Source organism: Rattus norvegicus, chromosome X (genome assembly GCF_036323735.1).
Source record: "Rattus norvegicus strain BN/NHsdMcwi chromosome X, GRCr8, whole genome shotgun sequence".
NCBI classification, from domain to species: Eukaryota; Metazoa; Chordata; class Mammalia; order Rodentia; family Muridae; genus Rattus; species Rattus norvegicus.
The window spans coordinates 120,842,761-120,913,400 of NC_086039.1; the positions used below are offsets into that span (position 1 = coordinate 120,842,761).

General features: G+C 43.7%; 2 protein-coding genes, 1 long non-coding RNA gene, 3 other non-coding genes and 1 pseudogene across 9 annotated transcripts; 5 read left to right on the top strand and 2 right to left on the bottom strand.

The window, feature by feature from the left end:
* Positions 1-420: 420 nt before the first annotated feature.
* Positions 421-34,755, top strand: Slc25a43 (solute carrier family 25, member 43). 4 transcript variants are annotated; one of them, XM_003752132.6, is made up of 5 exons: positions 421-791; positions 7,965-8,206; positions 12,626-12,798; positions 32,101-32,235; positions 33,470-34,755. In XM_003752132.6, exons 1-5 carry the CDS (start codon positions 517-519, stop codon positions 33,632-33,634), a joined length of 990 nt encoding a protein of 329 aa, XP_003752180.2. In that variant the 5' UTR covers positions 421-516; the 3' UTR covers positions 33,635-34,755. The 4 variants fall into 4 exon arrangements, 3 of the variants coding, with proteins under 3 accessions (XP_003752180.2, XP_038956129.1, XP_063136432.1); XR_005498125.2 differs by lacking the exon at positions 33,470-34,755 and adding an exon at positions 13,935-14,102 and having other exon boundaries at positions 446-791; positions 32,101-32,237; XM_063280362.1 differs by lacking the exons at positions 32,101-32,235; positions 33,470-34,755 and adding an exon at positions 13,935-23,953 and having other exon boundaries at positions 446-791.
* LOC120099452 (small nucleolar RNA SNORA36 family) lies at positions 32,745-32,876 on the top strand. The gene has a single exon (XR_005498630.1). It is a non-coding gene; the product is annotated as a small nucleolar RNA SNORA36 family (small nucleolar RNA).
* A 9,068-nt stretch (positions 34,756-43,823) lies between the features above and the next one.
* LOC120099459 (small nucleolar RNA SNORA1) lies at positions 43,824-43,960 on the top strand. The gene has a single exon (XR_005498633.1). It is a non-coding gene; the product is annotated as a small nucleolar RNA SNORA1 (small nucleolar RNA).
* A 5,390-nt stretch (positions 43,961-49,350) lies between these two features.
* On the top strand, positions 49,351-50,023 carry Bcas2-ps1 (BCAS2, pre-mRNA processing factor, pseudogene 1; annotated as a pseudogene).
* Positions 50,024-50,397: 374 nt separating this feature from the next.
* Trnap-agg76 (transfer RNA proline (anticodon AGG) 76) lies at positions 50,398-50,478 on the bottom strand. The gene has a single exon. It is a non-coding gene; the product is annotated as a tRNA-Pro (tRNA).
* Positions 50,479-52,395: 1,917 nt separating this feature from the next.
* LOC134484096 (uncharacterized) lies at positions 52,396-55,547 on the bottom strand. The gene is made up of 2 exons (XR_010061446.1): positions 55,356-55,547; positions 52,396-52,502 (listed from the first exon to the last, which is right to left on the bottom strand). It is a non-coding gene; the product is annotated as an uncharacterized LOC134484096 (long non-coding RNA).
* On the top strand, positions 54,856-57,923 carry Slc25a5 (solute carrier family 25 member 5). Its single transcript, NM_057102.2, has 4 exons — positions 54,856-55,012; positions 56,010-56,496; positions 57,032-57,172; positions 57,509-57,923. The coding sequence occupies exons 1-4, from the start codon at positions 54,902-54,904 to the stop codon at positions 57,664-57,666; spliced, it is 897 nt and encodes a 298-aa protein (NP_476443.1). The 5' UTR covers positions 54,856-54,901; the 3' UTR covers positions 57,667-57,923.
* The last annotated feature ends 12,717 nt before the right edge of the window (positions 57,924-70,640 follow it).

Here is a 70,640-nt window from a genome sequence, read left to right on the forward strand (position 1 = left end):
AATGAGGCCCTATCTGCTAAAAAGCTGGTTTGTGTGAGCCACGATTGGCAAGTGTCTGCTAGGTAGCAGCTGTGGTTGGTACTCAAGGTCTGTCTTTTCTGCACTCAGGATTTAAAATAAAAGAGGCTGATGGAAGAGAAGATAGTCAGGAGAGCGGGGAGGAGATAGAATGTGAAAAGGGACCCAGAAGAAGCAAGGTACCTACAGGGATACCTAAGAAATGCGTGTTGCTGGCTAGGCCTTGAAAGAACAGAGTGACTATTCGCCACAGAAAATGGAAGCCTCGGTCTTGCCTATTGCGTTGCAAACAGACACTGACTGAGCATGCCTCAGATACCTGAGAGATTCGCCTTTGATCCCACCCTAACCCCGAGGCGCTGCTCGGGTGTGAACCTGGCTTCCCGAGTTCACCTCGCAAGTCCGCCCCAAGCCGGGCGGGGCCTGGCCGGACTGCTCTAACTACCCCGCGAGCCCAGGGCACCAGCCACGAGGTGGCCGGCACAGGGCTGGGTCTGGATGGCTACGTGGAGGCGGGATGGCCGGCTAACCGGCAGCCAGAGGTTCCTGTGTGCGGGGCTGGCGGGGGCGTTCAGCCTTAGTCTCACCGCGCCCCTGGAGCTCGCCACTGTGCTGGCCCAAGTCGGCAGGGTGCAAAGCCACTCCCAGGGACTGTGGGCCACCGGACGCCGTGTGTGGCTGTCCGAAGGGCCAAGAGCCCTGTGGAAAGGGAATGGCGTGGCGTGCCTGCGCCTCTTCCCCTGCAGTGTGGTGCAGCTGGCTGCCTACCGAAAGTAAGAGCCCAGCGGGAGGGGTCGGGAGGTTGGACTGGAATGGCAGAGCTACCACTCTGATGCCAGCACCGGGGATCCTAAGAGGTCCCAGCCTCCCTTACTTCTGGAAGGTGGGGCCGAAGTAGGGTGGGGGTGGAGGTTGGCTTTGGGGCTACAAGACCATATGTATGGCTCCTAAAGTACAGTAGCAGTTTTTTCAAATGCTCTTGAGATTCCTGCCCTGCGAACTCTTATGAACTCTTAAGTCTTTGAGGAACGAGAGAAGGAGGGAGAATTAGGAAATGGTATCTGGAGGTAAAGAAACAAAAAGGCTTCCCAAGGAGATGAGTTCTATCCATTCCCAATGTGTAGTAACTTGAAAATGTTTGCTTTTCCTGACTTAGGAGAGAATGCTTTTGATGGTGTTTAAAAAGTGAGACCAGTGTCTTAAGGAGTAAGTGCTTAGTACAGGAAGAGGGACCAGTCTGTTGCCTTAAAAAGATTCCTGCCCACCACCCCCAACTCGAAATTTAGCCTAACTTGGCTTTAGGATCCAATGGAGCCCGCACCATCCTTTCCTCGTCCTGTCTCTTCAGCCTAATGTTTCCCCCACTCCCAGCTGTCCACTGATCTCATCCTGGGAGTTTTCTCACCTCCCACATCAGCCTTTGCTATGGAGGGTAAGATCGAAAGATGCAAATGACGGATGCAAGTGAGTGACCTTCAAAAGAGCTCAAGGATATTTGCATGGGAGCTGGAAAGGAAGCCTAAAAATGAGAACCGGTAATGGCGACTCTGGGGGAGGGGCTGTTTCTCTATTGGGGTTGGTCTGTAAGTTCCTCATTCCGTAGGCTCAAGGCCAGCTCTAAAGACTGGCCTTGGCTCTGAATTAGGCAAGCATCTACCCTCCGGAGCTGATCGGGACACTCTTTGTTTTGTTTTTACTTTGTTTCCAGTGCTGGAATTGAAACCCCAGGCCTTGGAGCAGGCTAGCTAGGTGCTTTACCACTATATATTCCCAGCCCTAAGAACTGGTCAATCCTAACCACAGTTCAGCATTGAGGGAGAGTCAAGAGGTTAGTTGAAAGGCTGGGAGGCTTGACTGGCAGTTGACACTCTGAATGGAATCATCCTTCTCTTTAATGTGTTCCCAACCAGCATTCTCCTGTGGCTTCTGCTGTTTCCCCCCAGCAACATCTTGCCTGCAGTCTGGACTTTTAATGATTCAATTGTTTTCCCTATTTCCCTCTCTTCTCCACAGAGTGGTAGGGAAATCTATCATTGGATAAAATAGAATGTATACAAAGGAGCAGAGAGCGAGAACAGATTTTCAAAGCCTGATTCTAATGGCATTGCTTTTTTTTTTTAACCATCTTATATATTTACACCATTTGGCTTTCATAACTTCTGCATCCTGCCTATAATAGTCATAGGACACAGGACAGGAAGCACTATGTCCATATTTACTGATATAAACCTGGGCTCACGCTGGGACACCTCAAATCAGTGACAGTACTGTCACTTGGCCTTCTGATTCCAAACCTCATACTGTTTGTAGCACCATCACACCACCTTCCTTTCTGCACTCATTAGACATTAGTTAGGACACAGAAGTAACCACCACAGACATGAAGCCAGAGGAAAATGCAAGAATGAAAGAATTACGGTCCCCTACCTCAGTTTATAACATACTAGTTTAAAAAAAAAACTGGTATGTCTCCATCCACACACATAAAGTTCGAGGTGGCATGTGACTGCTGTGAATCAAATACTATGGAAACGAACACCAGGTGAGGGAAGAGGAGGTGGGAAGGCTTCACAGAGGAGAAGAAAATATCCGAGTTTGACCTTGGGAGAATGAGTAAGAATCCGATAGGCAAAAATGAGGCGTTGCAGGGAATGTCAGCACAGGCAGAGAAGAGGAAGAGCATGCAGCATAACCGGCTGGAAAAGCAGGTTGGAATGAGATCTTGAAAATCAGACTTGGTATGTAAAGATGGCTGTGGAAAATATTTATGCAGGGTGGTGGAAATGCTGGAATTAAAAAAAAAACCCTCAAGGGGAGGGAAGTGATTGTCTCATGGTGCAGGGTAGGATGGGAGAGAAGAAAGACTGTGTGGGTGGAAGCAGCAGCTAGAAGCACCGTGCAGCAGCTGAGAGCATCTGGAATGGGATGGTGACAGAAGAGCGAAGAATTCCATAGACTAGATTGGCTAAGGTTATTTTCTTTCTGAAAAGCAAAGAGAAACATTCCAGTGAAAGACAAGGTAGAGTTAGAAAGGTTGATTAGCTATGAAGCCACGAGGACAATCATGGCTAATCATTATATCCATTCATTTGTACTCTCTCCTGACCATGAAGTTGCAAAACAGGTGACTGGAAATAACAGTATACTGTCTGATTGGAACAAAACATCCAGCGTAGTCAGTGAACGAAAAAAAAGTGCCCATAATTACAGTGACAGAGCTCAAGCTTAAAAACAGATCGTCTGGCTCTTTAGTCCACGGTTCTGTCTAGTACTCCACAGCTAAAATGTCTGCTTAATTGGCTCAACAATGAAAGGAGATTACTGGTTAGAGTGTTGGGTGCTAGGTTTCTGCCACAAACAAATAACAGCTGATACAAGAGGTAGCTTTTTCAAATCCATCAAAAAGAAGGTCCTCGGGGTTGGGGATTTAGCTCAGCGGTAGAACACTTGCCTAGCGAGCGCAAGGCCCTGGGTTCGGTCCCCAGCTCCGAAAAAAAGAAAAAAAAAAAAAAAAGGTCCTCCTCCAACTTTACTGCACAACTGCTTGTTTGTCTGAATATACATTAGTTTGGATCCCTACAGTTACAAATTGTTCGGAGCCAACAGCATTTCCTTATTACTTAGCCAGTTGAGAATTTGTATTGGGGTATGTTGGCTGCTAGCTTGTGTTAGCATTATAAGTACTGATTGCATATATCCAGGGGTGTGTGTAGAATCTGAGCTAGCTGAAAGGAAGGGGTTCCCGCAGATCAGCAGCGCATTCAGCCTCCATGAAAAAAAGCTTCTGTGCTCATATGTCCATGAGGAAGAACAAAATTGGAGCACTGCTGCCATAGCCAGTCAGACAAGAATTTTAAGATATAGGGACCAACGTGATGTCATCTGTAGCCTAACGAGGTTCTCTACCTTGACTGTTTTTTTTAAATGTGTACAAGTGTTTGCCTGCATGTCTTATGAGCATGCACTAGGTACATTCCTATACACACAAAGGTCAGAACAGTGCACCAGATGCCCAGATACTGGAGTTATTGATGGCTGTGAACTGCCATGTGGGTGGTAGGAACCAAACTCAGGTCCTCTGGAAGAGCAGCCAGTACTCTTAACCACTGAGCCATCTCTCCAGCCCTTTGACTTTGCTATTCTAAGGGAAGATTGGTGGTTAGGAGTCTAAAGAACTTCCTTCAGACTACTTCATACAGCAAGCCAACATAATAAGATAGTTCAAAGACTTTAGTAAGCCAAAGGCCTGTTTCCCCGTAGATGCCTCTATCAGCCATTTCCTTGTCAGGGCTGCTGAGCTCTCTCCTACGTGATCTAAGCTGAGAACTAGCCCAGGTTCTGGCACATTATGGTATGTCAACAAATGGACAGTAAATTAGCCTATGTCTTAGAATGGTGGAGTGGTTTAGGGAATGGTGGAGTGGTCATGGGAAAAAATGGTGCTTTTGCATTTCAAACTCAAAGTGGATTTTCTTTTTTGGCCTGATGCAGACAATATGATGATCATTTCTACTTCCTGTGTCTCCTGTCTCTCCAACCTGACTGGCCAGAGGGGGAAAAGCAGTAAGCCAGCATTAACATAGAGGCAAATGGCCATTGGTGAATACCAGTTCTAATTCTCTGTGTATCATTTCCTGTCGATGCTGGGAGCATAGCCAGGAGTCCAATTGAGATGCACCAATAACCCCTTAAGGAGATGTCACGAATGAACTCCTTTTTACTTGGGAGCAGAAGCAGTAGCCTGGAATGGCCCAGCTGCTTTCACTTGAATGCCCACTCGTTATTCATCAGGCCGGCTGTCACCTAAACATCAGGAAACCTACCCTTCCACCGGAAGTTTGAGAGCCAAAGAACTGGGAGTGCTTTCATTCTGAAAAAGATAAAACTATTATTTTAGCCCAACTCTGTTATTTACTTTTATTCCAAACCCTCAGTACCTTCTCCCTATACCATTCCTTGGCAGAAAGTACTATTTTTCCTGTTTTCCCAGCCTCCCCACTAAGGAATGAACTTGCTTTTTTGTGACCTGGAAGGGTGTACTGTGTACCACTATAAATATTTCTTCTGGGGTAAGCTCTCATGATTGGCAATGCCCTGCTTCTCAGAAGGCTTCTAACAGGGTAGTTTGTGTTTGTAAAACTCCATAAAGTAATTTTAACTAAATTGTAAACCTACTAAGAAATACAAAGCATAGTTTGTCCAAAACTCATGCCTACCATCCACACTTCACATACTATTTTTAGATTGTCTCTCTTTATAAACTACACTGGCCTTGAACTTTCTGTAGGCCAGACTCGTCTCAAACTCAACATTTTCCTGTCTCAATCTCCCAAATGCTGGAATTACAGGCCCACAACACCAATCCCAAACTCTTTGTTGAGGGCCGTGCGTGCGTGCGTGCGTGCGTGTGTGCGTGTATGCGTGTATGTGTGTGCGTGTGGGTTTTCTTTTTTCTTTTTTTTTTTTTAAAGATTTTTTTTTTATTTTATTGTATATGAGTACACTGTAGCTGCCTTCAGACACACCAGAAGAGGGCATCAGATCTCATTACAGATGGTTGTGAGCCACCATGTGGTTGCTGGGATTTGAACTCAGGACCTCTGGAAGAGCAGTCGGTGCTCTTAACCGCTGAGCCATCTCTCCAGCCCATGTGTTTGGGTTTTCTATTTGGTTTTTGGCAACGCTGGGCATCAAACCCAGGGCCTTGAGCATGCTAAATTAGCATGCTACCACTGAACTCCATCCACAACCCCCTTGTTTCATTTTTGAGTTTGAGTCTTGGCCAAGCAGGGCTTAAATTACTGGGCTCAAGTGATTCTTCCACAGCCTCCCTAGAAGCCATGACTTGACAAGACCTGGCTCCCACGTCTCTCTTTGAAATATACTAAAGCCTGGATGAAGACAGACTCCTATGTTTGTTCTTGGTCCTAGTCCCTTTTCCCTTTCCCAAGCATCTACTTGTATGCTCCTCCTAAGTACCTGTGTATGTTACACAGTACTCCCAGGTTTTATTGTTTGTGGTGGCCATATACTACAGATCACCTTACAGCTTGTTTTATTCATTCATCAGTGTGCTTTCATGGCTTATTTCTTATGTTTCTATGATTTGTCTAAGCTCATTCATTTTAACCATCTGGGCTCCATTGAATGGCAATGCCGTCATTCATCTGTTCCCCTACATTTTGACGTTTAATTGTTGGAGATTTCATTGTTATAAGGAATGTTTGTAGTGTGTCTTCATGTTTAGAGCTGTAAGGGTTACTCTAGGCTGGGAAATGGAATTATGGAGTAAATACCCATACTTCTCCACCTTTGCTAGATACTGCAAAGCAAAGGGTGAGGGTTATCAGTTTCCACACAATCCCCTCATCATTCGCTATGATGCCAGTCTGCTGGGTGAGAAGTAAATATCTTGTCACAGTTTTTTGTTCATTGTTTTTCTAATAACTGGTAAAATAGTAACATCGCTTATAATTACCATTATCATTATTAAGGAAACTAATTCTTTAGACTAAATTTAACAGTATGTTTGAGCAAAACCAAATCAAACTCCAATCAGATAGCTCCCAGAACCCATCACATGACAATTAGATAGCTTTTCCAGGAAAACAAAAAGCAAGGTATGGAAAACAACTTAAATGGTGACAGTTCAGTCATCGAGCCAGCCAATTGATATCATTAGAGCCTAATCAGCTAACTGGATGTAGGGCCTTTTGCAGCTAGCCAAAGCCCAGTGGCTACAATTAAAGTTAACATTGGCTTGGTCTACTGGGCTCAAAACTCAGTTTCTGGGATGCTGGACTTAGGATGTACCTCAGTGACAGAAATGTATACCTACTGTGTAGAACACTCTGGCTTCCATTCCCGGTGCTGGAGGAGAGTGGGATTTCTGTTTTCAATTCATTTCAGGAAATTCTGTTCCTTTTAAGTGTCAAGAGGATGGAAAGTTTGCAGCATGCAATTGCCAGGTGTTTTTGTTTATTTACAGCCCACTGGCAAGTTAGATTATTCAGATCAAAGGTGGAGAAATGCTGGAAGTGAAGTGGGAAGATTTGGAGAAGATATTCATCAGAGGCTGAACTTCCTTATAGTTAGCTAGCATTATATGATGGTGGAATTTAAATTTACTACTCAGTAATTCCATTATAATTCTATGATATTTTTCATGTTGTATGGTGGTTTACATAAGAGTGGCCCCCATAAACTCATATGTTTGAATGCTTGGCCCATGGGGAGTGGGATTATTAGGACATGTGACTCATTGTTGAAATGGGTATAGTTGGGCCTGGAGAGATGGCTCAGTGGTTAAGATTGCTCTTCCAGAGATCCTGAGTTCAATTCCCACCAACTACACGGTGACTCACAATCATCTGTGATGGAATCTGATGTCCCCTTCTGGTGTGTCTGAAGAAAGCTACAATGTACTGATATACATAAAATCAATAAATAATTCTTTTAAAATGGGTGTGGCCTTATTGGAGGACGTACAGTCACTTTGAGGGTCGGCTTTGAGGTCTCATTTGTTCAAGCTATGCCCAATGTGACTCTCAGTCACCTCTGTCTGCAGATTAAGATGTAGAACTGTTGAATAAATCTTTAAAAAAAAAAAAAAAACAAGTTCCAGGGCAGCTAGGGTAAATAATAAAAATAAAAAATAAAAAAAAAATAAAAAAGATGTAGAACTGTCAGCAGCTTATGTGTGTGCCTGGATGCTGTCATGCTCCCTGCCATGATGATAATAAACTAAACCTCTGAACGTGTAAGCCAGCCCCAATTAAATGTTTCCTTAACGAGTTGCCATAGTCATGGTTTCTCTTTACAGCAATAAAAACGCTAAGACACATTGTAAAATAATTCCAAATGCTAGGAAATATTTGAAGCCTTATAGAGCATACTAGTACAGTCCAGACCTCATATCTGAGCTTTCTCTGTTTCACCACCACCAGGTTTGTTGTGTTATTCATGGATGACCTGGGCCGTATTTCCCAGTGGAGCTCCATTGTGGCTGGAAGTCTCGCAGGCATGGTTTCCACGATTGTCACATACCCTACAGACCTCATCAAAACCCGATTGATTGTGCAGAACATGCTGGAACCATCTTACAGGGGGCTTATTCATGCTCTTTCTACTATTTATCAACAAGAAGGGTTCCTGGCTCTTTATCGAGGGGCATCCCTCACTGTTTTAGGTAAGGTGGAATTCGACATCCAAGAAAAGGCTGTTCTTTGACACATGTGGGCACATGTGAAGGTAGTTTGTACCTCTGCCTTCTGTGTACTAAAATTGCAGGCACAGATCACCATAGCACAATTTTAGAAGCCTAAAGATTGTAAGCCAAGCAATGCAAGTGACTCAGAAAAGCCTGGATTCCAAGTCACCCTCAAAACCACTCAGCTAACCGGAGTCTTCAGTGTGTGTATCCATGAGTTAGCACAGCAGGATCTCAATGGTATTCGTAGCCTTTGACGGAGCTACAGATAAACAAGGCCTCTGTTTGCCAAATGCAGAAGGATTGACTTAGTCCATGCATGCAGTACTAAATGAGATCAGTCAGTCTGTCCTCTGGAAAGTTGGCTTCTAGGGTACTATTGTCCCCTGAGTATCTTCACAGCTCTCCTGCAGATCTTTCTTATCCAATATACTTGGCTTTTTTTAGGTCCTCTGACACTGCCAGCTTGCTTAAGTTCGTTCCTCAGCCTCCTCCCTCAGCTTTTTTTTTTTTCTCGGAGCTGGGGACCAAACCCAGGGCCTTGTGCTTCCTAGGCAAGCGCTCTATCACTGAGCTAAATCCCCAACCCCCCTCAGCTTTATTTTTACCCTCGATGTTGGCTTTCTTTTTTATTGGTGTTTATATTTGTTTGTTCGTTAGAAAACAAATCACACTATGTAGACCAGGCTGGACTCAAACCTGCAGTGATCCTGCTGCCTCTGCCTCCTTTGTACTAAGATTGCAAGCACATATCACCATACCCAGCCTTCTTCATTGGCTGTCTTGCCCTGCATCCCCTCTCAGGTGAGCCCATCTTGTAGCTTCAACAAGCACGAGGATACTTTAACTCCTAATATCTTTAATTGTAATGCTAATATTTTAGGGGTGCTCACTGGGTATTAAGTACTTTTCCAGAAGCTATGACTATATTTTCGCATTCAAATATTTTATCTTTATTTTTTAGGTTTTAATATAATATTTTTAATTCTTTGAGAATTTTACATAACGTATTTTGATCATATGCATCCCCAATCCTCCCCTAACTCCTTTAAGATCTACCCCGTCACCTCCCTACCCCCTCTCAACTTCATGTCATCTTTGTTAATAACCCAATCCAGTCCAACTGTGCTGCACACACACCTATGGGTATAGAGCTATCCTGCAGCTCACGGTCAATCTAGAGCCACGCTCTTAAAGAAATAGAACTCTCCCTCCCCCATAAAAACTTATTTTTACTATTTTTTTAACCTAGAGTGGCCTGGAACTTTCTAGGTATTCCAGGCTGCCCTTTAACTCTTGATTGTCCTGCTGCCTCAGTTTTCTGAGTGCTAGAATTACACATATGTGACACCTTGCCAAGGCTGTCTGACTTACTCTTTTTTTTTAGTTTTATTTATTATAATTTGGGGGTGTAGTCTCTGTTTAGTATTTTTTTTGTTTTGTTCTTGTTTTGGGGGGTTTTGTTTTGTTTTGTTTTTTTGCTTTGGGGAGACGGAGTCCCACTATTTTAGTCTTGGCTGTTCTGTAACTTTCTCTGTAGACCAAGATGGCTCCTCAAACTCAGAGATCTGCCTGCCTCCGCCTCCGCCTCCGCCTCCGCCTCCGCCTCCGCCTCCGCCTCCGCCTCCGCCTCCGCCTCCGCCTCCGCCTCCGCCTCCGCCTCCGCCTCCGCCTCCGCCTCCGCCTCCGCCTCCGCCTCCGCCTCCGCCTCCGCCTCCGCCTCCGCCTCCGCCTCCGCCTCCGCCTCCGCCTCCGCCTCCGCCTCCGCCTCCGCCTCCGCCTCCGCCTCCGCCTCCGCCTTCTGCCTTCTGTCCTAGCTCATCAGCTCATCCCTGCATCATCTTCCTTCCTGACTCTAGGAACTCAGCCTCTCCTGCAGGCTCATGTTCCTCTGTGGCCCTATGCCTGGTGTGCCCTGTATACTGCTGCCAGACTGGGATGATCTTCCCAAATGGTCTGCTTTGTTTTTACTCCATTCCTTAAAAGCTAAAGGAGAAAGCCAGAATTCCTATGGCATTCCAGATCATCTGGAGCTGGCCCCTGCCAGTCTGCCCTACCTCATCCTATCCTGTACTATGTAAGCCTCTCCCTGCTCTCATGTTCAAGCCATACAAAAATGTGTGTGCTTAGAGATACAGTGCTCGTTGTATTTGCCTGGACTGCCTTTCCACTCTCTTAGTGTCTTTGCTCAAGTCCCAATTCAAAAGTTCTGTGTTCTAAGCCATGGGTGATGATACATGCATATAATATAATCCTAGTACTCTGGAGGTTAAGGCAGGAGCATGATGAAATCCAGGCTAATCTTGGCTACGTAAGTGTTCCTGTCTTGACTATACACAAGCCGGTGTGTGATTCCCCCTAGCTTCAGGAGGTAGAGACAGAAGTAAAAGTTCAAAGGCCCATCTGGGCTATAGAGTTCAAGGCAATCTAGGCAATTTACTGTGGCCAATGTCAAAAAGTTGAAAATGTGACGGCGGTAGGGGAGTAGTGTTGGGACTATATGTTCAATCCCTAACACAACACAGAGAGACAGAGATAGATCTCTTTTCTTTCAATTCTTTCCTGGTTCTTCAGGGCAAAATTAATATTCTGACACTTGTGCACATAAAGCCTCTTTCATAGCCCACTAAATGCACAGGGATGTTAATATGTAGTATTCCCTAGTTAGTGCCTGTATTTGATGGTAAATTCTCCAGAAATTAGCCTGCTCTGAGCTGTAGTCCTAGCACCTGGCATAGTGCCCAACACTATTTAGAGACAGACTGTAATGTAATGAAGGTTGGGCTTGAGCTTGCTGTGTAAACAAGGCTGGCTTGGAACGGGTCATCCTGCCTCAGCCTCTCTAGTGCTGAGACTATAGACATGTGCTACCATGCCTGGCTTCCCTAAATGTTTTTCGATGAAAATAGGAAGTTGGTGAGTCTTTTTAAATATGTTTATTAAATATAATAAACAGTAACCTACCTTTTTTGGATGAATTACATGTATAGCCTTTCCTATCTATTAGATCTCTTTGTGTATTTTTATTTTTTACTTTTATGTATAGGGGTATTTTGCCTGCATTCACATCTGTGTGCAGTGCCCATAAAGGCTAGAAAAAGGTATCAGAGCCTCTGAAACTGGAGTTACAAATAGTTCTGAGCCACAGTATGCATTCTGGGAATTGAACCTGAGTTCTCTGTAAGAGCGACCAGGGCTCTAAACCACGAAGCCATCTGTAGCCAGATCTCATTTTTTGAGGGACAAATTTAGTCTCTCTGTGAACTGAAGATGGCTCTGAAAGTTTCTGGAAATGTGTAAGAGTATCAGATAGTGCATTCTTTGCTCACTGTCTTACTTACTAGGAAGGTAGAGATACACAGTGTATGATACTAACCAGGCCTTATGATATTTAAGCCAAGTCAGGTAACCTCATGGGCACAGTTATCATAAATGTTTCCTTCTTCACTAGAGGACAATCCTTTTCTAGCAGCCAATACAAGATCAAGTGCTCAATGGAAGTGCTTTATTTTTATTTTTATTTTCTTTGTAAAAGTCTGTGTGCAGACACATGAGTACCTGGGCTGTTGGGGGGCTAGAAGATAGTGTCAGATTCCCTAGAGCTGGAGTCACGGGTGGTTGTGAGCCACCCCATGCTCTACAAGAGCAGTAAGTGCTCTTACCTTATGGGCCATCCATTCAGTACCATGGAAATGATTTTTCTCCCTCCATGTTTCTTTTTATTTTTCTCTCTCTCTCTCTCTTTTTTTTTGTATCTCAAGCACACCGAAGAGTTCTTAGAATTATAAATAACCACACACTCACTGAATAATGCATCAGTTTATATTTTTACTTTATCACATGTCTATGCATCTCTCAGAGCCATTCATAAATCCGTCTTCTTCTTCTTCGGTGCTTTCAGTGTAAGTTACAAATACCAGTATACCCCCAAACGCTTCAACATCTGTTTCACAAACCCAAGTTAAGCTTCTGGGTTAGGGGTTATTTCCTTCTGCCTGATGCAGTGTCTCGTGTACTCAAGAAGCTCAGGCTGGCCCAAACCTTTGCTATGTAGGTAAGGATGAACTTGAACTGCTACTGATCCTCCTGCCTCTACCACCCAGATGATGGGATTATTGGTGTGTGCCGCCACACCTACCTGTAAAGGTTTGTTTACGGGCCTTTTGTACAGCATTTATTTACTGTAAACTGTACAACCTTGAGTGAGCAGCTCTTCCATCCCGACCTTACGGTGCTATCACTCCTGCCCCCAGAACACGCTTTTGCTAGTTGACTGGAAGAGCTTTAAGCAGCCCTGGGCACCACTTATACACCCTTGTGCATCCCCCCAGAGGCATTTTTTTTTTCTTCCAGACAGTGGTTCTCCAAGACGGCGACCTCTCTGTACTTGATTCCCAGGTGCTGTTCCCTTCTCGGCTGGCTCTCTTCTAGTTTACATGAACCTGGAAAAAATCTGGACTGGACCCCGGGACCGCTTTTCTCACCTGCAGAACTTTGCCACCGTCTGTGTGGCTGCTGCTGTGAGCCAGGCTGTCTCATTTCCCTTTGACACTGTGAAGAGAAAGATGCAGGTGCGGAGCATTGGGGTGGGCGGAGGGTGGGGGGGTGGATTACCTTGAAGCATTTGCAGTGGGGTAACCACAAAGAATATTTTGATTCCGCCCACCTACCTCCCCATCCTGTTCTACAGCCGCACCACTGAGGACATTTTTCTAAGAGCTCAGGACTGCTTATGCAAATACTATGCAAACCACTTCTGCTAACCTCCGGGCTACTAGCTTAAGTCAATGCCTCTACCTCTCTTTTATGTATCTGTCTTCCAGATCAGTCTCCCTTTTCTTTCCTGGTCCCTGGTTACATCACTTATGGTTCTTCTTCTTCCAATACCAAAAATGAAGGAGACTGCATAATGCAACCTGTTAACTTGCCTTCTTTTTTTTTTTTTCCGGATCTGGGGACCGAACCCAGGGCCTTGCGCTTGCTAGGCAAGCGCTCTACCATTGAGCTAAATCCCCAACCCCTTAACTTGCCTTCTTTTTTTTTTTTTGTTCTTTTTTTCGGAGCTGGGGACCGAACCCAGGGCCTTGCGCTTCCTAGGCAAGTGCTCTACCACTGAGCTAAATCCCCAACCCCTTAACTTGCCTTCTTGATGCAGGGAAGATATAGCACTCTTTCTTGTCACTGTGCCTTTCCTGACTGGCAAGGACTAAAATAAACCAAGAATCATTCAACAAGGGGCCTGAGAAAGAAACTGCATTTCAAAAGTGTTCTTTCTTTGGTGCAACTGTCCATGCATCGTCCTAACAATTACTAGAGAAACATGTTCTCTACAGAACACAAAAGCAAAATCGAAAGGTAGAGGCTGCAAACTAACGAACTAGCTTAGCCTACATTCTTATCAAAAGTGCCAATCTGATCAGTCGATAAAATATGAGGGCGTTACAGCCACCTGTGGCTAACCAGAATCCAAACAAGACTGACTGTTTTTGCATCTTCCCCTAATACTGTACACACTCCCTTGGCTCCTGTGCCTCTTCGGCCTCACTTAGTGACTTACATGTCCCTGAAGCTCTGTGTGGAAATGAATGTGAGGTCATTTGCATGCCACTTGAAATAAGAAGTTCCACTTGTTGGTTTCTCCACATGACTCTGACTTGTTTCTCCAGTTTCTCAATGCTACTCCCAACTTCCTGTTTCCCTGCTACAGTATCCTTTGGCCAGTGTGGCCAGTGCCAAAAAGCCTGAAGGGACTTGACTTCCTAGTGGCGTCTTCTGACATGATGATACTCCACTCTGGCACTCCGATCCACAAAACATCTCATCTGTCTGGGTTTCTTCTCTCCTGTCCTTGTCCAGATGAACCATTGCCACACTGGTATGACTATAGTGCAAAACATAATGAACATAACTTCTGATTTAAAAAAAATCATGCCCATATTAAAACGTGGGTTTTTTTAAAATATTTATTTATTATGTATACATCATACAGCTTTCTGCCTGCATATACACCTGCAAGCCAGAAGAGGGCATCAAACCTCGTTACAGATGGTTGTGAGCCACCGTGTGGTTGCTGGGATTTGAACTCAGGACCTCTGGAAGAGCAGTCGGTGCTCTTAACCCCTGAGTCATCTCTCCAGCCCTTAAAATGTGGTTTAAAGGGTTGATTTCACATTATGTATGTTTGGTCACAATAAAAAAAAGTAATGGGGGGCTGGAGAGATGGCTCAGTGGTTAAGAACACTGACTGCTCTTCCTGAGGTCCTGAGTTCAAATCCCAGCAACCACAGAGTGGCTCACAACCATCTGTAATGAGATCCAATGCTCTCTTCTGGTGTGTCTGAAGACAGCTACAGTGTACTCATATACAATAAAAAAATCTTTAAAAAAAAAAAAAGTAGGGGTTGGGGATTTAGCTCAGTGGTAGAGCACTTGCCTAGGAAGCGCAAGGCCCTGGGTTCGATCCCCAGCTCCGAAAAAAAAGAACCAAAAAAAAAAAAAGTAATGGACATGTGGTTGTTAGAAATTTTAGGATACATAGCAAAGCAGGAAAAAAAGGAAAATGCCCAATACCTATAGATTCTAATAGTTACTAGTTTTTCCTATGTATGTTCACACACACACACACACACACACACTTGCTCTCTCTTTCTCACACATACATACTGGCAATGTGTGAATGCAGTTTAGAAACAAAGAAAAAGAAAAAGAAAAGCTACAAATAAAAGTTGGTAGCTTGCTTTTTTTACTTATCACATAGCAGATACAGGTCCAGACAATTAACTGTTCAGTTATCAAATTTTATTTTGCATTTGAATGTTAGAAATAGCTGAAATTTCTCAGCTTGTAAATAATGGGGCTAGTTCTAATTTTTAAGTGTAACAACACTGTAATAAAATCTCTTGTGTTTTTCACATTATATTCCTAGAAACTGACTTGTAGGTCACAAGGCCTGAATAAGTCTAAAGCATCCTAATTTTTAGGTATTGAGGACTGAGCCCCAGGACATGTGTGACTTAGACTAGTATTCTACTGCCCGTAAGCTACATCCCCTGCCCTTGCGTATTTTTGTGCGTGCCAAGAGCTCCTTAAATTATCAGGACAGGCCTTGATCTTCCCATATAATCCAGGAAAGGCTTCAGATTTAAAAGCTTCCTGCCTCAGTCTCCAGGGTACGGGGATTTCCAGCATGAGCTACCATGCCCAGCGCACTTCCTCTGTTGCTCATGTGAGCTCGCTCCCTAGTTTGTTTTTCCTTTGTTTTTTTACATTTAATTATTTATTCATGTATTTCATGTGTGTTGGTGCTCTGTCCGCTTATACCCCTGTATGACAGAAGAGGGCATCAAACTCCAGTTTAGATAATTGTGAGCCATCTCTCCACCTTCTTTGTTTTTAAGACAGGGTTTCTATGTAGCCCTGGATGTCCTAGAACTCACTGTGTAGACGCAGGCTGGTCTCAAATTCAGAGATCTGTCTGCTTCTTCCTCCCAAGGGTTGGGATTAAAGGCCACCATGCTGACTCATAATGAAATTGACACTCCAAAAAATTAGAGGCATTCATTTGCACCAGCAGTAAGGTCACTGTCATCAACTGTCACTTCTCTAATGCATTGTTTACAAGTGAGATTGCATGGTTTCCACAGTTGCCCTTTTGCATTGCTTTATAATTTGTATATGTTCTTTGCCTATTTTTCTGGGGTATCTAGATTTTCCTATTGTTAGTAACAGGTCTTTGCCTAGTAAAGGTATCAACCTTCGCATGTACTGCACATTCTCTTTCATGTCATATTTTCTAACATTTGCCTTAATGCTCCTTCTGTGGGGTTTTTGAGATAAAAAATCTCACAGTGTAACCCAGGCTGGTCATAAAACGTGTGCCAATCTTCTGCTGTCAGCCTCCTAATTGCTGAGGTAACAGACATAAACCACCTCTTCCAGGTCTGTTTATGTGTTATGATGTATATATTTTGAAATGTGATGTGACTATATACTTTTGCCCTTGCTTCTTTTTTGTTTCTAATGTTATTTCTCTGCTTTAAATTTCTGCCGCTACAATCCTTTTAGTCAGTACTGATGCAATCCAGAACCTCACACATGCTAGCCAAGGGCTCTACCACTGATTTATGTCCCTAGCCCCCAGCCCTATGGCTAGTCACCTATTTGTTCCTTAAGTACATTTTAGTATAACTCCAACACTTAACATCTTATTACATTTAGGATTTGTAGTTCGCCAATTGCTTGTGCACCATTTGAAAATAATCTTTCTTTTCTCACCCACTATGTGACGTGGCCTTCACCACACAGTAAGTCTGTTTTCCCAGGGTCTCTATGTCTGGCAACGTGTTCTGCTCAGTTGTCCTTTTGACCGTCCTTGCACCATTTCAATGTTCACGTCTTTCTAACACACTCCTAACTTCACTGCTTTTCTTTACTTTCCTTTGGTTTTTCACAGTCACCTGTCCTTCCTGGTAAACTTCAAATCTGTCTTATGTTTAGCATTGAAACCACATCACAGTACAAACTTGTAGTAATTCATGTAAAACATTCCGTTTTCTTTTCAGGACCACAGTATGTGGCCCTTCTTTAGTTCCAAGCATCTTTCTTTAGGTTTAATCATATAAGTCTGCTACTACCCAACCTGTTTAACATATTCAAATGCTGACTTCATAAGTTGCAATCCTAGAACACCTTTAATCCCAGCTCTCAGGAGGCAGAGACAAGTGGATTGCTATGAGTTCAAGGCCAGCCTAGTCTACAGAGTTCCAAGACAGCCAGGGCTACACAGAGAAACACTGTCTCAGAGAAATAGAGACAGCAAGACAGAGACAGACAGACACATGTATGCGCGCGCACACACACACAGGGGGAAGGAGGGAAAGAGAGGGAGGAGGAAGAGAGAGAATATCTCTTGCTGCTAGAGAAATTCCCAACACTTTGTATCCTCTTTTGAGTCTATCCTAGATTATGTAAGGTTAGGTGAGCTTAGCTACCTACCACTAATGGACCTACCTAAAATAGAACCTTGAGACCTGGGGCTAAAGCTAGTCATCAGAAAGGGTTTCAGGTAAAATTCAGTGATATCTGGATGTGAAGCTGAGAGATTTTGGTCTTCTCCATAAATCTTCTTCCATAAACCTTTATGGAAGAAAGCTTTCCTTTCTCTTTCTGGGAGCTAAAACAAAGACTCTTTCTAGGAGATTCTAGCCAACACTACATTCTGCACTACACTATCACCATACTATAATAATCTGCCTCCAACCAGGGTATAAGATACACTGAGAGTGAGAATTTTAGTGTAGTCCTAATCATTTTCCCTTTGTGGGGGAACCTTCTAGATGATGCATATATAGTGTGTCAACATGCTGCCATCATGCTGAGTATGGTGGTGCATGCCAGTGATCTCAGTGACAGAGGCAAGAAGATCAAAACTCCAAGGTCACCATCATATACATAGCCAGTTTGAGATTAGCCTCAAGAAAACAAAATCAGAAAAAAAAAACAGCTTTCAAATAAATGCAAAGTCATAGTGGTTGTTTTCAAAAACACAAGGTAATTGTTCTGTAAAATAGGACTGGCGTTATTTACATCATAAATGTCATCTGAAGATATAGTAACTCAACATGACTCAGACAAAATTTTATTTTTTATGGGTTAATAAATATAATAACTTTGTCCATAATATATTCTTTTAAAAAATTAACACCCAGGAGAAAGGCCACAGGCTTTTAAATGCAAACATGGCATTACCTTCTCCAGCCACTAGGTGTCACTGCAGTAAACACATAGTATCTGAGCCATGGAAAGCTATGAACCAGAGCTTAGTGAGTTACCAACCTCACAGTCCCCAGCTCAGAATTACTTAGGTAGGACGATAAGGGGCCAGAAGCAACAGGAAACACCTAAAGGGTTTTTTTTCCTGTAAGGCACACAATGCAATATTCATCAGGAAGAGAGAGCCACAAGAACCACCTGCCCTCACTGGATCAGGCAGGTTTACCCACTTGCTTTGTCACAAGGGCACCAAGCTGCTGTGACCTGAACACAGTTAATGGTAACACTTGCATTCCATTGGTTTTCTCCACAGCACTGCCCAACATGAAGCAAATCAACAGCAGGTGTCTGGTGGATAGCTAACCGAACAAGGAGTTTCCCCACCCACCCACCCATAGTGGCTGGTGCCTTTGTCTGAGTGCCTAACTGTCTTCATAGGCTTTTATCCAGACATTCATACATACAATCTGTCCGTCCAATACCACGCCAGGTTGGAACTATTCTAAACATTAATGACAATAATCAGAAGTCTTGTTCAGCCACCTGATCCCTTCCTTCACCAGGCTTACATTCATTTTATTCTGCTTTTCCTTGCTTGGCCTGCTGGAGGATGGAAAGGTAAATAATTTATGCATGTGCATGTTTTGAGAGAATGTTTCTGGGGAGAAGGGTCAGTTGTGTGTGGAATGAAATGCCACTACCTCATGTGCTTTCACAGGCTCTAACCACCCTGCCTGAAATCTCCTTTTCCACTGCTCTGTACATTTTAACCCAAGCTCTTCTAGATACAGCCAAGCCAGGCCCTTCTATCTGGATCACCACCTGGCTAAGACCCTGGGCCAGAAGATGCTGGCAGCAGTAAGTGTATTGGAGAAACAATAGGCTGGGCATAGTGCCATAACCTTTAGGCAGGCAGAGGCAGGCAATTTTTTTTGTGTGTGTGAGTTTGAGGAAAACCTTGTCCACATAGCAAGTTCAAAGCCAGCCAGACCTACACAGTGAGAGATTGTCTGAAAAGGGCAGAGGGGGTGAAGAAAAGAAAAGGATTCAATAAAAGAAAATATAAGACGGAGGAAATGTTAACAAAAATATTTTATCTGATTAATCTGTAATAAGAACCAAAGATTTCTGAAGAAGAAAAAAAAAAAAAACCTATAACGGTTCCATAGACCGGTATTTGAAAGAGAAGGTGAGACAGGCTGGGAAACACTTTGCTGGGAAGCTGAGGAACAGCTTTGAGCATGGGACCTGGAGTCTGATAGGCGTTCCAAAAGAACCGGGAAGGAGGTCCCCGTGCATCCCCTCCACTCTGCTGCTCGTATCACGTATCTCCATTTCATCAAACACGAACCCATGTGTCACCCTGTTGATTTATACCCCAGTGGACTTTGCTCCACCACAACTCACAAGGTAAGCAGGATTAGGCCAGGTCAGCGTTTGAACTGAAAGTGCATAAAATGAAGGACAAAGGTGGTATCCAAGCGGCACAGCTCAGTGAGCAGAACACACATGGTCAGTGAATAAACAGAGGCCCCAGCCTGCTCAAATAGACTCCAAGCTGACCGAGATGGTTACCACCTTGAGCAACCTTTGCTGAGTAGGACACACTCCCTTCATTTACCCACTCCTCAGAGCTGCTCCTGTCTTCATCCCCCCCCCCCCGCCCCCGTCTCCCTCCTCAGTCCTGGGCTCATGGTTCTCACAGCCTGCTTTGCTGACTTGTGCCATAGAGTCTCACATCCTCATGATCACTTCCAACCAACCCACTGTCTGTCAAAGTTACTCTTGTTCCCCTCACACTTTCTACCTAGAGTTTTCCCTTTCTGGGCTATCATTGGCCCAGATACCCAAGCTAAGCATTCAGAAGTTATGTTTGGCTCTGCTGTCCCTTCATCCAACCAACCCAGAGCCCAGTTGCTTCTGCATTCATAAGTTTCCCACATGGGTCCTTTCTCTTATTGCCCTGCCTCCAGTCAAAGGCCTTATCACCTCATACTGCAGCACATTCTGTTCTCTAGGATTGATTCTAAAAGTGACCATTAGCACTGAGGGGAAGCTACAGCAGCCACTGGGCCAAGTGGATATTCATTATATCATCCAGTCCTTACAACCATTTAAAAAGTGAGCCCTGCTTTATTGCACACCTCTCTCTCTCTCTCTCTCTCTCTCTCTCTCTCTCTCTCTCTCTCTCTCTCTGTGTGTGTGTGTGTGTGTATCTGTCTGTCTGTCTGTCTCTGTCTTTGTCTCTGTCTCTCTCACTCTCTCTGTGTCTCTGTCTGTCTCTGTCTCTCTCTCTCTCTCTGTGTGTGTGTGTGTGTGTGTGTGTGTGTTGTGTGTCTGTCACAGGGCACATATAGAAGTCAGACAACTTAAAGGAATCAGTGATCTCTGTCCACCACGCAGGTTTGGGAGCTTAAACTCAAATCAGCAAGTCTTAGCAGCAAGCACTTTTACCTGTTGAGCCATCTTGCCTATTGAGATGAGAAAACTGAGGCCTCAAAGGTTCTGTAGATCACAAGCCCATCTTCGAGCAATGGAACTGGGAGAAAGGCCATGCAGTTTGCACTTCAGTCCCAGCCGCTGAGTCTGTGGGTTTCTTGCAGAACAAATGTTCTTTAGCCCTGTCAGTGTTGCTCCTTCTCTCTCACCTTTAGAGAAGAATTAGAGGAGAAAGGATGGCCCATTAGTCTGGCATGTTTCCCTCACCGACTTCACTGTTCCTCTTGTATAGAGACCCTTTGTATAGGGAGTTGCAGAATCAAATGTCTTGTAAGAATTCAGAAGCAGCATGGGCAGGAGAGCTAGAGAGACCCAGATAACAGGCACTCAGCCCCAAACAATAAGCCTTTAAATGCATTCTAAGCCGTCATGCCTTTTGAAAGCATTCTGGAGAACTAAACTCTGTGCCCACAGAATGTGATTAGCATTTAAATATGCGTAGCAGAAAAGAGGGAAGAGAGCCTGTGGGGGCTGCTGCTAAGCTACAAGAGTCTCTTTGCAGAAGGATGGTTGTCATTTAGAAATGCAAGCCCCGTTTTCAAGGGAGCCCCTAAATCCAGATTTAAGATGTAAGATCTTTTGATTTTTAAGGTTACAAATAAACAATACTGACCAGGCAAAGCAAAATATGCCTTCTTTTGGCCTCTTGTTCAACTGAGGCATCCAGTTGCAATAGTGAAGAAGTTCCCCTCCCCCAAGCCCAAATGTATTTTATATTCCGGTCAACAGGCCTTTGTTCGTGCAGTGACCTCTCTCTGCCCAAGCATCACTTCTGTCTCTGTAAAAGTCCAACTGAGCTTACCTTGGTAGTAGTATCCGTTGCTTTTGTTTGCTGGCTTTTCCCACCCATCCAGCACTCACTTTCAGATAATGGGTAAAGGCAGATATTTAAGCCTTTGAGAGCCACAGTGCAGACAGTCCAGCCCACTGGGCTCCTGGGGAGGAAGGAAGTAAATTAATGGTAGGGGACCTTCTCTGAAAAGGTGGACGATGTTTTCCACTGACTCCCAATTCTCCCATGTCTGTGGGCACAGTAGTTGTAGTCCCAAAAGTTGTGGGTGAGTAACTCCTTTGAAAGGGTATTGTTAGCCTCTCCATGGGTCCTCTCACTCTGACAATTTCCCTTCTAAAGTATTTTTTCCTGTCTCACCATTTTTATCTCCACATCACTGCTCTGCTGTCCCCCCACCCCCTGCCAAGACTACCTCCTGAGAGAGGCTATCTTACTTTCCCAAGCAGAAGTACTCTCCTTAATCCTACTGTCTTAGTTTGCTTAGTTTTAAGCATCCCTACTCTGGAACTCTCAAATTCAAAATGCTCTAAAGGCAGAAACTTCGAGCATCCACATGATGCGAGCTTCTGCAACTGACGTCAAGGAAAGGACTGCAAACAAAATACAGTCACACTGAAAAGCCCGTAGATGGGGCTGGGGAGATGGTTATTACATATGCACAGAAGCTTCAGCTTGAAGTCCCCAAACCAATAAAAGCTAGGCATGGTAGGAGTGGGTGTCTACAATTCCAGTGCTCCTATGTTGAGATGGGGAACAGAATTAAAAGAATCCACAGAAACTCATGGCCTCACCTACACAGCGGTAAACAGAGATGCTGTGTATATCTAATAAGAGGGAAGCCAGGAGCACATCTGAGATTGTCCTCTAACCTCCACACGTAAGTTACAGCACACATGTACCCCACACAGAGCCACGCACACCACATACACATGCATATGTATATAATAATAAAATAAAAATGTAAGACTGCATAAAGTTGGGGCTGGGGATTTAGCTCAGTGGAAGAGCGCTTACCTAGGAAGCGCAAGGCCCTGGGTTCGGTCCCCAGCTCCGAAAAAAAGAACCAAAAAAAAAAGAAAAAAAAAGACTGCATAAAGTTACCTTCGTGCTTTATAAAATAAAATACATATGAAATTTTTGTGTGCCTTTCTAAGAATGCACTGTCTCCTATCATAGCAATCCTGTCCTGTGCCACGCATGGCCAACATCTGTTAACTGGCAAGATTGGCAAGTGTGCTAAAAGGACAAGATAGAACCAGACACAATGTCCAAAGCTTGTAATCCCAACATCCAGGAAGCTGAGACTGAAGGATCAAACTATTCAGACCTGCCTGGGCTACAGAGCAAGTTCAAAGCTAGTCTGGGCAATTTTGTAGGGCTGTGTCTGAGGCAAACAGAAAAGAGAATAGGAAAAATAAAACTTCACACGGTTCCCATGTGTACTCTCTCCGCATTCCAACCTCCCATCACTGTGCATGGATCTGGGGGGGGGGGCATTTGGCAAATCACACCACCATCCAATTCATAGTCCTTAGGTGACTGCTTTCAGAAAGTGTAGGAATGTATACGACTTTGCTGCTCCTTTACTGAAGCTTTTGTCAGGGTTAGATACATGAAGATTTGTGCAAGAAGATAATGACAGGAAAAGTCTGCCCTGGATTAAGGAATTGTAACTGTTCTACCATTTATTGGCCAGATAATACATATAAGGCAGATTCTTAATTCATTTAATCCTCGTTATCAACCTCCGAAATAGGTAGTATTATGACCCTTATTTCATGGGTGGGAAAATGAGGCACAGAAAGGGGACGCTACTTGCTCAGAAGTCACACAGCTACTATATATTAAAGCTGGCTCTCTCCTTCCTCCCAGCTTTCCTTTAGCCACCAGGAAGTACAGGGCTCCTTCTAGATGCTAGGCAGTTAATTTAGCCTTTCGTTACTTTGCCTCTGCTAAGATGGCAGACGCTGGCCCCTGAGAACTGGAAGCTCGATATTTCAGTGCATGAACGGTGGAGAAAAATAACAATGTGCAAAGGCTCAGAAGCCTTCATCCATTTAAACTGCTCTACAACGGGAAGCTGGGTGGCTTCTGAACAGTACAAGTGGATTTCTCATAGTTCTGGAGGCTGGAATGTGCAAGGTCAAAGCAAATTTAATATCTGGTGAATGCTCGCCTTCCCATTCCTAGATAGCACATTCCTGTTCTGTCCTTCTGTAGTAGAAGAAGCAGGGCAACTCCTGGCATGGCTTTTTGGACCCTAATCCCATTCCGGAGGGCTCTGGCCTCGTGACCTTATTATCGTCCAGAGGCTCCACCTCCTGAAACATTACATGCCATCAGGATTTCAACACAGAAATTGGAAGGAAACACAAATGTTTGGACTTTAATATGCCTGGTTTTAGGCAGAAGCTGGTTACCTCAAATTAAAGTGGGAAAAAAAGTCTTAGGGAAACTCTAGAATCCTGGAGCTTGGAATCAGTATCCTGTCATTGGAAACTCCATTGGCAGCTTTAACAAGCTCTCCGCAGTCAGTAGACCATTCCCAGCCACCATCCTTTGGTCAGCTACAGACTGATCTGGCTGATCGGAGGACTGGGAAGAAAGTCCTTAGCACTCTGGAAGGATGATGCCAGGAAAGGTAAGGAAATTGTTGTCCCAGCCACTAGTAAAAGATGCTAACCAAGTTTAATCGTTCTGCCTACTTGAGCCTCTTCTGGTCGTCACAGCATCTATTCTTAGTAAGAGAAAGGATGTTCTCCTAAAAGACCACTTACCTGTCTTGACATACAGTGTAGAGTGCTGAGTACTGAGCTCTCAGAGGTGAGGGAGACTGACCCTTGCCTTTGTTGCAGTCTCACTGATGTCTGGCCCCTTTGAGGACTCACTTCTGCCCAAGGGAGTAGCGTTGCCTTAGCAATCAGAAGTAAAGGATGCCTTGTGAGGGCAGGTGAATGTCTGAACATCCATTAGGCAAGGTAGGAGTTTGGGGGGCAGCTTTGTTATTAAAGTGAAGGGAAAGAGAAACTGCCCCCCACCTTTGTTCTCTTAAAAAGTATACAGTTCCCTAAACACTTTGGGAATAGCAGTTGTTGATCAGGGAAACAAGACTGTCCCTAGAGGGCAGACGAGGAGGGAATAGGGAGGTGCCTGCCCAGTTCCAGTGAACTGAACACAGCTCACTGCCCTTTTCTCCTGACCTGAGCTGGCTCGTTCCTTTGAAGCAGTAAAAATCTGGGAGTCCAAACAGCTGAGCTCTGTCTAAACACTAACAGAAGGTAAGATAAGACCTCCCACCTCTGTCCCCAAAAAGAGCAAGTGAAGATAAGGGAAAGGGGGAGAAAAAGGTCTCAGAAAACATCCATTGTCAACAAGAAAGGTCAGCAGCTACCTGGGAAGCCTCTGTTATCTGAAGGCTATAGACAATGTTGTTGACTAACCGCACTGCTCGCTTGTAGCCAGTGCTGGAGATGAAGCACCTATTCTCACCCACCCCCTCCCCATATAGTTGTCAGTAGTTACTTATGGCTGTGTCCCCCCCCCTGAGCTCACAGGGATGATGACACGGGCATTGGATCTAGCATGGCCCTGAATCCTCCCGGTGGACTGGGATAGGCCACAGGCCCTCTCTGAGCCTCTTCTCCCTCATCTATACAGTGTGAAGCAGAGAACTGCGCCTTCTTCGTGTACCTGTGCAAAAGACTGAATTAGGTTATTGAACATAGGCACAGTGCAAATGCTGCTCTCATTGTGCTTGGAGCACCTCTTCAGAATCTATGCATAGACGATAGCACTGGGGGCCTGATTAGAGTTCTATAAAGCCAAGCCAGGTGCGTTTCTGTTTCCTGAACTTACTATCAATACACAAAAGGGCCAGGATAACAAAACCTCAGTAGCCCCTCCATCTTGATAGCTTATGATAAGTAGTGATGGCAAGCGAGGTCATTATTCTTTTGTTGGGTTAGTTTAATAAGCATTTATTAGGCAGGCCCCGTGGTGCAAGCCTGAAGTGGCTGAGGCAGGAGGCAGGAAGATCATGAATTCAAGGCCCGCCTTGACAACAGAGTAAGCTCAGCCTGGGTAATTTAGTGAGACTCAGTCTCAATTTTTTTAAGATCTGTTTATTTAATGTATATGACTACACTGTAGCTGTCTTCAGACACACCAGAAAAGGGTATTGGATCCCATTACAGATGGTTGTGAGCCACCATATGGTTGCTGGGAATTGAACTCAGGACCTCTGGAAGAGCAGTCAGTGCTCTTAACTGCTGAGGCATCTCTCCAGCCCCCAGTCTCAATTTTTAAACCATTTTCTTCTACTCTGTGTGTGTGTGTGTGTGTGTGTGTGTGTGTGTGTGTGTGTGTGTGTGTGTGTATGAGAGAGAGAGAGAGAGAGAGAGAGAGAGAGAGAGAGAGAGAGAGAGAGAGAGAAGTCAGTTCTCTCCTACCACATAGGCTCTAGGCTGTCAGCCTTGGCTGCATGTGCCCTTACTGGCTAGGCCACCTTACCAGGCCAAATTTTTAAAATAAATTCAAAAGGACCAGGGATACAGTTCAGTTGAAAAGTACTTGCCTGACATGCACATGGCCCTGAGTTCCATCCCCAGTCAGTACAGACATTTACTGAGAGGCTATGAAGCACCTAATTGTAATAAAATATTCTGACAAAAAGCAACTCAGAAGAGGAGGGGTTTTATTCAGCCTGCAATTCTAGGTTATAGTCTACTATTGAGAGAAAGCTGAGATGGGAACTTAAAGCATAGTCAAGAGCATACAGAATAAACAAATGGATTGATTGACCGACCCTTCCTCCCTTCCTCCCTTCCTTCCTTCCTTTCCCTTCCTTCCTTCCTTCCTTTCCCTCCCTCCCTCCCTTCCTTCCTTCCTTCCTTCCTTCCTTCCTTCCTTTCTTTCCCTTCCTTCCTTTCCCTTCCTTCCTTCCTTCCTTTCCCTCCCTTCCTTCCTTCCTTCCTTCCTTTCCCTCCCTTCCTTCCTTCCTTCCTTCCTTCCTTCCTTCCAGCTCATTTAGGTTTCTTACTGTTATGCAGTTTAGGGCCCAGGCTGGGGACTAGTGCTGTCCACAGTGAGGCAGTTCTTCCTACATCAATCAACAATCAGGACAGTCTCCTGCTGCTGCTGCTGTGGCATGTCCACAGGCCAACAGGATCATGTAATTCCTCATTAAGACTCTCTAGGCTCGGGCTGGAGAGATGGCTCAGTGGTTAAGAGCACTGACTGCTGCTCTTCTAGAGGTCCTGAGTTCAATTCCCAGCAACCACATGGTGGCTCACAACCATCTATAATGGGATCTGATGCCCTCTTCTGGTGTGTCTGAAGACAGCTACAGTGTACTTATATAAAATAAATAAATAAATCTGTTAAAAAAAAAAAGACTCTCTAGGCTCTACCAAAGTGACAGTTAAAGCAACCCAGTGTTTGTTTGCTAAAGGATTTGAGGCTCTTCCACTTAGATGCCTCAGATGGCTTTGGAAATGCACATTTTGCCTTCAAGTTGAATCCTACCTATCTCCAGAAAATAAAGGTCATTTCCCAGCAACAAGTTGAAAAGTTCTGAGCTCCATCTTTTTTCTACTTATTTTTCCCTTCTCTTCCCTGACCCACCGACCATGAACTGCTAGCCTCATGTGTTCCTCCTGCCTACCCTCCTCACCCCCACCCCAGACTATACTTTGTCTTGCTATCTTAAAACCCTTACAATGAAACATTTTCTTTTCACTAGGTAATAATACATGCACATGAAATCCAAAAGGTGGCATAAAGAGACATTGAAAACCAAGTGTCCTCACCCTTTGTGTCCTCCCATTCAGTTCTCTCCCAGAGACAACACTAAGGTTGCCACTTTCTTAGGAGTATCTTTCCAAAGACGGCTTATGCAAAGGTGTCCATAAATGTGCAGGGGTGTTCTTTCTGATTTTACATAGTCAGCAATATACATGCGTAGTCTTCTACATCCTTTCTTTTTCACTAAAAATTTGTCTTGCTAGTGACACCCTATCCACCAGATGGAGCTGCCACATATTTTAATTATAACATAATATTCTCTAGCACGGTGTCTTATTTCCTAGTGGTAAACATTCAGACTTATTTTCTCCACTCTTTTGCTATTATACTACCACTGCAGTAGCAAATATCCTTGTAATATACATTGTTTCAGATATATGCAGATATAACTGCAGAATAGATTCCATGGAGTAGTACTATTTTGGCCAAAAGAGTACATGGTGGCCTAGATATATAGCCATTTGGTGGAGTCCTTGTTTGACATTCATGAAGCCCTAGTACCTAATAAACTGGGAGAGGTGGTAAATACCTGTAATCCCAGCACTCGGGAAATAGAAGCAGAAGAATCAGAAGTTCAAGGTCACCTTCAACCCACAAAGTCAGCTTGGATTTCATATGACCCTGTCATCAAAAACATGGGAGTATGTGTGTGTGTGTGTGTGTGTGTGTGTGTGTGTGGCCATTTTGTAACTATTGTTAAACTAATCAGTGTTTCATGGAAATAATATTTAGTGAGTACTACCTCTTCTGGGAGGCCTGGGAGGTTTAGCACAGAAACACTCAAATGTCCAGCTTTGAAGTGTTTGTTCACTTTCATGTAAGTTGGCTCCTCCTTTTTCTGTACACTTTTGGGAAAGACCCATGTCAAGGCAGATGTGGTCACCGGACCTGTGGTATTTGTGGTCACAGTAGGATAAGGACTAAGAAGAGAACACAAGGAAGAAATAGTTATAGACAACAGATCACATTCTTATCAAGTGCCGTGAAGAACATGGTGACCAAAAACGTGTTTGATAAGCTTTGTCTGCAGATCTGCTGTTTCTTCCGGTCATTATGAGAACTTGGCAAGACAGAGGGAACAGCAGACGTAGGAAGGTTCAGGGAGTTGGAGCAGCTGCAAGGATTGCGGAAGCTGGAAAGGGTCTTCAAGGTCATTTCAATCTCCTCAGCAGACTGTGAGGAAAGTAAGGTCTGAAGAAGCCAATGACTTAGTCAAGGTTACAGTGATAGTGGCAGAGCCAGGTCTAGTCCTCATGATTTCTTGCACGTGATGTTCCACTGCAGGATCCAGCGTGGTCCTCCTGAGGACCTGAAGCAGGTGGCTACATTTTATTAGCCTAGTGAGTTGCCTGGCTTTGTGCAGAAGAAGCCTTATGTTGAGGCCCGTGTGATTAGCCATCTACTATGTTCTGTTTCTCTTTGCCAATGACATACAATTGAAGAACACAGCAGCGTAACATTCCAGTCTAGCAGGTTGGTTTGGTCCTCAGCATACTTGTCTCTCCTCCAAGTTTAGATAATTATAATAATGACCTTAATGACTGCAGTCACTTATTTAGTGCTTGCTCTATATCAAGTACAGTTCTAAGCACTTTGCATGCACTAAATTACTTAATACGAACAACAGTCCTTACATTACCTTACAGGTACATGCTATAATTACTCCATTTTACAGAAAAAGGGGGTGGGGCTCAGACAGATCAAGGCATTTGCTGAAGGTCACAGGTGTGAGGTATTACAAGCTGTCTAGCTCCAGAGCCTGAAGCATGACGTGAAAGTAGCCAGCCAGGCCTGTGGTGAGGTGCAGTAAGGATGTAGATGAGGGAATGGATGGGACAGGAAAGCTGAATGAATCCAGAATTGAGCTATTTCCTGAAACACAAAAGAGGGCTGAGTGAACCCAAAAGAGTTAGTATATGTTTAGTATATTACAAGGTCCTGGATTCAGTCCCCAGCACCTCAAGAAAAAAAGTACCAAAGAATCAACATGTGACCACATCAAGAACAAAGATGTCACACAGTCCTATTCACCATAGTCCCTCAGATTATTAATGCCTCTGGTCACTTACTTGCTCCTTTATATCTAGACCACCAGCATCCTGTTAACTTCATGTTCCTTAGTTCCATTTTTTCCTTCCCTCTCCCTCCTCCTCTCCTTGTTCCTTCTTTCCTCCCTCCCCCCTAATGATGTGAGTATTTCAGTATTGGTCCACATCACATGTCTGTACATGTGGAGGTCAGAGGTCAACATTTGGTGTTGTTCCTCAGAAGCCATCCACCTTGTTTTTAGAGGGAATCTCTCACTGAGACCTTGCACTAGGCAAGTAGGCTATGATGTCTGGCCACTGAGCCCCAGTCTCTGCCTCACCAGCACTTGAATAAGCATGCATCATCAAGCCCATCTTTTTACCTGGGTGATGAGAATTGAAACCAGACTTTCTTGACAACAGGCATCTTACTGACTGCACTCTATCTCCAGACCCTTTTTGTTGTCTACTTTGGGACAGGGCCTCACATATCCCAGGCTTCCCTTGAAGTTGATACTAGCTGAAGATGGCCTTGAAGTTTTGATACTGCTGCCTTCCCCTTCCCAGTGCTAGAATTACAGACATATATCATCATGGCCAGTTCATGTGGTGCTGGAGATGGAACCCAGGGCTTTGTTACAGTGTTTGTGACTTTTTTTTTTTTTGCTCTAATTCTGAAAATCCATGCCACTGGTTCCTCAGCTTTTCCTTAACCCCACAAACTCCTGGTGGTTCATATACAGCTGAAGATGAGTGCACGGAAGGGCAGCTGAGGGGCACAGAAAGTTCATGGCCTCCAGTCTGTGCTGCTCCTCAGTCACAGAGCTAGTCTTCAGAATGTCCTTTGTCCATCCTTCATAATAGCTTTTTCAAATTTGACCAAACTCCCCACTACACACCCAGCACGTCCACCTGAGGCAGGTAACCTGGCTGGCTCTTTCCTGGGGAAAACAGAATGGTAAACAGACTCAACCTTTGGCTTCTTTGCATGACATCCCTCCTTGGTGGTGTCCTGGCTGTCACACTTCAAGTTCATCTTGGGCATCATTCCTCCTTAATAGATGAGTAAATTCAAGTCCCACCCCCGTGAAAAACCATTTCTTCCTCCAAATCCTAACTTTGCCTTTCAGAACATTGCCCACTCTTACTCCCAACTCAACACAGCTAAAGTAGCTTGTTCTGATGCAGATGTCTAGGAGTGTGGACAGATGTATGGATTTGTGTGACTGCTCCCACTGTCAGGACATAGAAGCGTTCCATCAATCTCCCAATTCTCATGTGCTATCTCTTTGCAGTCAAGGCCTCCAGGACCAACCCTACAATGGTAACACTGTGTGTGCTCCCCATCCCTGTAATTTTCTGTTTGGAGAATAGCTCCCTCAGTGTAGTGACTCTAGAGTGCATTCATACTATTGTATTCGGGAATAGCTTATTGTTTCCGATTTTAAAAGATTTATGTTTCAGTTTATGTTTAATCTGTGTATTTCTGTGTGTGGATACATACACAACTGTGGGTGCCTACAGTGATCAGAACTGAATTTAGTCCTCTGCAAGAGCAGCAAGTTCTCTTAACCACTGAGCATTCTCTCAAGCCCTGGTTTGTTCTTTCTTTCTTACACATTTGTTTTAGTTTAAATTATGTGTATGTGGAGGGTGGGTATATACTCCTGTGTGGGAGTGCCTGCCTCAGCCTCATAAGTACTGAGATTAAAGCCACAAGAAAGTTACTTTCAGGAATTGAGCATTTTGATGATGCCACTTTCCTCAGGTAGTTCTGGGTGGTCATGAAGTACAAAGATGGCTGAAGGAAAGGTGGCCGAAAGTATAAAAGTGGGGAATCCTGAGGATGAGGGCCAGACTGAGATTGGCATAGACTGTTCTTTTTGCATTCTCGTATTTGAAAAATATATACAAGTATCTTGGTTATGCCCATCCCTCACTCACTTCCTCCAGCTTCCCTTGGTCTATCCCCACAGTGTATCTCCTCTCTCCAATTTCATTTTCCCCTTTCCTTTGCTTTTGCTTTTTCCCCCTTTTCTTTTTAGTTTCCTAAGATAACAGTGAGGCTGGGCTAATTGAAACCACCAGGTGTCAGTCTCCAGTAAATGGAGAAGAGTGGCCAGGGGGTCGGTAGATGACAACAGGACAAGGACTATGGAGCAGCTAGAGGCCCAGATGAGTACTTTTGTCACACAGTGAAGCAGCCAGAAGAACGCCACAATCATCCTGTTCTCAACCCTGTGACATTTGTGGTATGGGAAAATCAATGCCTACTTGGTAGTTTCCCAGAAGAGGGATCAGTTAAGAAGTCAGGAGGGCATGAGGAAAGATTAAAGTCTGGGACTGGAGAGATGGCTCAGTGGTTAAGAGCACTGACTGCTCTTCCAGAGGCCCCGGGCTCTATTCTCAGCAAGTGCATGGTGGCTCACAACCATGTATAACCTCAGTTCTAAGGAGATCTGATGCCCTCACATGTACTTGGTTCACAGACATATATGTAGACAAACCTCTTATATATATAAAATAAAAAATAAATAAGTCTCAAAAAAAGCTTAGAGGCATAGGACTGTGTAACAGGTCCACTGGGCATAGGCTAAGTTGGAATGTAAGTATGACATTGAGTCTATCTCAAATGCCTATTTTCTTTTAAACAAAATACACACAAATTTGTGAATGAGGCATTATGGTTCTATAGCAAATTAATATTCATTCTAAATTAGTAGCTCACACCTGTAATCTCAGCATTCAGGAGACTTAAACAGAAGTATGATGAAGGTCTAGCCAATCTGAACTATATAAGCAAGACCCTGTCTCAAAAAACATTCTAAGACTGTGGAGGAAGACGAACTCTGGTTACTACTTTTTGCCACCATCTTGGCACAGTGCATCCAGAGTCCAGACCTGAGACGCTGTTTACTTTGTGTAGGACATTTACTTCCCGGTACTTAAGTCACTTCCCTGTACCTTCTATTTCCTGCCAGGCTCAAAGCCCTTATCTTCCCCACTATGGAGGAGTAGATATCCACTTCTCAGGAGCAGTTGACTGCTTCAGACAGATAGTGAAGACCCAAGGGGTCCTGGGGCTCTGGAACGGACTAACGGCTAACTTACTAAAGGTAAGAAGAGTGACCGGTCTCCTGCTTCTCTGCCTCTTCCAGTTCTTTCGCTTCCTGATCTTCTCAGTACAATTTGCATGAAAATACCTCAGTCACCACTGATACTCCATGTGCGTCAACCTAGGCGAACACAATGCTTTAGTATCTAATACCACACCCTGGAAGAGCTGAGCATTTAGTACCAACTGGAGGTTTCCAATACTAGGACACATGGACCTCTCTGTAAGGAGACTACAGGCCCCCACCTCACATATAAATATCCAGTCAAGACCAACGTATAGAGATGGGCAATGGCCAATTAACTACATGGATATTAATGCTTACGCAGGGCATACCCTTCACTGGTTCTGAAGCCTTTCATTCCCTTCCACACTGGACCAGCTTTCCTTTTTCCATATTCTTTGATTCAAAAAGGAGTTAGCATGTAGCGCTGCCCTCTGCCATGATCTTAATTTACTCTGGTGTAACTCCATTGCAGAAGTACCCTTTTGTAAGAGTTTAAGATACGGCTCCGAAGTGTTGAGTTCAGTTCAGGGCAGCTTTCCTGTTCTGTTAATTAAACTTTGGGACATTGAAACTGGCTAGTGGAAATGACTGAATAGAGAGGAATTCTCTGTTCATATTCTTCCTAGTCCACACCAATAAAAAATTAAAATTTAATTTTTTTAATTTAAAATGTTGTTTACTGTAGATTATACATGGACTGACCCAGGGCTCCAACTGCATATTTATCAGTGAATAGCCTTGTTGGGGTACCACTGGAAGGGGAAGCCCTTGGTCCTGCCAAGGTTGGACCCCCAGTGCAGGGGAATATGGGAGGGGTGGTAATGGGGGGAGGATGGCGAGGGGAACACCCATATAGAAGGGGAGGGGAGGGGTTAGGGGGCTGATGGACAGGAAACTGGGAAAAGGAATAACATTTGAAATGTAAATAAGAAATACCCAATTTAATAAAAATGGAAGAAAAAATAAAACATTGTTTAACGTGTAAGCTGTAGAGGTAGCTCAGTGAATAAGAGTGTTTGCTGCTCTTCCAGATAACTTGAGTTTAGTTGCCAGTACCCACGTTGAAAGGCTCACAACCACACAAAACCCTATCTCCTAGGGATCCTCCTCCTCCTCTGCGCCCCGCTCCCATGGCTCCACACATTCAGACAGACACACAGATGAATAAATAAAAATAAGTCTTCTCTTTTGAAGAATTTAACACAATTTTCATTTTCTGTTTTAACAGGTAGTTCCATATTTTGGAGTTATGTTTGGCATGTTTGAGTTCTGTAAGAGAATCTTTCTTTATCAAAATGGTTACACCCTGTCCCCCCTGACCTACAAACTAACCCCAGGAGTGGACCAAAGTTTGAAGCCCCAAGAGTTACGGGAATTAAAGAAGTTATTCTAACCCAGAAGACTGCACTCGAAAATACCAACTCTGTAAAACTGAACGAAACTACCCTGGTAGAGGTACAGCACTGACAGATGAATATGACCTCTGAACTGTGCACATCCGGAGGGGAGAGAAGAAATGAGAGGACTAGACCATACATCACCTCGGAACTGCAAACTTTCCCTGTGAATATCTGTGCTTGGAGAAGCTTCTCTGACACTGCCCTGTCACTATGGCAATCCAGCAGACTGTAAGAAAGCCTAGAGGTAATCACATGTGCAATAGACCCTCCCCTCCGAGGGGAGAGAGAAACACCGTGCAAAGAAGCATAGCCACAGCACTTCAAAGCATCTTGTAGCTGAGGAGGCAGAGCAGAGACTGTGGCACAAGCCCAGTCACAGGAGTCCCCATTGAGTAGGCCAAGTTCAATGTCTTTGACCTATGGCTTCCCCACACAGACTTCTGAAACTCTGCTGGCTTCTGAGAGCACGAACCACCCTGTAGGTTAGGACTTATCAAAATCTCCAAATAAAAACATTTTTTTGTTTTTCAAATGATCTTGATACAAAGTCCAGGCTGCCGTCAGAGTCGCGATGCTCCGGCCTAGCCTCCCAGGTGGCTGGGATGAAAAGTGTGTTCTGCCACACTGGGACCCTAGAGCCCTCATTCTTTATTGAAAAACCAAGCAGCCCAAGCTTAGAAGCTTTTATTTCAAGAAGGCAGTTTTCTCCAGGATTTCTACCTCCGATCCCCCACACCTACCTGGGTCAAGGTTTCTCTGTGTTTGCTGGCTTTCCTGGTACTCACTCTATAGACAAGGCCAGTCTTGAACTCACAGAGATCCTCCTGCCTCTGCCTCCCAAGTGCTGGAATTAAAGGTGTGCAACACTACCGCCTGGCCCCCATGACTTGTTAATGATGCACTGAGATTCCTGACTAAAGCCATGTACAGTTCCAATGGCTTTAATTATCTGCCGTTTTAACTTGCTCTGTAAGCTCTGTACCCTGAAAATAAATTTTTTAATCATCTTCAATTATTTTCACAAGACATCCTAGTTGCCTAGAAAATTTCAGATAGAAGATATGACACACATACTCCCCCAAAATGTCTTGAAATTAAAATCCTTTATAAAGTTTTGGTTTTGTTTTTAGATTTTTTTTATGTAATAAAACGAGGATTCTGGGGTTGGGGATTTGGCTCAGTGGTAGAGCGCTTGCCTAGCAAGCGCAAGGGTCTGGGTTCGGTCCCCAGCTCCGAAAAAAAAACCAAAAACAAAAACAAAAACACGAGGATTCTATGTAAAATTTATATAGCTGTACTTTTCAAATAGTACCAATCTGTGCATTTTTAAAAGGCATTAATATGTAACTAGATGGGATGGTGCCCAGCTGCAATCACAGGCCTTGGGAGGCTAAGGCAGGAGGATCATGAGTTCAAGGCTAGCCATAGCTATATAAGTAAGCTCAAGTTCTTGTTCATAGTGAAATCTTTTTTAAAAAGATAGATTTATTTATTTTATGTATATGAGTACACTGTCACTGTCTTCAGACACACCAGAAGAGGGCATCAGATCTCATTACAGATGGTTGTGAGCCACCATGTGGTTGCTGGGATTTGAACTCAGGTCCTCTGGAAGAGCAATCAGTGCTCTGAGCTGCTGAGCCATCTCTCCAGCCCCTCATAGTGAAATCTTATCTTAGAAAACAATACATAAAGAAATAAATGTATTTCTGACATGAATTCACATAGATTTTCCTTCCCTCTACCACATACATGAAGGTTTTCTAAACATTTAAAGTATTTTTTTCATATTAAAATTATTTCCTAGAGGGAAAGAATGGTGCTGGAGAGTTGGCTTCACAGTTAAGAGCATCTATTGCTTTGCAGAAGAACGGGGTTCATTCCCTAGCACCTGCATGGTAGCTTTACACTCGCCTATAGCTCCAGTCCCAGGGGCTCTAACACCGTTCCTGAATTCTGGAACACATATGGTGCATATACATACAGGCAGACAACACACACACACACACACACACACACACACACACACACACACACACAGTAATTCAATAAATCTATTTTTTCTTTAATTTTTTGAAAGAAAAAAGCTGGAGAGATGGCTCAGTGGTTAAGAGCACTGACTGCTGCTCTTCTAGAGGTCCTGAGTTCAAATCCCAGCAAGCACATGGTGGCTCACAACCATCTATAATGGGATCTGATGCCCTCTTCTGGTGTGTCTGAAGACAGCTACAGTGTACTTACATAATAAATAAATCTTTAAAAGAAAAACGTGTCAGTTACTTATTTCAAATCATAGTTATAAAACTATGGTTAAATTCTTAGACCTTTGTCTGATTTAAATATGTAAAATAACTCGTTTTTCAAACTCCTGTGACAGACTGTTTTATATGGAATGAAGTTGACACACTTCTGTAGCCCAATCTGCTAGTGTTTGGGGGGAGGCAAATACAGAATTCAGTCAATACTCCATGTTTGTCAATTACTATTTCCTTTTAAGCAACAAATTTTCAGAAAGCACCGAATACTGTAAACACATTTTCTGACAAATTTGAAAATCTAGCGTCAGATGATACACATCTTAGTATTTCCTCTGTGCATTCTTCCACAACTGTAAAACATGGTACTTGGCACAGGGGTGTTTCTGCACTTCCAGTTGTTTTGGAGTTATTTATAATTATTTCTATGTGGGGATGAGGGCATGTGTGTGTGAGTGCAGACGCCTGTGGAGGCCAGAAGGAAGAATCAGACCCCTTCGGATCTGGAGTTTCAGGTAGGTATAAACTGCTTGCCATGGTTCTGGGTACCAGACTCCGGTCCTCTTCTAGATCAGTGTGTGCTCTGATTAGTTGAGCCATCTCTCCAGTCTCACTGAATTGTGATTTTTGAAATAAATTAAAAAATGGTTCATGTTCCTGTAGTTGCAGAATGACTCCTTAAAACTCTAGCTCTGTTCTTAAAATGAACTGAGTACTGTTTTTATTTCCTTAGCGGTGTAACAAGATGCTCTGCCTTCCTGGCTTCTGTCTACCAGCATGCACCACACAGGACTAAGAACTTCAGAAGAACTATGAAGAAGTGTGGTGTGATATCCGTCCAGCAGTATCTTAAGGGATGAAGTGTACCTCTATCCATGAAGGACTGGAATTACACAGCAAACACAAAGCACGACAGAGTAGTGTCTCCTACTGACAAGACTGTCATGGTGCTCGGTCTGTGAGTGCTGAGAAAGTGATTAAAAGGTTCAGTACAGGAGATAGGCTAGCCACGACTAGGGACACTGAGGTGAGGAGTCTTGAATTAAGGTTTAGGATTCTTTTGGTTTTTGTTAAGAGGATGTCCTAGAATGCCATTCACTTTGTAACCCAGACTGGCCTAGAACTCGAAATCATCCTGCCTGTCTCCCGGGTACTAGAAACACAGGGGTGTTGTCCTCTGCTTAGCTTTGAACTACGTTATTTTTTGGTGGACTTTAATTTTATTGCTGTTTTATTTCCTTCTTTTGAAGGAGCTGTTGTTTCAGACAGGGTTTCACCCTGTAGTGCATTCAGGCAGGACTGAAACTGTACTCTAGAGTGGTCTCTAACCCATAGCAATCGTCCTGCCATTGTTTGAATTGCAATGTATTAGGATAAATACAAATGACCTGCTAGGTTTTGGTGCTTTAAGGTAGGGGCCTCATTGTACAGCCCTGGGTGGCTTTGAACTCATGATCCTCCTCCCCTTAGATTCCAAAATACCAAAATCAGAGGTATGCCCCTCCATGCCTGGCTCTGAACTGGGGTTTCTTAATTGAATACTTTTTTATTTACATTTCAAATGTTATTCCCTTTCCCAGTTTCCTGTCCATAAGCCCCCTATCCCATCCCCCTCCCCTTCCTCTATGAGGGCATTCCCCTCCCCATCCACCCCTCCTTCCCACACTGACATACCCCTACACTGAAGGGTCCAGCCTTGGCAAGACCAAGGGCTTCTCCCATTGGTGCTCAACAAGGCCATCCTCTGCTACATTTGCATGGGTCTGTCCATGTGTACTCTTTGGTTGGTGGTTTAGTCCCTGGGAGCTCTGGTTGTTGGCATTGTTGTTCTTATGGGGTTGAAAGCCCCTTCAGCTCCTTCAATCCTTTCTCTAATTCCTCCAACAGGGAACCTGTTCTCAGTTCAATGGTTTGCTGCTAGCATTTGCCTCTGTACTTGTCATGCTCTAGCTGTGTCTCTCAGGAGACAGCTATATCAGGTTCCTGTCAGCATGCACTTCTTGGTTTCATCAATATTGTCTAGGTTTGGTGACTGGATGTGTATAGGCTGGATCCCCAGGTGGGTCAGGCTCTGATTGGTCATTTCTTCAGTCTCTGCTCCAAACTTTGTCTCCTCCTATGAATATTTTTATTCCCCCTTTTAAGAAGGACTGAAGCATCTGCACTTTGCTCGTCTTTCTTGAGCTTAATGTGGTCATATATATCTTGGGTAATTCGAGCTTTTGGACTAATATCCACTTATTAGTGAGAGCATATCATGTGTGTTTTTTGTGATTGGGTTACCTCACTCAGGATGATATTTTCCAGTTCCATCCATTTGCCTATGAATTTCATAAAGTCATTGTTTTTGATAGCTGAGTAATATTCCATTGTGTAGATGTACCACATTTTCTGTATCCATTCCTCTGTTGAAGGGCATCTGGGTTCTTTCCAGCTTCTGGCTATTATAAATAAGGCTGCTATGAACATAGTGGAGCATGTGTCTTTGTTATATGTTGGGGCATCCTTTGGGTATATGCTCAGGACAGGTATAGCTGGGTTCTCAGGTAATACTATATCCAATTTTCTGAGGAACCTCCAGACTGATTTCCAGAGTGGTTGTATCAGTCTGCAATCACACTAACAATGGAGGAGTATTCCTCTTTCTCCACATCCTTGCCAGCATCAGTTATCACCTAAGTATTTTATCTTAGCCATTCTGACTGGTGTGAGGTGGAATCTCAGGGTTATTTTGATTTGCATTTCCCTGATGTCTAAGGATGTTGAACATTTCTTTAGGTACTTCTCAGCCATTCGATATTCCTCAGCTTAGAATTCTTTGTTTAGCTCTGTACCCCATTTTTAATAGGGTTATTTGTCTCCGTGCAGTCTAACTTCTTGAGTTCTTTGTATATTTTGGATATTAGACCTCTGTTGGATGTAGGATTGGTAAAGATCTTTTCCCAATCTGTTGGTTGCAGTTTGACAACTGTACGAATGACAGTGTCCTTTGCCTTACAGAAGCTTTGCAGTTTCATGAGATTCCATTTGTCCATTCTTGATCTTAGAGCATAAGCCATTGGTGTTTTGTTCAGGAAAATTTCCCCAGTGCCCATGTGTTCAAGGCTCTCCTCCAGTTTTTCTTCTATTAGTTTGAGTGTATCTGGTTTTATGTGGAGGTCCTTGATCCACTTGGACTTAAGCTTTGTACAGGGCAATAAGAATGGAGTTTTGAAGGAAGGACTGTAGCAATTTGAATGAGAAATGTCCCTCCCCTATTATATGCATATTCTTGAATACTTGATGGCCGCTGTTAGTGTTTTTTTTTTTTTTTTTTTTTTTTTTTTTTTTTTGGATATTACAGAACTGTCAGGAGCACCCTTACTGGAGGATGTGCGTCACTGGGGGCAGAGTGGAAGGCTCATCCCACTTCCACTCTGCTTTCTGCATGTGGTTCAAGATGTTATCTTTCAGCTTTCTGATTTGCTGCCATGCCTTCTCTGATATTGTACCCCCAGCCCTGCGCCCTTTGGAATGATAAGCCAAAACAATTCTCTTCTACACACTGCTTTGGTCATGGTGTTTATCACAGCAACAGAAAAGTAACTAATGCAAGGACATAGGCAGCATCTCAGCGATGGATACAAGCAAAGAGTGCTTGAAACAGAGAGAAGACTGGCTTTGTGCATTTATCCAACAACTGCTAGGCGCTGTCTGTGCAGTGATATGCAAGGCAAATGTGACTGACCACTGTCATGGAGATCTCATCCTCTTGAGCACAGATGTCAATAGACGACTATTTAAAAATAAGGCAGTAAAAAATATAAATTTAAAAAAAAAGAAAAAGGGTTGGGGATTTAGCTCAGTGGTAGAGCGCTTGCCTAGCAAGCGCAAGGCCCTGAGTTCGGTCCCCAGCTCCGAAAAAAAAAAAAAGAAAGCAAAATATAAATTTAAAAATAAGGCAGTTTTAGGGGCTGGGGATTTAGCTCAGTGGTAGAGCGCTTACCTAGGAAGCGCAAGGCCCTGGGTTCGGTCCCCAGCTCCGAAAAAAAGAACCAAAAAAAAAAAAATAAGGCAGTTTTACATTGTAATTGGAAGGAAAATAGTGCATTAATTAAGGGATTATGTGGGAGAAAGGTAAAATCAATCCATTGGGAAGCCAGGGAAGGCGAGTCTGAGATAATTGGAGATAAAGCCTAAATGATGAGAATGAGGCAACCACAGAGAGCGGCAGAAGGAACATCTCCAGCAGTGGAAAAAACAAGTGCAAGTGTGAACCTCAGTTAAGAAAAGGCCTCCATGAGACCAAGCTGTCAGACATTTTCTCAATTAGTGATCAAGGCCCGTTGTGGGTAGTGCCATCCCTGGGCTGGTGGTCCTGGGTTCTATAAGAGAGCAGTCTGAGCAAGCCAGGGGAAGCAAGCCAGTAAGCAGCATCCCTCCATGGCCTCTGCATCAGCTCCTGCTTCAAGGATTCTGCTCTGTTTGAGTTCCTGTCCTGATTTCCTTCAATAATAAACAGTGATATGGAAGTATAAACCAAATAAGCCCTTTCCTCTGCAACTTGCTTTTTGGTCGTGGTGATTTGTCACAACAATAGAAACCCTAAGACACTGCCATTCTCAAGGGTTGGAGTATAATTTCGAGAACCCACACTAGTTGACTCACAACTGCTACTAACTCCAGCTCCAGAGGGATCTGACACTTCTAGCTTCCAAAAGCATCTGCAGTCACTTGTACACACTCACATCCCTCCCACACACACACTTTAAAATATAATAAAAATAGATGATAGAGAGATTTCTCAGTGGTTAAGAGCACTGGCTGATCTTCCAGAGGATATAAGTTCAATTCCCAGCACCCACATGCTGTTCAAAATTGTAACTCTGTCCCTAAGGAATCTAACAACCTCTTCTGCTCTCCTTCATCACTGCATGTATGTGCATGCATGTGAGTCAACTAGTGTGGGTCCTAGAAATTATACTCCAGCCCTTGAGAAGGGCAGTGTCTTAGGGTTTCTATCACTATAGCAAATCACCATGCAGGCAGAACACCCACATGCAAAATATAATATTTGTAAAAACAAAAATAACACTAAAATATGTTTTGCAGTTGGACTTAGAAAGATTTACTGAACAAATGAATCCAGGAAGTAAAAGGGGGACATTGAGGTTGGTATCTAATGCTTTGGCCTTTAATTTAACAAATCAAATTATGTTGCCATTTGCGGATATGGGAAAAATGAGAGGGTCAGAGATTTGCTCAAGAAAGAACTAAAAGTTCTATTGGTAATACATTAAATTCAAAATGCCCAGAATAAATCCAAGTGAAAAAATTGATAGTTGGCTACAGTCTAAACTGTCCCTACAATTGCCCAATTTGTAGTAGATGAAATAATGACCTCCAAAGTATCCATATCCTAATGCCCAGGACCTTTTCATTAATTTTAATTGATTTAATTGGGGATTGATAGTTTCGAAACAGAGTCTTACTATTACAACCCATAGCAAGCCACCTGCCTCAGCTTCTCAGGTACTACGATTACAGACATGAGGCACCATTCTCTGAGACAATGGAGATTTTGAACAAGTGATTAAAGTTATAGTCATTGAGATAGAGTATTCTGGTTTGTCAGGGTGTACACAATCTATTCATAAGAGCCATCAAAAATTGCTAAGAGACTCAGAGCATAGGGAGTAAACTAGAAATGCAAGGACAGAAGAGACATGACAAGGACTGACTCTGAACAAGTGGTGCCCAGGAACTAAAGAACATGGTTGGTTTCAGGACTCTAAGAATGGGGCTGGAGCGATGGCTCAATGGTTAAGAGCACTGACTTCTCCTCCAAAGGTCCCGAGTTCAATTCCCAGCAACCACATGGTGGCTCACAACCATCTGTAATGGGGTCCGATGCCCTCTTCTCCTATGTCTGAAGACACCTACAGTGTACTCATACATGTAAGATGAATAAATAATTCTTTAAAAAAAAAGAATCTAAGAATGACCCTCAGACGATAGCCAGTAAGGAGACACGAACTTCAGTCCTACAACCAAAAGGAGCTATGGTTACTCTATAACTTGAATGAGCTATAAAATGGGTTTTCCCCTGGAGCCTCCAGAAATGAGTGCATTGACTTCTGCTTCACAGGTGTGACTTCCAGAATCGTAGCACAGTAAATCTTTATTGTTTACCCACGGTGCTTGTGGTAAGTCATTACAGCAGCAAGAGGAAACTAACAGAACCCTAATAGTATTTATTTTAAAATAAGAGGGTCAGATTAGAAGTTTGCTGAAAAGTAATAGTGAAAGGTATAAACACGACTGTCATCAACAAGCAAATGGCATTTAAAACAGAGAGATGGGGGACGGAAATGGGACTCAGTGGTTAAAACCACTAGCTGTTATTTGAGGAGACCCAGGTTCCATTCCCAGCTCACAACCATCTATAACTCAGATTCCAGGCATCTGATGCCTTCTGACCTCTGCAGGCACCACACATGCATGTGGGGCACAGACACACATGCAGGCAAAACACTCAAACATACATGACATTCTAATTAAAAAATTAAAACAGAGGAATTGAACAAGACTACTAAAAGAAGGAAAAGGAAGAAACTTCTAGAGTGAGAAAAACAACAAGAAATGCAACTGAGGAGGCAGAAGCTAAAGATAGAAGAAATGAAATGCTTGTGCCATTCTGTTAGGGATATACAATGAATGGTGCAGTAACTCTAAGGAAAAGAAAAGAAAACAGGTTTGAGACACACGGACAAGACGGAAGGGAGGGAGGAAGGGAGGGAGGGAGGGAGGAAGGGAGGGAGGGAGGGAGGGAGGGAGGCTGGGAGGAAGGGAGGAAGGGAGGCTGGTTGGGTATGCTCACATAAAATAAGCAAAGAACAGAAATGGCTCAAATATTCATCAATTGACAATATGCCAAAAGAAGTCAGGACAAGGGCTGGAGAGCTGGCTCAGTGGTTAAGAGCACTGACTGCTCTTCCAGAGGTCCTGAGTTCAAATCCCAGCAACCACATGGTGGCTCACAACCATCTGGAATGGGATCTGATGCCCTTTTCTGCTGTGCCTGAAGACAGCTACAGTGTACTTATATAAATAAAGAAATCGGGGCTGAGGATTTAGCTCAGTGGTAGAGCGCTTACCTAGGAAGCGCAAGGCCCTGGGTTCGGTCCCCAGCTCCGAAAAAAAGAACCAAAAAAAAAAAAAGAAATCTTTGAAAAAAATTTAAAAAAAAAAGAAATAAGTATTTAAAAAAAAGAAGTCAGGACAAAGGAAAGCACATATACTGCATGGTTCCTTTTATTCAAAAGCCTAGGACATGTAAATTAATCTAAAGTGACAGTATGCTGAAAGCTGTTTGTGGCTAGAGAGATGCCTCAGCAGTTAAGAGCACTGACTGCTCTTCCAGGAGTCCTGAGTTCAATTCCCAGCAACCACACGGTGGCTCACAACCATCTGTAATGGGATCTGATGTTCTCTTCTGGTGTGTCTGAAGACAGCTACAGTGTACTTATACATAATAAATAAATAAATAAATAAATAAATAAATAAATAAATAAATAAATCTTTGAAAGCTGTTTGCTTGGATGGAGGGGTTACAAAGGGACATGTGGTAATTTTGGTATAGATCCCTTCACTATGTAACTAACTGCCACAGTTTTGTTAGTGTACGCATATGTAAACATTGTCAAATTGTGCCCTTCAAATATGTACATTTTTTTCCGGAGCTGAGGACCGAACCCAGGGCCTTACACTTGCTAGGCAAGCGCTCTACCACTGAGCTAAATCCCCAACCCCAAATATGTACATTTTTAATGGGGGTAATGGCACAAGCCTATAATCCCAGTACTTGGGAAGCTGAGGCAGGAGAGTCAGGAGTGGGAGGCAAGCCTCAGCTACCTTGTAAGAGCCTGCATCAATAACGAAGATTGGAAGACTCATTGTACATAAGAATGGGCATTGTTGTTGGTCAATGTCCAGAACTGGTCAATGTGGCTAAATTGAGATACAGGTCATGCTTCCATTACAGCAGATTAAATTACAGTGGTTACAATGAGACCTGCAACATTTGTGAAAAAAAAAAAGCAAAGACTGGGAAGATGTAGGTCAATGCTTGCCTTTCATATATAACTGCATAATGCCTTAGGCTTGCACCCTCAAACAAGAAAAGACTGTACAGTTGTGTTGTATATCAACAGCACTGCAGTAAATATTGTTTGTTTTGCTTGATTTGCTTTATCTGGAGCAGTCATCCATGGCTGAAATCCATCAAATACTTTTTTAACCTTCCAGAAATCAAATCCTTCCATGCAATGGCGTACAAAGAGAAAACGAAAGCAAGGGCTTCCAATGCTAACCTGAGTTTAGGCTTGATCCAGTAAGCAAAGGGAGGTCTGTAGGTTTTGGAGAAACATATGTAATATAATAAAAACTATATGAGAGGTAAGGCAGAGTGGCAGAAGCCTGTAATCCCAGTGCTGGAGAGATGGAAACAGGAGATCAGGAGTTCAAAGCCAACCTCGGCTCATAGTTAGTTTAAGGTCATCATAGGCTATGTGAAATCCTGTTTCAAAATAATAGTAATAATAATAATAATAATAATAATAATAATAATAATAATAATAAACAAACACACACACAAACTGGTAAGAAGTAAGAATAGTCTAGAAGGCAATATACCAACCAAGTAGGCAGAAGAAGATTCCTTCTCAATAATTATACTGCAAACACAACTGTGACAATAGCTTCAATGGGGACTGTGAGCCAGGCCTGAAAATGAACAGTGCTTCTTCTGGGTGCTTACTAGAAATTCACATCCTACTTCTGTAGTCTCATACTTTACTGCCAAGTGGGTTAAATGGATTACCACCTTGGTAAGCAAAGTTAGAATATATTGTTTACTAAAATTCAAATTTGGGGGTCTGAGGATATAACTGTGATGCAGTGCTTGCCTACTATGCCCAAGGAAGACTTGGGATCCATCCTCAGCAACCTATCAGTCAATCAATCTGTCAATCAATCTTGTCAGTCAACCTGCATTTTTCTTAATATTGAAGAAATCAGACCTGCACTGAATGCTTACTGTGTACCAGGTTTTGTTTGACCTCTTCTCCAGAGTCCCTGCTAAGTATGTGACTATTCTTTCTGAATAGTTAGCATTTCCAATAATAATTAATTCACCCCATAATACAACCCACATTACCTTGAAACCATTCATAATTTAAAAAACAGTATCTTTCTGTAGTTCATTTTATGTTTTTACTCTACAAAGATAATTGGTTTCTTCTCCTTTTTTATTTTCTTTGTTTCCCTCAAACTCACTATGTAGCCTAGGATACCACTGAATATGTGACCCTTCTGTCTGCACGTCTTAAATGCTGGGATTATAGGCATGCATCATCACATCCAGTTCATGCAGGGCTGGAGTCTGAACCCAGGGTTTTGTGCATGCTAAATTAGTACCCTTCCAATTGAACTACATCCCCCAGCCACATAAAATAATGGGTTTCATTATGACATTTTACACATATTATAATCTGCTCACATTTGGCCCCACCCAAAAAAATAATTTCCTGTTGGGCTGAAGTCTACTTTCATGAATACTCCAACAGTCCTATTATGATAAGGAAAATTATGTTGCCTCTCCTTTACCCGAAGCCCTTTTCCAATTAAATGTCTCTAATCCACTCAGACATTTCTCATATGATATAATAATTATCACTTCATCACTTCGCTTTCACCTTCCTGATGTCCTTGTTTGACTATATTTTAGTCTCTCTCTCTCTCTCTCTCTCTCTCTCTCTCTCTCTCTGTGTGTGTGTGTGTGTGTGTGTGTGTGTCTGTGTGTCTGTATGTGTATGTGTGTGTGTGTGTGTGTGTGTGTGTGTGTGTGTGTGTGTGTGTATGTGTATATGTATGTCTGAGATAGGGTTTCATTGCACAGCCCTGGCTGTCCTGGAACTCGCTCTATAAACCTGTCTGCCTCTGCCTCTGGAGTGCCGGGATTAAAGATGTGAGCCACCTCATCCAGCCTGTCTTAGTTTCTTAATGTCCTCTTAAATGTGGTACTCAGAAGTGAACCTGATACTACAGGCTGACCAACAAAGACAAAGTAGAACTCCAAGTTTCCCTGATCTTATGTTCTCTACCATATCAGTCTAACTCAAGCAAGACTCGACAAGTTATCTTTCTCTTTCCTTTTAACTGTATTTATGTGTATGGATGTCTTGTCTACATGTACGTATGTGCACCATGTATGAAACTAGTGCCTGAAGAGGCCAGAAGACGGTGCTGGATCCTCTGGGACTGGAGTTACAGGTGGTTGTGAGTGATCCTGTGGGTGTTAGGAATCAAACCTGGGTTTTCTGGAAGAACAGAAAGAGCTTGTAACCCTTACATGCTTGTAACCACTGAGCATCAATCAATCCAGTACTCAAAGACCTCTTGCTACCTTTAAATCCTATCTCTACATCCTTAAATGCCTTGCTCTAAAAAGAATGTTAAAACCCTTTATTGTGGTCCTTCCCATTTTATAAACCTGAGCCTATTCTGAACTTTGCCTTTTTGTATTCAATTCCCAGAAGTCTGTGGTGTGTTGGTCTTCATCCTGGGAAGAGTAGGTGTCCTTCTGTACAAATCTAAATTTTCTCTTTGGACTACTCTCCCTCATGAATTTTCTTTCTCTTTTGGTATCTGACTAGGCTATCACATTATCTTTTCTCTGAAGTCAACCTTAAACCCAGACACAGACACACATGTGTGCACACAATTTACCCCATGTGACCATGCTCAGTGTTTGTTGAGAGCCAGACCACAGTCACATTTGTCCAGATTCTTGCCACTCACACCTTACTAACCAGATCTTTACACATTGTCAGCACTAAGTCCAGCCTAGCAACATCATTCATTGTTTCTCCTTAGTATGAGAACTATTAATTATCAGGAAAAGGGTCAGAAATTTAGAAAACATGGACCATGTAAAGGTGTTTGCTGCCAAGCTGGATGACCTGACTTTAGTCACTGGGACCTACCTGGTGGAGAGAACAGACTCTGGCAAGTTGGCCTCTGAGCTCTATACGCATCATGGCACACACATGCCAATATGCATGTAATGAATACAGAACTGCAATTAAATTCTGAAAAGAACTTATCAGATGCGTTGCTATCTGAATGAACTATCCAGCATGGATGGTTTATGTCTGTTGTCATAATGTCTCGCCTCTGACAGCTAGCTATATGCAGTACTGTGTATATCTTTTATCTAGCTGAGCTGTGTCTTATCCATATTCACAACTACATTTTCCTATCTCCCTTTTATTCTTTGGTTCTATTTTTGTGATGTTTTTCTTTGGGGGTGGGAGTGTAGGGTCTTCCAGTGTAGCCCATATTGGCCTGAAATTTACTATGTACCAAAGGCTAGCCTGAAACTGCAATCTTCCTGCCTCTGACTTCTGAATGCTGAGATTACATGGTATGCTACCACGCCAGGAATGAAATTCTTAGTAATTTTTCTTTAATAATTTATTTTAATTTTTTAAAAAAGAATTTATTTTAGCTGTGTGTGGCCATGTGTGCCTTCAATCCCAGCACTCTGGAGGCAAAGGCAGGCAGATCTCTGTGAGTTCAAGACCAGACTGGTCTACAAAGCAAGTTCCAGGACAGCCAAGACTATATTACACAGCGAAACCCAAAGAAAGAAAGAAAGAAAGAGAGAGAGGGGGGGGGAGGGAGGGAGGGAGGGAGGGAGGAAGGAAGGAAGGAAGGAAGGAAGGAAGGAAGGAAGGAAGGAAGGATTTGTTTTAGCTAGATTCAGTGGTGCATGCTTCCAGAGTTCCTGAGTTCAATTCCTAGCAACCATATGGTGTCTCCCAACCATCTGTAATGGGACCTGATGCCCTCTTCTGATGTGTCTGAAGACAGGTAGTGAATTCATATACATAAAATAAATAATTTTTCAAAAAAAAAGAGTCAGTTGGATCTCTCTGAGTTCAAGGCTAGCCTGATCCAATAGTAAGGAGCCTATTAACAAAACAAGCAAACTTGTTTTATGAGATAGAGAGATAGATAGAGAGAGAGAGACAGAGAGACAGAGACAGAGACAGAGAAATGGACAGCGAGAGTACAATGTGTCTGAAAGTGAACACAGGTACATCTGTGCCATGGTTCATGTGCAGAAGTCAGGATAATTTGGCCGCATCTGTTCTTTTCAACCCCTGCAACATCTTGCTTGTCCTTCTTTAGTTATTTTTGAGACCCGGTGTCAGCTGGCTTCAGACTTACAGTCCTACTGCTTCAGCCTCCAGAGTGCCCAAGGGCCAGTTTCTTCTTGTGAATGCTTTTCACATTTCAGTCAATAACTTACTGGCAATACTGTCTTGGTAAATCATTGTTCTCATTCACTTCCCTGTGGTATCTCTCATCCCTTTCCTTTACTATGTCAGACAGGAGTTTTCATTCCACAGTCTCTGAACAATATGTACAATATGGGGTTTTCCTGCTTGCATTAACATTTTACGTTCATTTTATTACCTCCACTCTAGATGTTCGTACAGAGATATCCAAGGCCCTAGGTACTGCTTGAGCTTCTTCCTTTTTTTTCCATCAGAACTAATAGGCAGTGCTTTAACTTCAGTTCCTGCTTCTTTATTACACTTGTATTTTCCAGAGCTCCCCAAAACACAATAACTACTAATATAGAGTCCCACTATGTCTCTCTGGAGGGTGAGATTTTAATGAACTGACTAAATGTAAATCATCCATATCATCATCATTAATATTATTCGTTATTCTCCTGGCCTCTTCTTATTCCTGATTTTTTTCTTCTGAAAGTTTTTCATTTATTTACTTTATTTATATGAGTACATTACCACTGTCTTCAGACACAGCAGAAGAGGGCATCGGATCTCTTTACAGATGGTTGTGAGCCACCATGTGGTTGCTGGGAATTGAACTCAGGATCTCTGGAAGAGCAGTCAGTGCTCTTAACTGCTGAGCCACCTCTCCAGCCCCCTTGAAAAATTTTAACTTCCAGATTTATAAAAAATGTTGCAGCAGTTCAATTCCCTATGCTGTAGTTCTGAAGACAGCTACAGTATACTCACACACATAAACAAATAACTCTTTTTTAAAATTTTGCAAAAATAGTATAAGGGGGCTAGGAGTATAGTATAGCATTTGTCTAGCATGCATGAGGCCCTAAGCCAAATTCCCAGTTTTGCAAAAAGGATACATTTAAGAGTGGGTTGACGGGGTTGGGGATTTAGCTCAGTGGTAGAGCGCTTGCCTACCAAGCGCAAGGCCCTGGGTTCGGTCCCCAGCTCCGAAAAAAAAAAAAAAGAACCAAAAAAAAAAAAAAGAGTGGGTTGACATCCACTGTAATATAAGGAACTCCTAATCTCAACAGAAACAAAAACACAACTACAAAATAAGCAACAGGCACTCTTGGAGCAGAGTGCCACGCAATGGCGGGCACCAGCTTGGTAGCCCGGGAGGTGGTGGTGGATACGCTACCTTACTTTGACCAAGGATATGAGATGCCTGGCGTGCGGGAAGCGACTGCGGCCCTGTTGGAGGAGGAACCACAGATGCGTACCTACCACGAAGTACCTGAGCAACCTGATAGGCTCAGATTATTCTGCCTTTGAAACAGACAGAATGAGAAGTGAATTTGAAAGACTGGCTGCTCGACAATCGACTGAATTACTCAGCATGAAACAATATGAACTGCCAGTCCCTTCCTCGGGTCAAAAAAATGACATTACTGTGTAAACAATTCTATGGCCCAGTTGGAGCATCAGGCAGGTCAGATTGAGAATCTGGAGCTGATGTCACGGCATAGATGTAATGCCTGGAAAGTAGAGAACGAACATCTTGTTCATATGATTGAACATGCACAGAAAGAGTTTCAGAAGTTAAGAAAACATATTCAGGATTTACAACGGCAGCGCAAGAACATGCGGCTTACAGCTGGGGCTAAGTTGAGAGAGAATGGAGTCAAATTGGGTGTCGCTGGTGAGTAAGAACTAGGAGATGGAGTGGACTATTGTACATCTGGAGAATGAAATCTATCAAATTAAGCAGCAGCACGGGGAGGGCGGTGGGGGGAACAAGGAAAACATTTGCCAAGACTTCTGATGCTGTGGGGAGCAAGGAAGAGAAATGGACTCCATGAGACTCAGCACAGGACTTTCTCAGAGTGACTGTTGGTGATTAAGTGTTTAGAGACCATGGACTATGTAAACTGTTGTATTGCTTCTGTGTGTGTGTGTGTGTGTGTGTGTGTGTGTGTGTGTGTGTGTGTGTGTGTTAGCAAAATAAAGATTGTCAACATGCTGCTAAAAAAAGTAAGCAATAGCAAGTCAGTGTTGGTGGGCACATTTAATCCCAGCACTTGAGAGAGAGGCAGCTAGATCTCTGAGTCTGATCTACAGAGTGAGTTCTAGAGAGCTAGGGCAACACAGTGAAGCCCTGTTTTTTTGTTTGTTTGTTTGTTTTTTTGTTTTTTTTTTTTTCGGAGCTGGGGATCGAACCCAGGGCCTTGCGCTTCCTAGGCAAGCGCTCTACCACTGAGCTAAATCCCCAACCCCGAAGCCCTGTTTTTAAAAAAGGAAAGAAAAAGAAAGGGAAGGGAAGGGAAGGGAAGGGAAGGGAAGGGAAGGGAAGGGAAGGGAAGGGGGAAGGGAAGGGAAGGGAAGGGAAGGGAAGGGGGAAGGGGAAGGGAAGGGAAGGGAAGGGGAAGGGAAGGGAAGGGAAGGGGGAAGGGAAGGGAAGGGAAGGGAAGGGAAGGGGAAAGGGGAAGGGAAGGGAAGGGGAAAGGGGAAGGGAAGGGGGAGGGGAGGGAGAGGAGAGAAAGGGGAAGGGAAGGGGAGGGAGAGGAGGGGAAGGGGAAGAGGGGAAAAGAGAAGGGGAGGGGAGGGGAGGGGAGGGAAGGGAGGGAAGGGGAGGGAAGAGGAGGGAAGGAAAGAGTGAGCAATAAACCTATACTTGGTTTTTCCTATACAAGAAGCTATAGCAATAAACCTAACCAGACATTTCCTAAAAGAAGAATTGTAAATTGGTCAATAATCATGAAAACAAAAAAGTGTTCCACACCACTAATTATTAAGGTAGTGCAAACTGAAACCAAAGTGAGACAATAATTGCTCTTATCAGAAAGACAAAAGAGAACACACTCTGGTAACACACTGGAGAAAAGAATTCTTGCATGTCATTGGTAAGGATATAAATTAGTAATTCCACCCTGGGAAACTTCGGAGATTCCTCAAAAGATAGATGCATTATATAATTTAGCAATCTCACTAGTAGGTATATATTCAAAAGAAATGCAATTTGGCATGTTGAAGAGACATCTTTCCCATATTCATTTCAATACTATTCATAATATTAATCCTGAGATTCACCAGAGGAAAAAACAATTCCTTCATTTGGAACCAAATCGGAAACAAGTTTTATTAAATACTAAACACTGACCAACAGGTGGGCTTGGATCAGAACCACTCCCTGGAATTTCCCAGCTGAGTGACCCCGAGACACGTGTTGCAGGCACTTATATAGACAAAACCCATAAGCTACCATACTTTCCCATGAGGCTTTGTTATTTTCTAAGAACTACAACTCCCAGTACTCCAGGAAGTTACCTGGTCCTTGAGCTGGTAAGGCTTACAGATTAATTTCAGGCATTACAACAGTAACCCTTAAGTAGACACAGCCTGTATATCCATTGCCCTGAGACAATGTAGCACAAAGAAAATGTAGCACTTACGCACAATGGAGTGTTGCTAGGGTATCCAAATGGTGAAATCCTGTCATTTGCAATAACCAAAAAGAAAATAAATAAAAGTTTTAGCTGGGGATTTAGCTCAGTGGTAGAGCGCTTACCTAGGAAGCACAAGGCCCTGGGTTCGGTCCCCAGCTCCTAAAAAAAAAAAAAAGAAAAAGGAAAAAGTTTTAAAACTTCTAGAGATGGGGGCTGGAGAGCTGGCTCAGTGGTTAAGAGCACTGACTGCTCTTCCAGAGGTCCTGAGTTCAAATCCCAGCAACCACATGGTGGCTCACAACCATCTGGAATGGGATCTGATGCCCTCTTCTGCTGTGCCTGAAGACAGCTACAGTGTACTCACATAATAATAAATAAAATCTTTAAAAATCCTCTAGAGATGTAGCTCCGTAATAGAATGTTTACCTGCTATCTACAAGGCACAAGCCCCAGCACTATATAAAACGCAAAAACTGGAGCTACAGAGACCATTTAGTAGTTAGGGGACCTGGAACTGCTGCAGAGGGGGCTAGGATTGGCTCCCAGCATCCACCCACTTCAGGTGGCTCGCACTGCCTCTAACTTCAATTCCAGGAAATCTGATGTCCTCTGATGAACCCTGTAGGCACCTGTACACCCGCACGCATGTGCTGCACATAAACACACACAAGAACACATACACATGGATGGATGGATGGATGGATGGATGGATGGATGGATGGATGAATAATTTTTAAGTCCATCACCCAGGTGTGGTGGTACTTGTCTTTAATCCAGTAATTGGGAGGCAGGGGCAGGCTGATCTCCGTGAGTTGCTCTACATGGTAATCACCAGGCCAGCAGTTGCATGGTGAGACTCTGTTTCAGAAAGAAAGAAAGGAAAGAAGAAAGAAGGAAGGAAGGGAAAAGGAAAAGAAAAGGGAGAGAGGGAAAGGAAAAATATAAAATCCACATGCTTCAAATAAAATTCACTAATGTCAATTCATCCCTATTTACCAATGATAATGCCAGTTCTTAAAAGACTCTGAAGACTCCCACAGAAAGTTCTCACAGCTGAAAAAGACTCGCAACAAAGTTTCAGGACACAAAGTCAACAAACAAATTCTTACAACAAAGTTTCAGGACACAAAGTCAACAAACAAATTGTAGATTTTTTTTTAACTCAGGATTGCTTTAGGCACTTGGAATCTTGTGGACACCCATATGAATTTTAGAATTTTTTTTGCTGGTTCTTGACAGAAACACCACATGGATCATAATGCCAGATTTCAAGCTGCAGAGTCATTGTAAAATTAATTAATCAATCAATCAATGAATAAATAAATGTAAAAACCCCATGGTATTGGCACAAAAACAGGCACATAAACCAATGGAATAGCATAGAGGACCCCAAAATAAACCACACAGCTCTAATCAACTGACTTTTTTTAAAAAATGCAGTCCTGCAGTCCCCTTTATGTCAACTTGACACAAGCTGGCATCATCTGAGAAGGAAACCTCAGTTGAAAAAAATGCTTCCACCAGAATGGCCATATGAGTAGGCCTGGCTCATTGTGGGTGGGGCCACCCCTGGGCTGGTGGGCATGGGTGCTGCAGAAAAGCAGGCTGAGCAAGCCATGGGGAAAAAGCCAATAAGCAGCTCCCCTCCAAGGCTTCTGCAACATCTGCCTCTAGGTTTCTGCCCTATTTGAGCTCTCGCCTACAGCGTGTACTACAAGCTATAAGATGAAATAAACTCTTCCTCCTCAAGTTGTTTTGGGCCACAGTGTTTTATCACAGAAATAGAAGGAGCCCTAACTCAAACATCCACTGTCTATGTGTGGACGGGCTCACTGGCATTTTACCTTTGGGAATTTTGAAAGTTGGAGACATAGGGTCAGGTGCCTTTATTTTCAACTGTTTTCAACTGTTGCCTTTATTTCTATAACATAAACACTGCTTATTTAAAAAGCAGTTTTGTGAGGGGTTGGGGATTTAGCTCAGTGGTAGAGCGCTTGCCTAGGAAGCGCAAGGCCCTGGGTTCGGTCCCCAGCTCCGAAAAAAAAAAGAAAAAGGAAAAAAAAATAAAAAGCAGTTTTGTGATCACATTATCTGCTCCCATCCTGAACATGAGGGAGGACTCCTGATCTTAAGGTTATTTGTAACAAATATTTACTCAGTTCAGGATTAAGGGGCTCAGGGAAAATAGGTCCATTGCCACTACAGTGGATGTTCAGCCATCTAACAACGGAAGAGCATTTTACTTGGTGTCTAAAGAGTCGACTGCCAACTGCAATCTTAACCTTTCACAGGCTCTTATCCTTCTAGATGCTCTGTATTTGGCTTCCAGTTAAAATTATTTCCTCACCTTGAGTCCAGTCCTTTGGACTTTCCTAGGCCAATTCCCTAAGAGATCTTTGGAAGCTATTTGCAAACCAGTCTGGGGCATGCTGACAGGCTCACACCCTGCTGGTACCTGAGTTTTCTCTGGCCCTGAAGACAAAGCCTCAAAAGTAGTGCCAGGTCTTAGGGTGAAGTTCACAGAACTTGACCCAGAACAACTCAGCAACCAAGATAAATGAACTTCATGTATAAATGCGACGCTTTTGAAACTCAAGCCAATGCAAAAAAAAAAAGACTTGGATTGTTAATGTTAAGAACTTTACCAAGACAGAGATCCCATCCTGTATTAGCATGACCTTGATTCATGTGCCTCACTGTAATACCAGTCCTGGTTCTTCAATTAACTTTCTTTGCAAAAATGGGTGAGTGCGGACCTTAAGTATGTTTGAATGAATTTTTTTAGTATTTATCTCGATTCCTGAAGTGTGGGGAGATTTTGTCTGTCTGAAGCGTCTTCACCCTAGGCCTGGGTTGGTTTTTTTCTTCTTTCTGTCTTGTCGTTTGGGCACACTACTTCTCTTCACTCTTTTTCCCCATTCCTGACCTTTCTCAGGGTCCAGGTCCCAAGTTATAGGTAGGTACTCCCTGCGGCCGCCCCTTACTCTAGCCTGATCAGGTGCCAAGGGCAAGCGAGGCTGGGAGGGCAACCTCCCAGGCTCCTCCCGCGTGTCCCGAGCCACTCAGCAGCTCTGCCATTCCGCGCGCCTGTACTGGGCGCCCGCCTCGGCCCGCCCCTTACGCCGGCAGCTCAGCGCCTGGCTGCCACTATATAAGTCGGCCATTTGCTTTGCTCCGCCCCAGAGTCCGGGAGTCAAAGCCGGTTGTCAACGCAGTCCTGTCCTGCAGTCGCCTGCCTCTTCTTTTTTGCTTTCAACATGACAGATGCCGCTGTGTCCTTCGCCAAGGACTTCTTGGCTGGTGGAGTGGCCGCGGCCATCTCCAAGACGGCGGTAGCACCCATCGAGCGGGTCAAGCTGCTGCTGCAGGTACGTCTTGGGATCGAGGGGCCCAGGCAGGAAGTAAAGGATCTGCACAGAAAGGGGGTACCCTAGCGGGAAAGTGGAGCTCAGTCTTTAGATTTGGGGCAAGGTGAAGACCGGGCCCAGCCACAGTGTCAGACTGAAAGGTTTCCCGGAGGAAGGCGCCTTTAAGGACCTGGGGTTTGAGTGTCGCAAGTGGTGGGGACCAGAGAGAACTTAGGAGCTTGGGGCCATTCACAGCACAGAGAACTAGGATGGGGCAGCCCGAGAGACTCTGTCTACCCAGGATTTAGAGTGAAGGGCAATAGGCCTGAAAGCAGGCGCTGGAAAACAGAACACCTGGCCTTACCGAAAACCTCAAGGTCACGGCAAGGAGATTACAGCTTTGGGCAGGCCACGCGGACCGGTTCCGCGGCCACGCAGCCGGCGAACAACGCGGTGTAGGCTTGCCGGCCGGCAGGCCGGAAGTGGACGCCGGGAAGAACATGTGCCGGCTACGTCCGCCCCCGCGCAGCCCCTCGCCAGCCTTCCTGCCGCGCGCTCGTCGCGCACTGCCTCTAGGGGGCGCTCGCGGGCGAGAGTTTAGTCGTCGTCACCACCGCCCCTCCCGACAGAAGTGGGGGTGGGGCGGAAAGGGAGCAGCTCAGGAGACTGGAGAAGTTGACTGTGGTCACCAAGGTGACTGTGTCCTATGCAGGTCCCACCCTAATGCCTCTGAACCTGACCTGGAAGGAATGACCTTTCTCCCTGGTCTAAAGGTCATAGGTACACTTGAGGGTGCCCCACTCACAGAGGTGGAGGCTTACTACTTCTGGTGGAGTCGCTCAATTCTTCAACACTCCCCCTCCCCCCAATAGTGTCAGCAGTTAGAATTGTCCGGCTCATGTGATTCTGAAAGCTAGATCTGGAGAAAGGGGAACCAACCTTAAAGATTTTATGTGTGTTCTTCCCTTTCCCCTTCTCTGGTTATAACTGTCCCTATTGCCTTCTCCCTGTCCATCAGGTGCAGCACGCCAGCAAGCAAATCACGGCAGATAAGCAATACAAGGGCATCATAGACTGCGTGGTTCGTATCCCCAAGGAACAGGGAGTCCTGTCCTTCTGGCGTGGCAACCTGGCCAATGTCATCAGATACTTCCCCACCCAGGCTCTCAACTTCGCCTTCAAAGATAAATACAAGCAGATCTTTTTGGGTGGTGTGGACAAGAGGACCCAGTTTTGGCGGTACTTTGCAGGGAACCTGGCATCAGGTGGTGCTGCTGGGGCCACATCCTTGTGCTTTGTGTACCCTCTTGATTTTGCCCGTACCCGTCTAGCAGCTGATGTGGGCAAAGCTGGAGCTGAAAGGGAATTCAAAGGCCTTGGTGACTGCCTGGTTAAGATCTACAAATCTGATGGGATTAAGGGCCTGTACCAAGGCTTTAATGTGTCAGTGCAGGGCATTATCATCTACCGTGCTGCCTACTTCGGTATCTATGACACTGCAAAGGGTAAGTTTGCTATATGCTTAGGAGCGGTGGGAGCTTGGGGTATTTATTTGCAGTTCTAAAAACTCAGCCTAAGCCCTCCTGCATACTAATCCAGTGCTGAGCTATATCCCCAAGCCCTGAGTTCTCCTCCCACCCCCCCTCTTGAGACAGGATCTCACTATATAACCCTCGCTGGCCTGGAACTCAGTATGTAGACCAGGCTTCCCATTCACAGCCATTCACCTGCCTCTGCCTCCTGGGTGCTGGGATTGAGGACATCAACCACCGAACCTGATTTTTTTTTTTCACCATCTCATCAAACTAAGCTCTAAAGCTAGTTGGGTGGTTTCCTTTTGGTTATGGTTTTTGAGGCAGGGTTTCTCTGTGTAGCAAGATCCTTCCAACCTAACAGAAGTTCAACGTTTTCATCTTGTTTTTAATTGCTGAAGGAAGCCAAATTCTTCCAGTCTGAAGCTCACGGTAGATAAAATGTTGGTTGGGTGTAGAAAATAGGTCAGCAAAACTACATTTTGAATTTTTTCTTAAATCTCTTTAGGAATGCTCCCGGATCCCAAGAATACTCACATCTTCATCAGCTGGATGATTGCACAGTCTGTCACTGCTGTTGCTGGCCTAACTTCTTATCCTTTTGACACGGTTCGCCGTCGTATGATGATGCAGTCTGGACGCAAAGGAAGTAGGTTCTGTTTGAGCATAAGATGAAAAGTCACAGGAGGAGGGCAAGTTATGGCCACAAATGAGTGGGTGGCTGCCTTTAATAACTGCAGTCTGGGGCTGGAGAAACATCTCAGTGGTAAAGTGCTAGCCCATCATACTCAAGGCCCTGGTGTCATTAAAATGCTGTGGGCTGTGAAAGAATGAGGACAGCATAGCGTCCATATTGGCTGTAGAGCTTTCTTAGCATGTACGTGAAATTACTTTTTAAAGGTGGGGCTCTATTTTCTTTAGTGTTAGGATTGTGGAGGTGGTCACTGGCTTTTAGTCATCAGTTCCATGTCTTTATTCTTTGCAGCTGATATCATGTATACAGGCACGCTTGACTGCTGGCGGAAGATCGCTCGAGACGAAGGAGGCAAGGCCTTTTTCAAGGGTGCATGGTCCAACGTTCTCAGAGGCATGGGTGGTGCCTTTGTGCTTGTCTTGTATGATGAAATCAAGAAGTACACATAATTATGTCCTAGGTGTTCTCCCCGAGAACAGGCATGTTGTATAATAGACCATATTCTTGAACATTCTGGACAGATTCTCTGGGCTTGTCTGTTTTATCAATGGCAACTATTTACCAGTTGAAAAGTGGGAAGCAATAATATTCATCTGACCAGTTTTCTCTTAAAGCCATTTCCATAATGACAATAATGATGGGACTCAATTATATTTTTTATTTCAGTCACTCCTGATAATAAAAAATTGAAGAAATAAAAATATCCAAAACCAATTTTGTTTGTTGTTTGTTTCCATATAAGAATCTGCTTTGTGGGGGATGTGGTGGGGGAGGGGAGCGCACTGCCTTTGGATAGAGGACAGCAGTATCTCTTTGCAAGTTTCTCTGTGGAACAACCCTGGCTGTCCTAGAACTCTGGACCAGGCTGGTCTTGAATTCAGAGAGCTGAGTGCCTGAAGGTATGTATCACCGTTGCCTGGCTGAAAGGACTTCATCACAATTTTGCAAGAAATAACTTGGATATGTACCCCTCAATTCCCAATATATTAGCAAAATAAAATTTGGGATCAGTGTATCTGAAGATTTTTGGTTCATTGCTTGTAACCTGTCATGGCTGCATGAGCTCCCAGAAAGCATCCTGTTCCAGTTTCCCTACTCCTATGGTTATATTAATATATAATGATTATATAAGTCATTATAATGACTTATAACATAGTTCTGCTTTCATCCACTTGCCATCTTTCATCTTCACCTGGCTCAAGCCCTTTTTTAATCTCAGTCAAAGCAGAGGATTAGGGCTGGCACCTTTCTGTAGTGCTGAGATTGCAGTGCTGGTCAAGATTATGGAGAGTGCTGGATGACAGCCACCTGACCATAGCCTGTCAGTGGAGAATGCCCCTGTTTCTATTGGATAAGCTTTTATTTGGGATTCACAGGGGAGCATTGCAAATTTGGAAGTTCTTCATTAGGGCTCAGAAATCCAGTTGGTTTTATTAGAACCATGAGATTTATATGAAAAATAAAGTATCCTGCCAAGTCTCAGTATGCATAGGAAGTAAGATGGGTGATCCCAAGCACAGCTTGTGAGCACATCCTGCTTACTGAAGTGTGTTAAGGCTGTTCATAGACAAATAGGATTGATTAATAATGCCTGGCAGAGGGGTTGGGGATTTAGCTCAGTGGTAGAGCGCTTGCCTAGGAAGCGCAAGGCCCTGGGTTCGGTCCCCAGCTCCGAAAAAAAGAACCAAAAAAAAAAAATAATAATGCCTGGGAGATGCTGTGCACTGACTGGCCAAGTACTTGAGTAACAGGATTTCTTAGTTCAGAGCTCTGTATTGACAAGAAGGTAACAGCATTCTCTCCTGTGTAAAACTAGCACTCGGGGTTGCTTTGCCTCAATCCACTCATCTTCGGTAGTCATTCTTTGTTCAGGCAAAGATAAAGAGCATCATCTGAGATGTTTCTGAAGAGAAGTATTTTAATTTTATATATATATGAGTACACTATCACTGTCTTCAAACACAGCGAAAGAGGGCATTGGATCCCATTACAGATGGTTGTGAGCCACTGTGTGGTTCCTGGGGATTGAACACAGGACCTCCAGAGGAGAAGTCAGAGTTCTTAACCACTGAGCCCTCTCTCCAGCCCCTGGAGGGAAGTATTTTAAAAGCAATGCTGTTCTGGTATTACAGAGACCCCAGCTAAAATTCGGACTCTGGGTTCAGCAAGTTTCTTAATTTCTCTAAGCTTCCATTTTTCTTATGTATGCAACAAGGATAATGACACTTGTTTCAGAGGGTCATTGCAAAGGCAAAATTTGTTTATGGGAACCAGATACCCTAGAACATACACAATACATAAGTACTCCCTAAATGGTCCCTGTGATCATCAGGAGGTAGTTGACAATTCTATGATCGGAAGTGCCTGGATTGTCAAGCTGTATGACCTTAGGCAAGTCGGTTATTCTACAAGAGTCTCAGTCATTTCACTGGTAAAATGGCAAGCTAGCAATGCCAGTCATATTTCTTGGGGGGTGTTATGAGGATAAAGAAGCCTGGTGACAAGTAGGTCTGAAACATGGCATCTAATCAACACCCCAAATGTGAAGTTTTATTTTTCTATTCAGCATCCATTTCTAGCGAACAAAGTACAGCAGTATTTATGAATAAATTCAAGCCCACCTCAAAAGGAAACTAGACATACCATATTGTGTAGCACTGATATAAAATAAACTTCAGCCCAGGCTTTTCAGTTACAGATTTTATTCCTGAAAGGGAACAAGAGGCTCTCCACTTAGGGTTTCAAACACAATAAAAGAGGACCCAAGCCCCCTTTATGGTTATTACAATAGATGTGTACTCAGTGAGCTGCCAGCTATTAAAATAAACGTAGGACTGGGCATTAATGACCAGAAAGCAAGAAGTGGTACCTCCTGTCATTGGGTGGCTGACACAGAGGCTGACACAGATGAGGTGGGGGTTTCTGTTGTTGTTCTTGCTATTCTTGTTGTTCAATGATTTTTGAAATTTAATTTAAAGACAAAGTGATTTTAATCTCTCCAAGCTGTGCAGGATAGTGCTATAGAATTCATTACGTCCATTATGCTCATGCAAACGTTGATGGTACACAATCTTAGCAACACTCTAATTTATGCTGTTGTTTTGTTACTATTCAATGCATAACAGGATCTGTGGAGCCTGATTCCAGGTGAGAGAGCCAGAATACAGGTCAGCTTGTGCAGAGCGCGCTTCCTATTCCAAAGGGCCTCTCCACTCAGCCTCTGGAAGCAGTGTGCTGCGGGTGCTCCAGACCGCTGGGGAAAGAAACAAGGGGTGCTTTCCCAGAGGGGCAGCTGTCGTGGAGGGTAAGTCATTTAAGCCATTATTTTTGTACTAAAAGAGATGCAGATGTGCTAGACTATGGGTTTATTAATTTGAAAGTATTTTTTAAAAGCTAAATAGCAAAGTGAGTTCTTGTAAACAAGGACCATTGCTGGCACTTCCCCCAGACTCCCCGGGGAAGTCCATTCAGTCTCCTTAGCTGTTGCAGATACTTTGAGAGGAAAAGAAAATATTTTCTAAGTATTGATGTAACGGGCAATGGCTTTTCAAACATCCATGTTACTAGAGTGCATTCTATTTCTCCTTTGATATTTGTGGGTATGTATGGCATTTGTAAGTTGCCTTTTAGTTTTTAATATAATGTCTGTATATCGTAATCAAAGCCAGGTCATAAAGAAAATGTACAAAATGCACAGTAAATATCTTTGCATCTTCCTCTTCCGTACCTAGCTCCCTCCTTATTGGCAGTTTCTGATCTATCTACCCTCTTCAAATTGATGCTTATCGTTCCAACAGTAGCTGATTTATCGGAACCATATTCTCACCAGTTGAATTTTTAAATGTCATGATTTTCTTTTCCTGAGGAGAGTGTCATTAAGCCAGAGCCAAGACTCACAGATGTTGTCGGAGGCAAGAGGGCAGGGAAGAGGTAGCTTCTAGACTCTAAGCAAGGTTTACCAAGTGTGGCCCTTTATTAACACCCCAAACCAGTACTTTCCTTGTTTGAGGTTTTAGCCATGATCACAGAACAACCAGGGGACAAATCCCCAAACCATTTCTAACGTTGGAGCCTTACTTTGTCATCCATAAAAGATTTGAATCTGGGAACAGGACAAACTCTAAAGTCCCTTCCAGTGTAAACATCCCCCAGCTCCATCAATTTTATTTTTACAGAAAATGCAGACGCAACGAAAGGACTTGGACTAGGTGATTTAATCCTCCCAGAACACATTTGAAAATTCCTAACACAATTGTAACTGCACCGTTTCTGACTCGGGGCAGTCATTTACAGACTGTGGGTGGGTTGGTGTTGGCAAGGAAAATTACGAATGTAAAGATTTACATCAATTTCAGGACCAAGAGGCAAAGGCACGAAATTATAGCTCAGGGTTGTAGGTCGGAGGTGATCCGATTTACCGCCAAATAATTAACATCCTATTATGTGTAATGTGCACTTATGTATTCAAGTTGAGATTTATTTAAACAACAAATACCGAATGCTGCAATTTGGAGATGCCTTGCATTACACTCCAAATGTTTGGAGGCGCTTTCCTAACATTTTGGCCATTATTTGCTGCGTGTGCAGGTGAACAAGGTCAGAGGCATGGTGCCCCTCTTAGCCAAGTGCTCAAAAGAGCCTTCAGTATCCCAGCAACAAATATAAACACTGTTCAAGTGACAGATTGGGTGGTTGCTTTCACTGGACCCTTTCGGACGCAAGACTGAGTTGAATTAAAAGAGCCTATTAATCTGTAGTTTTCCCCATGACTGTCAACAGAGCAGGCAATGGAAGCAGGTCTTGATCATCCATCCTGGGGTAGGGGAGGAGGAGTCTTTGCCTACGCAGGGAATACATTTAGTGCTGTGAGATTTAAAACCTGGTCGCATTAAAAAAGCATTTCACCGCCTGTTTTTACTCCCAGAATGGACATACCCAAAGCAAAGTCTCTTCAAAATAGCTCTTGAGAGGTCAATTTCCAAGGGCCCCCATGTTCGGGAGTGAAAAGAGAACTCTTCTGTCTGAGTGAGCGCCAATGGCTGGCTGCAGAAAAGGGAGACATGTTAGCCACACAGGCGGAGATGATGCTAAGGCTGCATCCTCCTCACAGGCATCCCTTGCAGAGGCCCTCCCAAGACTTAGAAAGGGACCCTCGATGCATTCATTTGTTCCGATGGTTCGGGAAACTTTGCATAAGCTTTTAAAAACAGGCTCCCAAATGCTATAAGCTAACATTTCTGTAAACCCTGGATCCATTCCTGCTGTGGAGTTGAAGATGAAGTGGTTTCCAGCCAGCGCAGTCTACCAGGGGAGTGGCAGACCTAAGCTGGGGACTTCCTTATTACTCGTTCTCTCTCAGAGCCGAACACACCACTCCTAGACTTCCTGTTCAGGACTGTTCACAGGCTTTTCAACTGCTATGGTGTTTCACTTGATAGTCAACTGTTACCTAGCTGCTTTTTGTGCCTCACTTTCTCCATCTGGAATACAAGAATAAATAGAATCTACCTCAGGGAAAACATGTTGAAGGGATTAATATGTAGAAAGTTCTTAGAACAATGTTAAAGACGTTTTCTGAGCAACTTTAGTTTTTTGTTGGTCTTTGCTCACTTGTCTTTATCTATCTATCTATCTATCTATCTATCTATCTATCTATCTATCTATCTATCTACCTAGCTACCTACCTACCTACCTACCTATGCTGGGAAGCAGGATCAAGGTCTCACTTTGGCACATGCTACATAACTAGGCTGTACGGCCAAGCTTCCATACAATTTTAATACCATTACCACAGCTAATTGCTTTATCAAGATATTTTATTTTCATGTCACTGACGGGAAGATAGCATAAACGATGTATTCTCCGTCTGCACATTTTATTTTTTCCTACACTACTGGAGTTACACTTAGGGTTTTTTTGTGCTCTAGGCAAGAATTCTTCTAAGCTATGTCCATAGCTCAATCTGCAGTTTTTCGAAAGCAGACTCTAGAAAATTCCAGATGCATTGGCTAGAAAGTGAATCAGCAAAAGGTTGTAAAGAAAGAAAATGACACTCCTGGAATGGACTGGACAACGGGCACATGTGGTTTTATTTTACGACGCTGATTATGAAAGGGAGCAAAGGCCAAAATTCTATCCGGCCTGCCTCCAGGCAGTCTGTACTGCTCAGCCAGCCAACCGGGTGCAATCGCCAGGGCTCTTGTCGCTCTCTTTGCTCTAGCTGTATTTCAAGGAATCTGTGAGGCCCTTGCCTGATTGCCCAATCCTGTGATTTCACTCCTTCCCCAGAGAAAGAAACTGCTGAGAATAGACAACCCCCTGAGACCTTTAAAGGCAGTAATCTCCTTTCACTTTTGCAAGTAAGTTCAGGGTTCAGGAGTCCATTCATTGTAAAAGAAAAAAAAAAAAAACCTAAGCTGTAAAGTTGTACGGGAACGTAGCTCAGTGAGGAGAGTGCCTGCCCTGCCAGCCCAAGGTCAATGTTCAATGTTCGACACTCCAAAAATATTTTTAAAAATAATTTTTAAAAGACCTGGTAGTACGTAGCTTCACCCTAGAAATGAAGGTTAGGGGATAATAAGCACTTGAGCTTATGGGTAAAAGCATTCTGCTTGCCAATTAGACAATTGGCCATAGAAATTATAATCCTACTTCAGCCCCATGGCTTTCTTGAGTCATGTCGAATTCCATCAGTTTTTCCATCAAGAAAATTGGCAACCAATTTTGTGCTTGCATGCATGCGTGTGAGTTTGTGTATGTGTATGTATGTATGTATGTATGTATGTATGTATGTCTGCGTGTGAGAGAGCATATTACATCCAAGAAAGCATCTTTTTACCCACAAAGGTGAATTTTATATTAGTAGATCAATTGACTGATTAGCTAGTTGATTGGGACAAGGTCTTGCTATGTAACCCAGGTAAATTCCCAACTGGCAATCTTTCTGATTATCCTATCTCAGCCTTCTGAGTGCCAGAGGTGGGGTGTGGGGTAGATTATAGGCATATCCCGGCACATCCAGCTTCTTTTTTTTTTTCTGGGTTATTTCTTAAATAGGGCTATAGTTCTTTCCAGGGTTTCTAGAACAAGACAGATTGAAGAGAATGCGATTCTGGTGATGAAATAAATAATTGCTACAACTACATACCAGGGATTCCTCTCAAGCTACAGATTCAAGATCATGTCCCATTGTTTTGACCTCTCCCATGTCCCTGCTATGTAGGTGGTATTAGTTGACCCATTTTACAGCTGATAAAACTGAGTTGTAGCGAGGTAAAGGAATGTGCTCTGTACTGGCTGCCTTATCAGAAGAGCTCTAGGAGAACTTCAAGGTGAAATGTCAGGCATGAGCCATAAAACGTATTGAAATCTGAAAGTCCGCAAGGCATGGTGGTAGGCCTGTAATTCTCGAATTCAAGAAACAGGAGGATCTTGAGTTCATAGGCTACATATGGTGACAAAATAAAATAACAATGAAAGCCACCAGATAGTTTTAGTATCCACCAACAAAGTCCTTTTGACAGATACCAAACAGAATTTTGCATTATAAAAAGCCCTGCTTACAGGGACCACTCTTAGCATGTGGGTGGTTTTTCTATTTTAGCCAAAGTTAGGAATCATCGTTGCACAAAATACTCAAAGCTAGAGCTCTAGATTGCAGTTTTATTTTATTCAAATTTCTTCAGCTTCTCCAAAATTGGTTTGCCTTTACAAACTATTTATTTGTGTGTATATGTGAGCAAGTCCCTAGGATGGAACTCACCAGATGGTTTAGATGACAAACATCTTTCCCCACCGAGCCCTAGGCTTGCATTTTAAATGAAGGGTCTTAGCCTACACTGCTAAGCGCCTCTCCTGGGGATAGGAGTGACTAACCTACTGGGTGAGGCCCCAGTTAACAAGTACAAACAAAGGAGCAAATGACATTGGGAGTCCTTTACTTTTAAGCCAGGGTGGCACTCAAGGAAAAAAAAATACTGAGACTTTGACTTTGGACTATTTGCTCTGATTGTAGCTCTTCGTTTTTGAAACATTTATTTCTTTATCTCTGCGAGGGATGCACGAATGCCACTGTGTACCCGTGGAAAACAGAGGACAACTTGTAGGAGTCAGTTCTCTCAAGTCAGCAAGTACTTTTATCCTCAGAGCCATCTCATCAGCACCAGACTGTACCTTGGATAGAGCGATAGCAGCATACTCCTCTGTTCTGTGACTTGGCACATGCTTATGGTCTCGTGCACAGGCCTTTAAGTTCTGCTCATACCACATCTCCTCTACAGTTTGCCTACATTCCCCCGGCCACTAAAATACTCCATTTATGTCAGCCCCATTAGGGCGGAGATTTTTTTCTCTTTCATTTACCATTGTATCCTCAGTGCCCAGGCAGAACAGTACTTAGCAAGTAATAGATATTTAAGAAACATTTGTTCAACTAATTATTGTAATTGTTTCATCGTATGGGAACAGAGCATCTCCTTGTCTGTCCCCATTAGGTGCTCTGTCTTGTTCTTCTTTATATTCCTAACACCGTACAGAGAACCTAACCCACGGAGTAGATGTGTGCTTAGATGAATATGATAGGAGTTTGGTCAGGGCACAGTTTCTTTTGCCTTGTTACATTTTGCAAGAGAGATCATCTGAGAGGCAGAGGCATGAAACGATCCCCTCCCCATACCTTGTGGACCCCATATAACTCCACTTCAAATGCTTTTACCACTCTTTGAACATATGCCGGCCACTCCTTCCTGAACTTCTAACACAGAGCCCTCCATGTAGTACTTGATGGGCATCTGGCTGTGCCGACTACAGTAATGAACACTGGCTATCACACAAGAGATGATTCAAGGGACTCCAAGAGGAGAGGAGCAATCATATTATTGGAGCACCTGAGGACACTGCCATTAGAGCTGTACCAACTGCACATCCATGTGACTAACTAGGGCTTATTAGACCTGGCGTGCTCCTAGGCCTGAGCCTAAAGTGCCCTACTCTTAAGCCCATCCAAAGAAAGCAGATGAAAAGCTGGAGTGCATATGAGGGCTCTGACTGGCTTAAAAAGCCAGTGTGCTCTGTTTTTCTTGTATGCTGCTCCCTCTCATAATAATGCTTTTTGTCATTTCTTCAGCTTTTGCTGGAGGGGCGGACCTTCCTCTAATTGAATGTGGCTTCTTAAAATGCAGGTGCTGTAATCACCATCTCCCAGATGGGGAAACTGAGGTATCCAGTTACATATATACATACATACATACATACATACATACATACATACATACATACATACGAATGAAACCTTGGAACCACCTGTCCAGGGATGTCACTACCCATGGTGGGCTAGGTCCTTTCACATCAATCATTAATTTTAAATATGCCCCACAGGCTTTTGTACAGAGCCAATCTGATGAGGGCATTTTCTCAATTGAAGGTCCCTCTTCTCAGGTGATACTCAGGTGTTTTGTCAGCTGACAAAAATAAATAAAAAAAACTAATCAGCACATAGGTTTCCACTTCAAGAAAGCCAGTAGCCATCTATGGTCTGGTGTCTGGAAAATGACCAGAGGTTTTAGAAGTGAGAGTGGTTCAGACCAGGAAATGTGGGCCTATTTGGGTACTGACCCAGCATTTACATATCAGAATTGCCTATGGAGAGGGGCTTCTGCGGCGGTTCTGCTGCTTTCCAGATGCGTGACTCTGGGAAAGACACTCAACTCTCAGCACTTCCATTTGTTCTCCTGTAAAATGGCCTGAGAAACGCCACCTGTCTAGCGCTGTGCTGAGGATTAAAAGAGTTAGTATTTTACCAGAAGCCTGGGTAAAAACAAAGCAAAAGAAAAACAAAACAAACAAAAACCGAAGCCGTTTTCGTGTTCCTTGAGTAGCGGCCCATCTGTTTTTTTCAGATGGCGGGCCTTTGCCTGGGAAAGTTTGTCGGGGCGCTTTCTGCTTGGTAGCAGGCAGACACAATCGCCTCTGGGAAAGTGGCGAGGAGTTGAAGGAAACGCCCCTGCTTGCCACGCCTAAAACCAAGGACAAATAGGGGAGAAGGCTGGGAACGCCCCGAGCGGAAATCGCAAGTGCGATGGGCGTAAAGGGGGCTGGAAGCCGCTTGGCGTCTGACTGGACAAAAGAGAAGCAGAGGAAGCAGCAGCAGTACAGCGTGGTGCACCCATAAGAGCGGCGGCGGCGGAATACCCGTCATTTCCGTCTCCCTTAGGCCACCTCCAGGCTGATTTCTAGCCGCCCTTCCTGAAATGGCCTACAGAGGGCGCGCTTCTTCACGCAGCCTGTTCACCACCCAGGCAGCCTGCCAACTATTGCAGTTCGCCCCACCTCCTCCAAGAAGCCTTCCCAACACCGCTTCAGCCATTTGCTTGCTGGCTTGAACGTCACCAGCAGGGCATAATATAGAATTTGGGCATGTGCTGGCCGGTCGGCTAAGTGTGTGGGATGTGTTAGGCAAGTCTTAGCTCCTCAACAACACCGTACCTAGTATTCCCTTCGATGGCATATATTTAACAAATGCTTGACGGGTCTCAACTTGCTGTGGAAGTTCCTGAAGGAGACTGTCAGGGTCCCAGTGACAGAGTCCCTAGAGATGATAAGAGTTTTCACTGACTAGATAGGGTCAAGTGTAACCTCAGAGCACAACGGCTTGTGCAAAGCAAAGAGGCATGCATGTGCAGGGGAATTCATTGATTAAAGATTCCTCAGCCCCAGCTTTATCATTGAACCCCTGATAAACATGGTTCTTGCCCTTTGAAAGACAGCCCAGGGGAAATGAGAACAGCAAGAGCCCGAGTCTGAACAATCCCTCATGCTCACTAAGCTGTGTGAGCCCAGGCACACCATGTCCGTTCTCTGAGCCTCATCTTCTGCCTCTGTATCTTTGAGTCTGTCACGGGAGTGGGGCTGATCAAAGAGCACAGGAGTTAGATCATTCTTTCATTTACCCGATGAGAATATTTTCAGGAAGTCATTTGAATTACAATCTTTTAGTTGAAAGATGAACTGGAAGCGGCTTTCGTGACAATCATGATAAAACAGCCCTTTGTTAATTGGAAAAGCCTCTAAAAAGGTTTGCCACCTTTCCCACCCCTGAAATCCATGATAAGCACTCAGTAAATGCTTCTTGGGTCTAGACATAAGATCCATATATAGATGTGAGAATTATTGTGCTAAATTATTCTGAGTCTTGACTTTCGCAGGGAATTGTTCGATGACTTCAGAGAGAAGAAGGATGATTGTGGCCAGGGGTCAAGAGAGACACCACCATGGAGGCAAGATTTGAGGTGGGCCCTGGTAACTGGCTTGAATTTTGGCACAGGGCCATGAAGAAGATAATGGGAGAACTCAAGGCATGTCGGGAGTGATGGTGCAGAGGCAGAATGGCACAAAGGGCAGGGAAATCACAAATGCCATTAGACTAATTGGGTAAAAGACTCTGCCCTGTGTGGGTTCTCAGTATCTATTTCTGTAATCAAGGAAAAGGGGAGGAAGGAAAGGAAGGAGGAAAGGGCACGTGATCTAGTTAATTGAAATAAAAACTTCCTACAAATGAGAGTTGGGATGAGTAGACCAGCAGAAACTAGGAGAATACAGCTGTATGAAGCAAAAAAAAAAAAAAAAAAAAAAAGCTTCTCCCATAAGATTAGATGCTCTAAAAGGGGAGATCAGAGACACGTCTGGTTTGTTCATCCCTGTATTTTTAGCATAAAGAACAGCAGCCAGCATCAAAGAGACAGGGAGAGGATGTTGGAAGGTGGGACAACTTGGTAAAAGGGTTAATGGAATGAAGACAAGAGGCTAATGGGGAGTGAATACGATTAAAAACATTCCACATATGTATGAAAATGTCATAATGAAACCTGTTACTATGTATAATTCACACATGATAACAAAACATTTTTTTAAAAAGAACAGTAGCCAGCACACAGGGAAAGTTCTAGAAAAATTATATGATGGAAGGAGTGGGACAATGGTGGAAAAGGAAAAGAGTGTGGAGTCAGAGGGCCCCAGGTTTAAGTTCTCGTTCTCATTTATTGCCTGGGTACCCTCGGCAAGCTGCTTGGTGTCTCAGTTTCCTCTCTAAAAATAGTATCTGTCTCAGAGTTGTCCTGAACATTAAGGAACATAATGTGTATGAAGTGCATACTGCATCCCTTGAAGACAGTAGAGAGCAGTTTTAGTTTGCTTTCTCTTGCTGTGTTAAAGACCATGATTAAAAGCAACCGGAGAGACAAAGGTTTACTTGGCTCACACACCCCTTTCACGGATCATCATTGAGGGAACCCAAGGCAGAAAGTCAAACATGGCAGGAACCTGAAGGCAGAAATCCAAGCAGTGAGTATGAAGAAATGTTGCTTGCTGGCTTGCTCTCCATGGCTCTCTCTCTCTCGGCTTACTTTTTTTTTGCCTTGGAGTCTCATCAGGCCCTTTTTAAAAAATATTTATTTTTTTTTATGTATGTGAGTACACTGTAGCTGTTCTCTGACACACCAGAAGAGGGCATCAGATCTCATTACAGATGGTTGTGAGCCACCATGTGGTTGCTGGAAATTGAACTCAGGACCTCTGGAAGAACAACTTGTGTTCTTTTTTTTTTTTTCTCCATTTTTATTAAATTGGGTATTTCTTTTTTTTTTTTTTTTTTTTGGTTCTTTTTTTCGGAGCTGGGGACCGAACCCAGGGCCTTGCGCTTCCTAGGTAAGCGCTCTACCACTGAGCTAAATCCCCAGCCCCAGATTGGGTATTTCTTATTAACATTTCAAATGTTATTCCCTTTCCGGGTTTCCAGGCCAACATCCCCCTAACCTCTCCCCTCCCCTTCTGTATGGGCGTTCCCCTCCCCATCCTCCCCCCATTGCCGCCCTCCCCACAACAATCATGTTCACTGGGGCTTCAGTCTTGGCAGGACCAAGGGCTTCCCCTTACACTGGTGATCTTACTAGGATATTCATTGCTACCTATGTGATTGGAGTCCAGGGTCAGTCCATGTATAATCTTTACAACCTGTGTTCTTAACCACTGAGCCATCTCTCCAGCCCCGGCTTACTTTTTTATACAACACAGGACCACGTGTCTAGGGGAAGAAGGACTGCCCACAGAGGGCTGAGCCGTGCTGCATCACGGCTCAGAAAATGTCCCTACCAACTTGCCCACAGGCCAATTTGGTGTGGGCATTTTCTCAATGGGGGTTCCTTCTTTCCAGACAGCTCTAGCTTGTGTGAGTTGACAAAAACAACAAACAAACAAACAAACAACAACACAGCACAAGACAAAAAGCACAACAGTCATTGTGATCACACATTTCTGACTGGAGCAGATTCCTGTGCAGTGCTTTGTACACAGCAGGCAACCAGATAGTATTTGTTGTCTGACAGGTAGGTTGGGACCTGTACACAGTGAGAGCTAAGCATTGGAAGTAGAG

Coding starts and splice junctions, on each gene's coding strand:
- Slc25a43 (XM_003752132.6), top strand. CDS start 517: ATGGCTACGTGGAGGCGGGATGGCCGGCTAACCGGCAGCCAGAGGTTC. Junction 8,207..12,625: donor GGCATCCCTCACTGTTTTAG/GTAAGGTGGAAT, acceptor CTTGATTCCCAG/GTGCTGTTCCCTTCTCGGCT. Junction 12,799..32,100: donor CTGTGAAGAGAAAGATGCAG/GTGCGGAGCATT, acceptor ATTTCCTGCCAG/GCTCAAAGCCCTTATCTTCC.
- Slc25a5 (NM_057102.2), top strand. CDS start 54,902: ATGACAGATGCCGCTGTGTCCTTCGCCAAGGACTTCTTGGCTGGTGGA. Junction 55,013..56,009: donor GGGTCAAGCTGCTGCTGCAG/GTACGTCTTGGG, acceptor CCTGTCCATCAG/GTGCAGCACGCCAGCAAGCA. Junction 57,173..57,508: donor GCAGTCTGGACGCAAAGGAA/GTAGGTTCTGTT, acceptor TATTCTTTGCAG/CTGATATCATGTATACAGGC.